Source organism: Saccoglossus kowalevskii, chromosome 13 (genome assembly GCF_978046115.1).
Source record: "Saccoglossus kowalevskii chromosome 13, keSacKowa6.1, whole genome shotgun sequence".
Lineage (NCBI taxonomy): Eukaryota > Metazoa > Hemichordata > Enteropneusta > Harrimaniidae > Saccoglossus > Saccoglossus kowalevskii.
Genome location: NC_140653.1, coordinates 22100122 through 22172210, shown reverse-complemented (window position 1 = coordinate 22172210; position 72089 = coordinate 22100122). Strand labels below are relative to the sequence as shown.

Below are 72089 nucleotides of genomic sequence, written 5' to 3'. Positions count from 1 at the left end.
ACTGTGTTATTTGCAAGAATTCTGAACAATTCCACAAAAATTATTTAATCTTTGTATAACTTTTACTGTTATAGTCAGAGTGCATCGTGAAACATAATGGAATAGATAAAAGCATTTTCACTAAAATTAATCTGAATAAAAAGTAAAAACAATGACGTCACAGATCCATTAACTCATTGTTTGAAAAAAAAAACATTAGCAAGTTATTAGTTTTCATTGAATTGGTAAATACTGTTAATGGTGTGTTTTTATGTTCGTAACCTTCAATAAAATATTAATAGTAACCAAGTCTACATACGGGGTATATATATATATTTGTCGTCGTATGTCTTGAACGTCATTTTATTTTTTTCATTTAGATTTTTGCTTAATCATAAAAATAACACAAATCAAATTAAAAATATGAACTTCAATATTGTGTACGTTATTATTAAAACAAAATCAATTTGTGCAAAGGTCAATATACTGTACAAACAATAGATACATGTCGTGTTGAGTAAATATGGAATTTAGGCATAAGTAAAAGCCATGTCATGGATGCCTAATGTATAAAATAGAACGCTAATCAAATTTGTTTAGTTCGGAAATAAAAATATATAATATTTAATGGCATGTGAGTTGAAAAGAAAAATGAGTTGGTGATATAATTATAAATGAATGTTTAATTATGGGATTTTATATGCACTGGGCGATCATAATTTAAATAGTTTTCTGTTTTGTTCTGTGACACTAATTACCACTCAGGGAAATGATATAGATTGAAAAAATGGCACAATCGCGGTGTCTTTCATTGGCAGCTGAAGAAATAATCACAAATAATTGTGTTATAAATATTGAACAGGTCGGATAATAGATAGCTTTCTACTCATATTGAATGTTTGATTATCTTTTAACACTTGTACATTATTTTAGGTTTTCTGTATTCATTCATTGTGTAAATTTCCCTTAGTTTAAAAGTTTTTCAATCCAATAAATATGGCTGGAAAAAAATTGTATTGATATACAATTGGATTTAAACATTCTTTGCTGTTGTGGCTTAAGTTAATAATGCACAAAACACAGAATAGATGCACAAGTGTTGATTTTTACATGATGCACATGCACAATAACTTTGACTCCGGCTGATTCCGTAGTTTTCATCATGTTCAACTACCGTAACGATCAAAAGATGCACAAAGCAATGTATAATACGAGTACGCCACTACATCATCTTGTATATGATGTATTCATTGTCTGAAACTAATGGAATATATATATGTTGAAAAAAAACAACATAGACCCATGTATCCACGGTATTCGAAACAATGGCTTTCTTACACTCAACAATTGCGTCAAAGTTGCGACTAAGGGCTAATGTCAATATAACAATTAAGCATATATAAACATAAACATGAACGAGATTCGAACTCGCAACTTAGCAAAAGTTGTAAGCAGAAGCGCTATTCGTTATGCCTCTTCGCACTTTCCGAAAAACCACGGCATCAAAATAGCGCGTAGTGAATGCGATCTTACAATGACAAGACGGGCATGCGCATTAACAATATTCTCGCTATCGTTCTTACTATTTGACCCTGGTGTGTTTGTTTGTTTGTTAGAACAGTGTTATTTCTTGAGCTAAATCATAGACCCTAGAGGGTCTATCGCTAAATGTATAACAAATACTATACATGTAGTTATAAAACTGTTTGAAGTTTCTGTCGAAAGAATTACGAATTGCGGTAAATATTTCAGGGTTCTAGTTGATGACTGGTTTACTTAAATACAGAATTGATGTTTTGAGTCGTATAATGGAAGTGGAAATCCATGTGACACTATAAGAGTATTTTTATTTTTTTATTTTTGTTGTCATACAATTTTTTGTTTTTATGCTCCTTGGTGTCAGATACATATTTTGTTATTACGTGTGTTGAAAAATAATTACTTTGTTATCATGAAATAACAAATTGAACCAACTCAAATAAATATATATATTTACAAATACAATTACCTGGAATTCTTCGACGAGAACAAGAATCCCAACATTCTCGTTTTATGTTCGGCTAAATCACCGACTAGGTAATTTGTCGAGACAGAATAATGGCGACACATCATAACTGCTTCATATTTGTTCGCATTAAACCATATTTTGATAGGGTTAAATTACACATACAATCACTTTTAATGACAACTTATATTTTAAAAAAGTCAGAAAGGAAGTTGATTAATGACTTTTGATGACTGAATCTGTGTGATGACGTCAATTACCTACGAACATTGCTGCATAAATATATAAATTCTGAGCAAAGGATGCACGTAGTCTACATGTAAGTCTGAACGCCGCTGACACATTTTGAATTCATCGTTCAAATATATTTTCAGAAATCATCAATTGGTTATATAGATATATTTGAGTTCTGTTTTTATAATACATAATTGAATTGAAACCCTGATTATTGTGGGTATAATGATATGCATGGAGTCGTTGTGTCATTTAAATCTCTTGATGAATCAATTTAAAGCCACAGATCTGGGACGCTCCGATACTATACACGTACTTCTATTCTGAGTTGTCTTAGTTATTGCTGAATTGACAACTTGATATAATAGTTTCTGATTTATTAATTCATTTAATTGCCTTCTTATGTCTACAATTTACTTGTTTACCGCTAGTTGTCATACTATGTACGTGCTAAAACCTATCTAACACTACTGACCAATATCACTGTTCTATAATTGCTTCATCGATTAATCATCTTCTACCAAAAAGTGCCTACGTATGTATATGCACATCAATAATCATGATAACGGGACGTTACAGAGGTGAAATTAGTGGAAAATCGTTGACATCGAAAGCACCATAATACTTGTTTTTTCTCCGAAATACATTATTTGGCAATAATATATCACGTGACTCGTGTACTGAATAAGATGTATCGATTTTTCAATTACATTGAGCTCCATCATGCAAAACATTCACTTCTGGCATTATCTATATAGCTGAACGTATTTAATTGGAAACATGGATAGCTACATTCTCATATCTCAGTTTACAATCGGATAACAATCTCAAAAAGAGAAATGCGTGTCGAGGAATGACGGGGGTTGGAAATTAAGAACGTGATCTGAGATCAGCATACGACAGTTTGTCAGCCACATACCTTTGCTCTAACTTCGTTATTACTGACAGTCATCTCGATTTACGGAATCGGCAATTATGTGTAGTTGATGGTAACATATCCATGTCCGAATAGGGGCCATGTTAAATAAGCAGTAGATTTGATAAAAGAAAAGTTATTGCTGAAAACCGCCAAAAATCAGGTTGCTGTGGACACACTCAAAACAAGTTCTAAACAAAATGAACATGTATTGTAAGATATATTGGTTGAATGTTTCATAGATATCGAGAATGTTCCCTTATGCTTCATACAATGTCATTTCTATTCTCCAAGAACAATGTTTTCCAGTTGATATTGGCGATGGATAGGCTGCTGGATTGGACATGCGCCCTCACAAATCTGACAAATGTTGACCTAATCCATCAGGCGCCACAACAAAGCCGTTAGTAGTTTCACTTGCATGCATGATTAATGAGAACACGTGACCACTTATTAGAATATCTAAATCTTTTTATTTATGAGCATAATATCCTGTCCGTAGTAAATGTACAACCCTTCCACACATTAGGTATTCCTATTATTCTTTATATGCAAATCTACGACGAGATGATTGTATGACATGACCTTGAATTTGTATACTTTTCTGTGATTGACATTATCGAAAAGAACACAGTTTCACTGAAGTGGCTGGTCATTTGTACGGTTCCCCAAATATTGGATTTCCAGCATTCAACAACTTTCCTGTACTATCTCAAGGGGAATTCTCGACAGTGTATTGTGTCGATTATATCTCATCTCGCTGTCGGTGGTAATCAGTATGCTGACGCGTTATTGGTATTATGTATAATAATACTTCAACCTGTGGTGGCGTCGTGCAATTGATTGCACTATCTGATGATATCCACATTATTTGAACAGCAGTCAGCATCCAATTCACTTAGGAGCCCGAGACGAATTCCTAAAAATTATATCGTAGATATGTCAATCATTATACTACGTTTCGCTGTATCATTTTAGCTGATGTCCATTAATTTCACTCTCTGGGGGACGTTTTCCATATCTGTCACGACATGGCCGTCTAGCACTTGTTATTTTTTTTAAAAATATATATGACTATGTTTATGTATATTCATGTAAAAACATAGAGACACAATACTTAGTATTCAAATTCGCATAGTTGGCGTCCATTTTTGTATTGACTCTAATAAATCTACTATCTCACTTAAAGGGAACCTCAATCCAAACAACATAATGACCCCTAAAGAAAAAGCTCCACAAATGTAGGAGAATGCAATTTACACTTTTTTTTATATCAGTTTTCATTCTCTAGATATTCAACTTTTCATCGTTATTATGTAGTCAGCCATCTTGATTCTCAAGCAAAGGATTATGGGTAAAGTATGACATCATATAATCTGTTGTCAGAAATTGAGAAAATTATTTCATCTATAACATGAGAAATACTGATGCGAATTAGTTCAAATTTTCGTTGTGCATATTACTCGTGTATATAATTATAGTAATGGAAATTGGAATTTTACAAATACACATAAAGTGAAGATATTGTTAAAAACGTTAAAAAAATAAAAATCAATATTTTAGTTGTGAAATATAGAATGTCACTTTTTTGTCCCCTTTTTGTGCTCAACATGTGATATATCACCTATATAACCTACTCACGTTGGTAAATTGTATACAATATAAGGAAATTTTAGCATTTGGTAGAAAAACATAAAAATAAATATTTTCAGTTCTGTTTCCATTACAACTATTTTATAAGCATGGATGGTACCAGTACATGTATGCTACCAATTTCTAAACTTTCAGCCAATTTAAAGTTCAACTTTTGAAGTTATAGATGAAATCATTTTCTCAATTTCTGACAACAGATTCTATGATGTCATACTTTACCCATAATCCTTTGCTTGAAAATCAAGATGGCTGACTACGTAATACTGATGAAAAGTGCAATATCTAGAGAATGAAAAGTGATACAACAAAACTGTAAATTGCATTCTTCTATATTTATGGAGCTTTTTCTTGGGAGTTCATTATGTTGTTTTGATTAAGGTTCCCTTTAAAGGGCGTTAGAGGGCGTGGTGCTCATGTTCTAATAATGTGTAAATAATTGACATAATTTAGGCGCGTTATAGTACGTCGTATATCGAACATGACGCGGCGCAACACGACGACCATCGTCCTTTTAGGCGCTCGAATCGCATCACCGCGAAACCTTTGCTTTTCTGTTCGTCATTTATAATGCAACAAGTCTATCGACTTTGTTATGACGGAATTGTAAAGTTCCCCAAAACGATCACCTGATATGAATAATGCATCTGTATTCTAATGTTAACCCACATGACTGTTAACGGCGTTGATATGTATGCGATTTATACGATAAGATACCAATACAAGTTTAGTATAGAAATAAACTGACATTTCATTTATGTTCCTCACACAATCGACTAGGCCAAGTCAATGTTATAATCATAGTAACCTACCAGAGTGAAATTCCTGATAATGTATATGTCAATTTATTGCGTGAGGCGAGTCTGCATAAATACAGTAACGCACTGACAGATTCTCGTCCTGTCACAACGCGGTCATTTTTCCGTGATCGTAGTACTTGGAAATGAGCACTACCAAACAAAGAGGTACACCCCGCCTATAAAGACGGCCACCTAGTAGTACTTTCATTCGTCGATATTCAAAACAAATGTATGTTTTCAGAATGCATGAAGCATATCGACAGATGGCTGTGCACTGGTGACATTACCAATATTTGTTTGTTTGTATAATTGGATTGTGCGTAATCAAATGCACAGTACATATGTGCTACAAATGAATTGCACAATATAACAATTATTTAATGATAATAATAACACGAATATTGAATAATAGTATAATAAATAATAATAAAAAAAAATCTTATATAAAAGCACAATGAATCACAGTTTGTGTCTACGTGTATGGAACACAAAATTAAAATAAAAAGATTGAACATCTGGGAAACTGTGGGTGAAACGCACAAAAAATACCAATCTGAATAAAATCTGATGTAGTGTACGGGCTTTAATTATTTTGGCTATAAACTTATTTTAATTTTATTTTTTATTACTTTCGTTATTAATGCCCTTTTATCTCATTATTTTACTTTGAGTTTGATTTTGTGATTTTTTTAATTCCGCCATACCTACATCTGACCCTATGTAACGAGATTTCAACGAGACCCACTATCGACGATTTTAGTCAACGAATCACAGACCTCCTTCTATAGCGCACATGATGACGTCACCGGGCGGAGTCGGGCTGCAAATACACTCAAATAAAATGGCGGATTATACCGACGTTAGCGACCGAGAATAACACGGTTTTTCGGTAAGTTTATCATTGTCAAATGCAACGAAAGTCATTTTTATGTTGATATTGTGGCTCGAATGGTTCGAGTTTAAATCGTTATTTTGCATAGTTATTCTGGGAGTGACGATTTTGTTTCCGCCGTTTCGACCGAACACCAGTGTCTTTTTCCAGACGCCTGCCCTGGAGACGGGTGATGTTTTGTTGACGATCGGGCCAACATCGTCTACGGTATTGAAGCCGTAGCTGTAAATATTCATCAAATTGTATCAACATTTTGTACATTATACAATAACTCTTTATTAAAGTAATTGAGCTGATTTGGACTGGAATAAAATTGGAACACATCGCAATTGATCAGGAAATATTTATTTGCTCCAATTTTCTGCGTCGATGCCGTGGGCCGGTGACCGTTATACAATTTAAAATCAGTTTGCATTGTTTACTATAGCTGTTTACAGTGTTCTAATCATTATGATTTACTTATTTTGTTGCTTCCATTCTAGATAATTATGCTCAGTGATGTAAAATTGAAGCGATGACTGAATGAACGAACCTTGGCTGGCGAAAATGTATCTGGAAGTGTACACATTTGTTGGAAGTGAAAAAATATTTAATTTAATTCTTTGTTATGTTAATCACAGGCACATGTGGTAGTTTTCAATTGTCCTTCCAGAATTGTAAACAAGTATGACCTGTCAATCACCTTTATGACAGTTATCACACGGCAATGCATGCCGTTTCTTCCCATGATTCCATGTACACTTCTGTTTGCAAGGTTTGAGGTATATGACAAAAATATAGAATAAAGGATGCCGACATACATACATCAGATATCGGACATATGCACAATCATTTGTGTCATGGTCGGATTCAAGATGGCTGGTACATATGTTGAATGTGATATAGGTGCCTCAATTTTATATTTCAGTGATTTATATTCGACATGCTTTGACCGATCAAGTATAAAACTATACACATACATCGCACATTAGGTCATATATATCCATGATATGAACGAGGATTATGTCATTGACAATGACTTGTCAGTAACAAATCCGTTGAAATTAAGAGTTAAGCAAATATATTTGCTCAGGCCATCTATTAATTAGGTGAAAGAGTTGCCAACCTCGGATGATTACCACAATCGCCAAGGTCAGAGTATGAGTTTATGTATGTGCGTCATATAACTACAGATGAAAAACATCCAGACATGACAGACGTATTCCATATGCGACGCACAACACCTGGGCGCATTTACGGGACAAAGTGTGAAAGCACATGGTCACCGTATGAGACAATATTGGGCTACAAGGTGTAATAGCTAGGAACTTCAAACTTGGCACAAATGTTTCTATGTAACACACGCGGCATGGGATTCATTCAATATAACAACATAATCTTCTAACTTGGCCACGATAGGAAATACGATTTAAAAGAACCATCACAGATCCATCAATTCATTATTAAAAAAACTATTAGAAGGTTACAGTGGCGGACCCAGCAAAATGTATTGGGGGGTCCAAGCTTCGCTTAAGATATACGGAGCGTAAATCGCAGAGAAGCTATGCTTAATCAAGATGATATGAGTCGTCATGCGTTTGGGAGGGCCATGGCCCCCTGGCCCTCCCTCTAGATCCGCCACTTGAAGGTTATTACTTTTTGTTAAATCTGGAATTATTTCTGCTATGATTTTTTTTTTATTTTCATTTTTAACAATCTTGTAGAATTTAATAATACTGACTCTCCGCTTTTTCAGGGTTGTCTTTTTCATTTTTCGCTGTATTTCATCATTCGTCTTCAGAGAAATGTTTTGCTAAACCACAAAGAAAAAAATCGAAAACAAATACAAGGTATCACCTTGTATTGTGCACGTTATAATTGAATATATAATGTATTTTCCGTATATTAAAAAGGTCACCCATTGTACAGCGGCATAGTACCTTTGTGTGAATATTGAATTGTCGCCGAGGTAAAAGACATGTCATTGATGTGCATTGTATGAAATAAAACGCTAATCAAATTTACTTAGTTCGGAATTAATGGAATATAATATTTAACATTGAGTGAGTTGAAAAGAAAACAAAGAGAGTAATATAATTTAAAGATGGGATTTTATTTTACGGATCATGCACAATAGTCTTCATGAATTTAATTATATTTTGTTCTGTAATGCGACTCAAACGTCCAGCAGAAAAATAATATATATTTTAAAAATCTCATAATCCCAGTGACTTTAATTGGCAGGTGTAGACACGTATTCACGTAATTTGTTATTAATATTGGTCAGGTCGATAATCGATTGCTCCTCATATTAAATACCTCGTATTAGTTATTTACTTTACGTTGCATTTAGATCAAGATTACTATATATGCTATAAGATTGTCTATTCATAGGACTCATGATGGAGAAATATTATTGTGCCTTCATTGGACACAGTGTTTTAAGTTTAATATTATCATGTTATTTTACTGAATAATAATAAAATAATTAGTTTGATACTTGGACAGCTATGACCGTATATATGTTGTTAAAGAAGAAACATAGGATTGTGCCATGGTCTGTTGTATGTTGTTAATATCATACATTACAGGTCAATTAGGAACATTGAAACTACGGACGTGTAGATGCGCAACATAGGAATTTTGAATGAATTAGTCTCATCTGCGGATGAATGTGCCTGTTCAACCGGTATAATTTTTTGTTGGTAAATAAGACTCATAAATCTATTTTGTGACTGGACATATTTCATTATGCACATAATGTAGAAAGAGTAACAGTTAAGAATACCGTAAGAACCGTAGTGTGCATAGTGTATATGTATATATGAATTGAGATGGTTGTATCTATAGTGATCGGTAATCTGGCCAACAAATTACAGGGCAAGATGTACTTCATTGATACTACTTAGCCAATTGATAGCCATTGTCCACAGCTTCCCTGGTAAGTAGGGAACACGCAAACCACTACTCCACGCTCAGGTCACTTGCAAGTGACATAACGCACATAGTATGTTATGCGTTTAGTTATCCTGTGGTACTGAAATGTATGTAGAGCAATCACGTGAGCGCGAGCGGAAGAACGAGTTAATTTGACAGCCTATCGCTGTGTGCAATTGATTTAATCTAATCCTAATGTCATGATAACTAACTATGTGTAGAGAACGAATAGCATTGTTCAAACTCGGTTTTAGTCTTGAATATTGGGCAGACAGTACAACCTCCATCACTGGCACCACCACCATCACAACAACAAGGACCATCAGCAGGGACATGATCGTCCAGGCATAACTAATGGCTATATTTGACCATGAGCAAGAAACGATGTTCTTATTCTGTTTGAACTGTATTATTTGAATTGTATTAATGTAAATAATGACGTACAAATAGTGTAGGAATCTAAAATCACTTGCTAGGAGTAATCCACATGGTTATCGTTAAATTACGTGTATCGTTCTTCTAATGATAGCTTCTATTTTAATAGCGATTTGCCAGTGTCAGATTTTCAGAACATCGCAAGATTTTACTTATGTGTTCAGAACATCGCGAGATTTGACTTTTGTGTTCACAACAACGCGAGATTTGACTTATGAGTTTCGAACATAGCGAGATTTGACTGATGTATTCAGAACATCGCGAGATTTGAGTTGTGTTTTCAGAACATCGCGGAACATATTTTGAACTAAGGATACGATGCATTCGATAAAATGACGTTGTCGGTGTCTCCTTTATTACTTGAATTGAATTTGAATTGAAAGCCTCAAATATCGATTTTGCAGTATTTTTTTATTATGAATGTCCGTTAAAATGAAGAATAATGACACGCGGGAAGGCGTTACGTCAATCAAATGTCTTAATTTGTCTTAATAGCCTGATGAATTGATTTAAACCCCCGTGGTGTTCATATACTATGCACGTACTACTACTTCTAAGTCGTCTAACTTATTGACAACCTGATATATTGGTTACTGATTTATTACTTGATTCAATTGAATTTGAATTTCTTGGACGTGTTGTGTGCGAAATTAGTGGTTTATCACATACTACTCTATTTACATTTTAACATCATACATATAAAAGCCGTTTCTTTTCGTCGCTGCTATATATATATATATATATATATATTTATATATATATATATATATATATATATATATATATATATATATATATATATATATATATATATATATATATATATATATATATATATATATATATATATATATATATATATATATATATTATATACTATATATATATATATTTATTTTACAACAGATTTTAAATAAAGTGCCAACTTATGGAAAGATCCATATTTTTTGCAAAAAACTGCGACATGTTTGAAATGTTCGGCTATTTTTGTTTCGAAATAAAATACGGTAAAATACAATAACACAACACTCTGTCGAACATAGATCACACGTTGTAATACAGTGTTACTTCTAGATTCGTACTCTCTGCAATAAATTATTCACGCGACATTTGAAAACGAGGCTTAATTCACACAGTACGCAGTTATGATTCAACTCTGGGAATCGTAAATTATATTTATTTATGCTAGATGCACAATTTATTTATTATTTTAAATATAACAACTCTAATTGTGACAATTGTTAATATATTGTGCAGAGAAGAACACTAAAATTTAAAAAAAATGTTTTTTATATATCATTATCATTATAAAATAATAATACAAATATTTTTCTGACAGTTTCTTGTTTATTGAAAATCCAAGATTAGAAATAGCGTTTTCATTATACTATGTAAATACTTACGTAATACACATTCACATGTTTTTCTACTTTATTTATAACTCCAACATATTTGTTGTTAGAAGCTGTTCTGCAAATTCATGATTTCATTATTTAAAAAACGCATACCGGTACATAAAGAAGATACAAAAGATACTTTTTGAAATAAAAAAGTGTTTATTATCGTAAGCAGTATATGGCATGTAATATAAAGGGTACATCTTTTTGTTGATGAAACATTTGTATAAGGATTGTTGTATCTTCATTTTCTCAGCGAAATTATTGTTCTCCGTTACCTTAAGTTTCTTTGGTCTGTTTTTTCATAGCTTATTGGATCGAATACATTAGATACAACTTGTGAATTTTGAATTCAATAAATTCACGAATGAGCACGCGCAATTGTTCTGTCAGTGTTCTAGAGAGATGTGATTGGTGATGAAAATTATGAAAACGGCCCACTTAGAATTCTTAGATTTGTTGTGTTACTTTGACGCGACAGCTAGTTTGCCTACATTTGTTGAATGAATATACTTGTAAACTAATAAGAATGTGAATTGTATTTTGTCCAACTTTATTGTGTAATAAAAAACACGTTTACTGAATTTTACGAAAAGTTCGTAAACTTGTATGTGGATGCCTACACCATAGAATCGATATATTCGGAACAGAACCAAGGCTGGCATAGTAAAATATCTGCTTCAAAATGCATGAAAATGACTGAAAAATGAAGGCGAAACAACGACGATTCGACCTGCGCAACCACGGCAGCTGATAAACAAACAAAAAAAACAAAAACTTATCTATATTCAATATCAACAATTCTGAATTACTCTACTTGACGTCAGTAACCCCGAATTTGAAAAATGAATCCTCACAGAATATATAATTCGGATTGGTTTACAATATCGTAAGTAGGTATAACGTAAATGACGCCAGTGCCGGCCAGACTGACCACTCAAGTTCGTGCATGGATAACCAGTTACTGTACTACTGTACTTCACGCGAGACCGAGACCCAACGTATATAGATTCAGTTTTGGGTCGGTTACATTAGCAAACGCGCAGATTCTATGTGTCAGTGCTAGAGTAGATAACTTGGGTGAACTATTTTCAGCTGGCATTTACAATAAATATAACAATATATGACCAGCAGCTACTGAAAATTGTTTAGAAATAACATTCTTAGTTACTGTAAATTGCGTAAAGCACGATTGCACGCGAATTGTATAGAAGTTAGTTCACTGAAAGCATAGACAAGACACGTTGTACATCACTGTTACATTCAACTCGGTAATAACCACGGTGGCAATAATGTTATGATGTGTTTAACAATCCAGGTTCATATATCTTCATGCTGTATTGAGGAATGTATAAACTCTGTGCATTTGTTTCAGGAACATATGTTGTTCTGTTATTGATATTCATCCGTGGTTTATTGGAGGACCTGTCATTTAGAGTCAGTGCAGGATCATTGCCATACTTGTCACGAAAAAATATATCTCCCCCTGAGACTGCAGATATATCTGTCGTTCGGTTCACGGCCAATGCACCTTTCGAGCAGAACACGTGACAAAAATCGAAGATAAGTTCCAAAAACTCGAAGCATGTGAGAATCGATACTCCAATCCATAATCCGATAAGTCCCCCGAAGTCACTTCCCAAATCACTGAACTGAAAATATAAATTAAATTGGTTAATATATACTGGTGACACTTTCAACGGGAATTATTCTTTTGTTATATTATTATTAGCATATAGTATATTCACTTCCCATGAGAAGCGCGTCCGTATGTGGTGTAAATGTGACGTTAATGGGTAAAAGCAATGGGGGCGAATAAAATCACGGAATTTCGCTCGATATATCAGATAAAAAAATCTTGTCGTACACAAAGATGGTGAGCAAAGTTTCATTTTGAGGGATTATACTTTGAACTAAACTAAATGGCATCCAAGTATTTAATATGTATATTTAAAAAGTCATTTTCTTTTCAAACGTGGTACTGAAATAAATATACTAACATGTGTACGTGAACAGATTCTCTCTCGAGATTCCAAATGATCAACCCTTATTCTGTTTTAATTTTTTATTTTGCTCACCATTTCCGACAAGGTTTCTTTATTAGATTTTGCTCACCGAACTTAGCTCATCGACATTTTGCTCGCCAAATTCTGCTCACTACTTATCCAACCCCCAAGGCAATGTCACTTCAAAACGACAGCTGTGTTTGGTCGTGTGGTTGCTCGTCATATTATACAGTAGTAGTTTATAGTAAATCTCTCAAAAAAGATGCCCCATTTGTTGTGAATTTAAAATACTAATTAAAAATCTTTTATCTAATGCGGTCGATTATGTAATCGAAATATAATTCGGAACGGGAATATTTCGTCTTTACTTACTAGATATGCCGGTTCTTGCTCAATAACTTCATAGTTTAATTCTTGGTAATATATATCGACTCGAAGGAGATTCTCGCTGTAGATAAAGCGAATAGTTCATTGGCTTATTAAAACACCACAGCTCAAAACAGCACGCTACAGTCAATCAGCGCGCCATTGCCGTCAAACAGCGCGCAATAATCGCGACGAAGAGTTCTATTTCTATAAACAAATCTCTACCACCACACGATCTTATGCTCGTCGCTGATTGGTCAATGCATAACAGGGGTACTATTTTAAAAATGTCCACTAAAGCAATGTCATGCTGACGAATGCGTACGCGATGTTTGTAGATTCTGGCTTTTTTCAAAGTGAGAAGCTCATTGTTTACTTTCCTGAACACAATCGAATTCAAAGTAGGTCGAGTCATGGATGTACTTCTTAGTACATCCATGGTCGAGTCAATACCACGAAATGTTTTCGTTTTTTTTATATTTCTTCGCCAGGCAATTGGCATGACGGTTAACTTGAAGAACCGAGCAACACCGTAGTAACCGCTTCATGCCGTGATGAAATTATTTCTTTGTAAATTATAACTGTTTTATTGTCAGCTATCAATAACATATTTTAAAACTTGTTTACCAGTAAGAAGAAATCAACAGAGAGCCCTTGAATAACAAAAACAGGAATATGTGTAGTAATATTTATTTAGCGTCCCATCACAAAATGGCAGTGTGTGGCGGGAAATCCCTTCGAATTAAATTTGTGTAAAATGTTTCTTTCCCGACCATATACACTAGCGGAACGTTATTTCTTCCAAGTGTTAATGTATCACGTGCGCCATTTCACTACAATAACATTACCTTGCAAAACGTAGTCCGCGATAAAATTGTTTGTATTTACGTTTTTACAGAAGTCAGGCATTAACTTCGGTTTCAAATGAAACAACTACGGGGAAATGGCGGTACGTAGTGAGGTGACTGACCACAAAATTGAAGTTTGTCTGTGGCAGAGGTACTATTGCGTAAAGCACAAAGACCTATGGGAAGGAGATTTCTTTGCTCAGTGATGATAATTAACACGTATCGAATTCGATGGAAGAGATACTTTTGGTGTTCTAACCGCAATTAACTCTGAGAATGAGAATGGTCGCAGTCGTCACGCAGCGCCAGACATGACGCAGTGCACCAGACGTCAGACAACGAACCATAAAGGCATCGTGCAGCTAGCGTGTGAATTTCGTGAAAACGCAAATATTTTTTGCACGTGTTGTATACATCGCATGGAACGGGACTAGGATGGGTTCAAATACTGAACAAGAACACAAAATCTTCACACCAAACATTTTTGGATGTTCCACCCCTAATTTCCATATTATGTCAGAGAATGACCATGTAGGCCTCTCTATGTTATTTGTTTAACTTACTGTTTAATTTACATCGCATTATTTCCCCTTAGCTTAAACAAGTTATGTAATATTGGACAAATAAATTAAAATAGATTTCATGAGTCAATTAACAATTAAATCGTGAATAAAAAAACTCGTAATATATATACTCTCGACTGTTTCTTTACTAAATAAATGTTGTTGAGCCTTCAAACACTTATTAGGGGCCCAAGCCTGAAGGGCGAGGCCCCTATTCTTATTGTCCGGTTTTTTCTTCTTTCTTCTTTCTTTCTTTCTTCCGTAACTTTTTTCGTCAAGCCGTTTGAGAAAACCGCTGAACGGAATGGTCTGATAATTTTCTATACTGATAGTCCCTAATGTGAACTGGTGCAACGTGCTTTCAGAATTTTGATTGGTCAATTAGTTTGGCAGCCATATTGGATTGAAATAAAACCGGAAGTGGCTGTTTGACCACTTTCTGAGGGTCTAGGCGTCTAGATTTTTTTGTGGTATATAGTACAACTCATGTGTAATAAATATCAGCAATAAAAACTTTAGCGGTCATGTGACTTTTCCCGCCATTTTGTTTTTCCTAAAAACGGCAAAAAACACTTAAAAATCTTCTTCTTCAGAACCACCAAGTAGAATGCTCTCATATGTAGTATTTAGCTTCTATATATGAATCCCATTTATGTTTGAACATTTTTTTACGATTGGTCATGTGGTTTGGCCACCATTTTGGATTTCTTCTAAACAGGAAGTAGTTTTTTACTCTGGCAACACTTGAGGGATTATTTTCAATTTTGCTTCATGGCATCAGTGTATTAAACCCTTTCAAAAATCTTAAAAAAAATTCAGATCAGTCACATGGTTTGGTCGCCATTTTGGATTTTAAGCAAAATTGACAAAAAGTTTGGGTATTTGTTTCTCAGAGACGATTCAACCAATCTACTAGATGTTTTTATATTTACCATGCCTGCCCTTAGCTCCATATGAGAAAAATAATATTATTTTGATCAGTCACATGGTTTGGCCGCCATCTTGGATTTTGTGAAAATAGACATTATGCAACTACATGTTTTGTATTAGTCTGATTTCTTTCAAATTTTGTATGTGCAGTTGTGTCATCAGATGCATCATTTTGCCCCAATAGCACACTGCTAGGCCACGTGGCTGGGCACCCATGGGGTGGGGGCTTCTAACCTCATTAATATGCATAACTGTTATAACTCAAACACTGTCGCAGTTAGGGTGATGAATCCTGTGTTATTATGGCAACGTTGAACAAGAGATTTGATTAAAATAACAGATGACCATATATGGTCATGTGAACTCATTAATATGCATAACCATTATATTTTAAACACTGTTGCAGTTAGGAAGATGAATCCTGTGTTTTTATGACAACAGTGAACAAGAGATTTGATTAAAATAACAGATGACCATATATGGTCATGTGAACTCATTAATATGCATAACCATTATATCTTAAACACTGTTGCAGTTAGGAAGATGAATCCTGTGTTATAATGACAACAGTGAACAAGAGATTTGATTAAAATAACACATGACCATATATGGTGATGTAAACTCATTAATATGCATAGCAGTCATATCTGAAACACTGTCGCAGAGCAGGACATGTAACCAGTGTCATTATGAAGACATTGAATGAAAGATGTAACTGACATTAGAAATGGCTATATATGATTATGTAATCTCATTATTGTGCATAAGAACATGGCTCATTATATATCCTGAAAACCATATTTCGATAACCAAACCAGGTAAATACATGGTACCAACTTCATTTCGACCTCAAGTTACTGATAATTCAAGCTACCTGATTGTCTAACATGTGACCTCATTAATTATGAAACAGAATCTTATCAGCTTGGGCCCCGGTGACGCCGCTTGCGGCTTTAATTCTTCTTCTTTCTTCCGTAACTTTTTTCGTCAAGCCGTTTGAGAAAACCGCTGAACAGAATGATCCGATAATGCTCTATACTGATAGTCCCTAATGTGAACTGGTGCAACATGCTTTCAGAATTTAGATTGGTCAATTAGTTTGGCAGCCATATTGGATTGAAATAAAACCGGAAGTGGCTGTTTGACCACTTTCTGAGGGTCTAGGCGTCTAGATTTTGTTATGGTATATAGTACAACTCATGTGTAATAGATATCTGCAATAAAAACTTTAGCGGTCACGTGACTTTTCCCGCCATTTTGTTTTTGCTAAAAACGGCAAAAAACACTTAAAAATCTTCTTCTTCAGAACCACCTAGCAGAATGCTCTCATATGTTGTATTTAGCTTCTATATATGAATCCCATTTACGTTTGAAAAAATGTTTACGATTGGTCACGTGGTTTGGCCACCATTTTGGATTTCTTCTAAACAGGAAGTAGTTTTTTACTCTGGCAACACTTGAGGGAATATTTTCAATTTTGCTTCATGGCATCTGTGTATCAAGCCCTTTCAGAAACCTAAAAAAAAATTCAGATCAGTCACATGGTTTGGCCGCCATTTTGGATTTTAAGCAAAATTGACCAAAAGTTTGGGTATTTGTTTCTCAGAGACGATTCAACCAATCTACTAGATGTTTTTTATATTTACCATGCCTGGCCTTAGCTGCATACGAGAAAAATAATATTATTTTGATCAGTCACGTGGTTTGGCCGCCATCTTGGATTTTGTGAAAATAGAAATTATGCAACTACATGTTTTGTATTAGTCTGATTTCTTTCAAATTTTGTATGTGCATTTGTGTCATCAGATGCATCATTTTGCCCCAATAGCACACTGCTAGGCCACGTGGCTAGGCACCCATGGGGTGGGGGCTTCTAACCTCATTAATATGCATAACTGTTATGACTCAAGCACTGTTGTAGTTAGGATGATGAATCCTGTGTTATTATGACAACCTTGAACAAGAGATTCGATTAAAATAACAAATGACCATATATGGTCATGTGAGCTCATTAATATGCATAACTGTCATATCTCAAACACTGTTGCAGTTAGGAAGTGGAAACCTGTGTTATTATGACAACATTGAACAAAAGATTTGATTAAAATAACAGATGACCATATATAGTCACGTGAGCTCATTAATATGCGTAATCGTTATATCTCAAACACTGTTGCAGTTAGGAAGATGAATCCTGTGTCATTATGACAACAGTGAACAAGAGATTTGATTAAAATAACAGATAACCATATATGGTCATGTGAACTCATTAATATGCACAACCATTATATATTAAACACTGTCGCAGTTAGGAAGATAAATCCTGTGTCATTATGACAACAGTGAACAAGAGATTTGATTAAAATAACAGATAACCATATATGGTCATGTGAACTCATTAATATGCATAGCAGTCATATCTAAAACACTGTCGCAGTTAGGAAGATGAATCCTGTGTTATTATGACAACAGTGAACAAGAGATTTGATTAAAATAACAGATGACCATATATGGTCATGTGAACTCATTAATATGCATAACCATTATATCTTAAACACTGTTGCAGTTAGGAAGATGAATCCTGTGTTATTATGACAACAGTGAACAAGAGATTTGATTAAAAATAACAGATGACCATATATGGTCATGTGAACTCATTAATATGCAAAGCAGTCATATTTCTTTCTTTCTTTCTTCCGTAACTTTTTTCGTCAAGCCGTTTGAGAAAACCGCTGAACGGAATGGTCTGATAATGCTCTATACTGATAGTCCCTAATGTGAACTGGTGCAACATGCTTTCAGAATTTTGATTGGCCAATTAGTTTGGCAGCCATATTGGATTGAAATAAAACCGGAAGTGGCTGTTTGACCACTTTCTGAGGGTCTAGGCGTCTAGATTTTTTTATGGTATATAGTACAACTCATGTGTAATAAATATCAGAAATAAAAACTTTAGCGGTCATGTGACTTTTCCCGCCATTTTGTTTTTCCTAAAAACGGCAAAAAACACTTGAAAATCTTCTTCTTCAGAACCACGATGCAGAATGCTCTCATATGTAGTATTTGGCTTCTATATATGAATCCCATTTACGTTTGAAAAAATTGTTATGATTGGTCACATGGTTTGGCCGCCATTTTGGGTTTCTTCTAAACAGGAAGTAGTTTTTTACTCTGGCAAAACTTGAGGGATTATTTTCAATTTTGCTTCATGGCATCTGTATATCAATCCCTTTCAGTAACCTAAAAAAGATTTCAGATCAGTCACATGGTTTGGCCGCCATCTTGGATTTTAAGCAAAATTGACCAAAAGTTTGGGCATTTGTTTCTCAGAGGTGATTCAACTAATCTACAAGATGTTTTTATATTTACCATGCCTGGCCTGATCTCCATATGAGAAAAATAATATTATTTTGATCAGTCACATGGTTTGGCCGCCATCTTGGATTTTATGAAAACAAACCTTGTGCATTTACATGTGTTGTATTGGTCCGATTTGGCTAAAATTGTACATGTGCATTCTACTCATGAGATGCATTCTTTCAACCGAATGGCACGTGGCTGGGTTTTGTCGCCAAGCGCCTAAGGGGTGGGGGCTTCTAACCTCATTAATATGCATAACTGATATATCTCAAGCACTGTTGGAGTTAGGAAGATGAAACCTGTGTTATTGTGACAACATTAAACAATTGATTTCATTAAAATAACAGATTACCATATATGGTCATGTGAACTCATTAATATGCATAACCATTATATCTCAAACACTGTTGTAGTTAGGAAGATGATTCCTGTGTTATCATGACAACAGTGAACAAGAGATTTGATTAAAATAACAGATGACCATATATGGTCATGTGAACTCATTATATCTTAAACACTGTTGCAGTAAGGAAGATGAATCCTGTGTTATTATGACAACAGTGAACAAGAGATTTGATTAAAATAACAGATGACCATATATGGTCATGTGACTCATTAATATGCATAACCATTATATCTTAAACACTGTTGCAGTTAGGAAGATGAATCCTGTGTTATTATGACAACAGTGAACAAGAGATTTGATTAAAATAACAGATGACCATATATGGTCATGTGAACTCATTAATATGCAAAGCAGTCATATCTAAGCACTGTCGCAGAGCAGGACATGTAACTAGTGTCATTATGAAGACATTGAATGAAAGATGTAACTGACATTAGAAATGGCTATATATGATTATGTAATCTCATTATTGTGCATAAGAACATGGCTCATTATATATCCTGAAAACCATATTTCGATAACCAAACCTGGTAAATACATGGTACCAACTTCATTTTGACCTCATGTTACTAATAATTCAAGCTACCTGATTGTCTAACATGTGACCACATTAATTATGAAACAGAATCTTGTCAGCTTGGGCCCCGGTGACGCCGCTTGCGGCTTTAATTCTTTCTTCTTTCTTTCTTTCTTTCTTCCGTAACTTTTTTCGTCAAGCCGTTTGAGAAAACCGCTGAACAGAATGATCTGATAATGCTCTATACTGATAGTCCCTAATGTGAACTGGTGCAACATGCTTTCAGAATTTCGATTGGTCAATTAGTTTGGCAGCCATATAGGATTGAAATAAAACCGGAAGTGACTGTTTGACCACTTTCTGAGGGTCTAGGCGTCTAGATTTTTTTATGGTATATAGTACAACTCATGTGTAATAGATATCAGCAATAAAAACTTTAGCGGTCATGTGACTTTTCCCGTCATTTTGTTTTTCCTAAAAACGGCAAAAAACACTTAAAAATCTTCTTCTTCAGAACCACCAAGCAGAATGCTCTCATATGTAGTATTTAGCTTCTATATATGAATCCCATTTATGTTTGAAAAAAATTATTACGATTGGTCACGTGGTTTGGCCACCATTTTAGATTTCTTCTAAACAGGAAGTAGTTTTTTACTCTGGCAACACTTGAGGGATTATCCTGAATATTGCTGTATGGCATCTCTATATCAAACTCTTTCAGAAACCTAAAAAAGATTTGAGATCAGTCACATGGTTTGGCCGCCATCTTGGATTTCAAATAAAAATGACCGAAAGTTTGGGCATTTGTTTCTTAAAGCTGCTTCAACCGATCTACTAGATATTTTCATTAATAATATTTCTGGCCATAGCTCCATATGAGAAAAATAAAATAATTTTGATCAGTCACATGATTTGGCCGCCATCTTGGATATTGCGCAAACAGAAATTGTTCAATTACATGTGTTGTATTGGTCCGATTGGAATAAAATTTTGTACGTGTATTCTACTCTTTAGATACATTCTTTCTCCTGAATGGCATATGGCTAGGTCATGTGGCTACGCACCCATGGGGTGGGGGCTTCTAACCTCATTAATATGCATAACTGCTATATCTGAAGCACTTTTGTAGTTAGGAAGATGATTCCTGTGTTATCATGACAACAGTGAACAAGAGATTTGATTAAAATAACAGATGACCATATATGGTCATATGAACTCATTAATATGCATAACCATCATATCTCAAACACTGTTGCAGTTAGGAAGATGAATCCTTTGTCATTATGACAATGTTGAACAAGAAATTTGATTAAAAGAACAGATGACCATATATGGTCATGTGATTTCATTAATATGCATAACCATTATATCTTAAACACTGTTGCAGTTAGGAAGATGAATCCTATGTTATCATGACAACAGTGAACCTGAGATTTGATTAAAATAACTGATGACCATATATGGTCATGTGAACTCATTAATATGCATAACCATTATATCTTAAACACTGTTGCAGTTAGGAAGACGAATCCTGTGTTATTATGACAACGTTGAATAAGAGATTTGATTGAAATAACAGATGACCATATATGGTCATGTGAACTCATTAATATGCATAACCATTATATCTTAAACACTGTTGCAGTTAGGAAGATGAATACTGTGTTATGATGACAACAGTGAACAAGAGGTTTGATTAAAATAACAGATGACAATATATGATCATGTAAACTCATTAATATGCAAAGCAGTCATATCTAAAACACTGTCGCAGAGCAGGACATGTAAAGAGTGTCATTATGAAGACATTGAATGAAAGATGCAACTAACATTAGAATTGGCTATATATGATTATGTAATCTCATTATTGTGCATAAGAACATGGCTCATTATATATCCTGAAAACCATATTTCGATAACCAAACCAGGTAAATACATGGTACCAACTTCATTTCGACCTCATGTTACTGATAATACAAGTTACTCGTATCTGATTGTCTAACATGTTGACCTCATTAATTATGAAACAGAATCTTATCAGCTTGGGCCCCGGTGACGCCGCTTGCGGCTTTAATTAGGGGCCCAAGCCCAAAGGGCGAGGCCCCTATTCTTATTGTCCGGTTTTTTCTTCATCTTCTTTCTTCCGTAACTTTTTTCGTCAAGCCGTTTGAGAAAACCGTTGAACAGAATGATCTGATAACTCTCTATACTGATAGTCCCTAATGTGAACTAGTGCAACATGCTTTCAGAATTTCGATTGGTCAATTAGTTTGGCAGCCATATTGGATTGAAATAAAACCGGAAGTGGCTATTTGACCACTTTCTGAGGGTCTAGGCGTCTAGATTTTTTTATGGTATATAGTACAACTCATGTGTAATAAATATCAGCAATAAAAACTTTAGCGGTCACGTGACTTTTCCCCGCCATTTTGTTTTTCCTAAAAACGGCAAAAAACACTTAAAAATCTTCTTCTTCAGAACCACCAAGCAGAATGCTCTCATATGTAGAATTTAGCTTCTATATATGAAGCTCATTTAGGTTTGAAAAAATTGTTATGATTAGTCACATGGTTTGGCCGCCATTTTGGGTTTCTTCTAAACAGGAAGTAGTTTTTTTACTCATGCCACACTTGAGGGATTATTTTCAATATTGCGTCATGGCATCTCTATATCAATCTCTTTCAGAAACCTAAAAAAGATTTCAGATCAGTCACATGGTTTGGCCGCCATCTTGGATTTTAAGCAAAATTGACCAAAAGTTTGGGCATTTGTTTCTCAGAGGTGATTCAACCAATCTACTAGATGTTTTTATATTTACCATGCCTGGCCTTAGCTCCATATGAGAAAAATAATATTATTTTGATCAGTCACATGGTTTGGCCGCCATCTTGGATTTTATGAAAACAAATCTTGTGCATTTACATGTGTTGTATTAGTCCGATTTGGCTAAAATTGTATATGTGCATTCTACTCTTGAGATGCATTCTTTCAACCGAATGGCACGTGGCTGGGTTTTCTCGCTGGGCGCCTAAGGGGTGGGGGCTTCTAACCTAATTAATATGCATAACTGTTATAACTCAATCACTGTTGGAGTTAGGAAGATGAAACCTGTGTTATTATGACAACATTTAACAATTGATTTCATTGAAATAACAGATTACCATATATGGTCATGTGAACTCATTAATATGCATAACCATTATATCTCAAACACTGTTGTAGTTAGGAAGATGATTCCTGTGTTATCATGACAACAGTGAACCTGAGATTTGATTAAAATAACAGATGACCATATATGGTCATGTGAACTCATTAATATGCATAACCATTATATCTTAAACACTGTTGCAGTTACGAAGATGAATCCTGTGTTATTATGACAACAGTGAACAAGAGATTTGATTAAAATAACAGATGACCATATATGGTCATGTGAACTCATTAATATGCAAAGCAGTCATATCTAAAACACTGTCGCAGAGCAGGACATGTAACTAGTGTCATTATGAAGACATTGAATGAAAGATGTAACTGACATGAGAAATGGCTATATATGATTATGTAATCTCATTATTGTGCATAAGAACATGGCTCATTATATATCCTGAAAACCATATTTCGATAACCAAACCTGGTAAATACATGGTACCAACTTCATTTTGACCTCATGTTACTGATAATTCAAGCTACCTGATTGTCTAACATGTGACCACATTAATTATGAAACAGAATCTTGTCAGCTTGGGCCCCGGTGACGCCGCTTGCGGCTTTAATTTTTTTTATTATAGTGAATTTTGTATAGTTAAACAACAGAGTTCTATGTGTATAGGATCAATTGCAAGTACGAGGCCTCTTCTGAAATATAATTTTAAACTGAGATGTATCATGTGAAAAGATCCGCCAATCTTAGTTCAACCTTCCATAGAATCAAACTGGTTAATTTGAATATTGAAAAATATCCAAAGAATTTTCCCGGAATTTTTTGTTAAAGAAGATCGTTTTGAAGTGTAACTTTTGATTTTGTCCTCCCAATATACTACTACAACCCATGATTAAGTGAAACGACGCATTATAAACATTTTTTTTATTTAGCATTTTGTTTATTAAACAAAAATGGCTGTAGTGGTTACAAAGATATTAGGCCTGGGTATGACTCCACCATTGTCATTGCTCGAAAATTCTAGCTATTTACTTAGGACGACAACGATTACCAAATCTACTCTGTAAGATTCTACCTACTTTGTTATGAACAAGACTGGTGCGAAACCTTTTCACAAGAAAGTATATTGGTATTCAAATGGGAAACATATGCTTGAACTTGACTACAAGATTGTATGGCACAACAGATGATTTGACAATTATCAGACTCACTCTACCAATGGAATACACATCTCATGACCATTTTGCTATGTCCAGGGCCTTAGTACATATGCATAGTTTTTGAGGAGACATCGTCTTCCGTCATTTGTACAAACTGTTAACCAAAGGGCGTTGTATGGAACGCAAATGCTCCTAGCCAATGTAAGCTGCGCGCAAAACACTACGTTTCTCTACCCCCCCCCCCCCCAAAAAAAAAGAAATGTTGATTCCAGGCATATAGTGATGTACATATACAAGCCGAATCTTTGGCGTCAAATACAATATGCAGATTATATATATTTCATATATTTTTTTTTTCAAATTTAGCGTATGTTCTTGGTTTAATATGTCTCTCGTTTTAAAGTTGCGTATCTTTATCATCTGTTGGCTAATTTTCTGTAGGATTATTTATTTTTTCATGAATTCACATACTTACTTTCAATGGAGATTTTTAAAATATAAATTATTGGATTTGTTGTGTTTTCTAAACAGAATATATATAAAAAAAATATTTTCTTTCTGTGTTATGTTGTTGACAAACCAATAAAAAAACTGTTTTTCATCTTCATTTAAATTTCCATCACAATATTACCCCAGACCATTCGTCCCGGTGTTATCGCTATCGCCACACGAGACTCCAGCTTGTCTCCTATACAATTTTCCTTCCGCCCACTTAATTTTAATATTCATATGACCTTTGCACTGACATCGATAGCCAATCGCATTCGACCGCGGACGTCACTCTAAATAAACAACTGAATAAATTAATATACCATATTTGGAAGATAGCGGGTAAATTCAACGTTGTTGGTGTGTTCCTTCGGGTTCCGAAGTCGCACGAAACGAGTTCATGTTCCGTTATCTTTCGCAAGTAAAACAGGTCGATATGTATTAAACATGGCATTTGTTTTCTTGTTTTAACCCCCTTATTACGCAAGCTTCCGTCGAAGTGGTGTTTTTTTCGACGATTTGTGGCATGTTGCAAAACGAACGAAACATTGCGGCATTCTTAGCGGTGGATAAGGGATCGACTATGTCGTCACATTTATGTCTCGTTTGAAAGAGAATAAACAACCGCTCAGAAAAATATGTTGCTAATATTTAAGTGCGGTGCCTTGAAATCGCCTGCCCGACGTCCAAATTTCAAAAGGATGTTCGATTTGCAATGACGACCGTTCATATGTACTAGGCGACGTTACTAATTACTACTAGGGTCGGTGTTTGCATTAAGAATTATAGAACAAAAGATCAGCAAAGCGGTGCTTTTGTCGGCGATTTTGTCAAAGGGAATATTGATAAAATGTTGCAAAACAGAATCGCGAGTTGGGTGAAAAATTGCGCCGGCGGCATTCTCAGCGATGGCGACACCCGAGAAACACCGTGTCACGGTGCATTCGTGCATCAGTACACCGAAGAAATACATACTGTCCACTGCTGACGCGACAATTTCCTTAGAAATCATTTTGATTTGATTTATGGATGGCGAGCACCGACACTCCGATCCGATGAACTAATCACGTGGAACTAATCAAAACTAAAATGGCGCGTGTCACGTGACTTTGTTTACTAAAGATAGCGTGGGCGTTTGATTGACACTCAACTCATTAGTATTCCACCAATCACAGCTACATCTACTTTCGGGATGTGCGCAGTCAAATTGTATAGAAGACAAGCTGGAGTCTCGTGTGGCGATAGCGATAACACCGGGACGAATGGTCTGGGGTATCACAATATAGTCATATTATATTTTTTACTGGTTGTTATTTGTTTTTTGCGGGTTTACCTCTATCTAATTATATAGTGTCATTGTACGTTATAAAATATTCACAAACTGGCCTTGACAATTTTATATTAATGAATGTGTATTGTGTGAGTTCTGGGCTTATGATTCATTTCATATTTGTTGATTGTCGGTTTCGTATCTCAGGAATATACACATGAGTAATTAAACTAGTAGCAGGTCGTCATCTGCGTCGTTGATGGATTGTTCAAATATGGTAAAATTGAATGATGATCGGGGGCGGAGCTACGTCACAGACGTTCCACGTTGCTAAGACTCGCATCACTGTACCATGCATTTCTATGGGCTCTGTGCGCGCTGCTGTGGAACGCCGGTCGAGCCGGTGAAAATTCGAGAAAACAACACAAACTCAACTTTGAAGCAATTCTGAACAACCAAATTTATATATGTTACACACGTAGGGCTAATCTTGTTACACTGTTCAGGGGAGTCACAACAACCATCCGGTTTTTGCGAGTTGTTGGCCTTTGTTTTCACCGCGAGGGTTGCCAAGCGGTGAAAATGCCCGGATGTCCGCTCCCGACGATAGAAATGCTGCACACGTTTTTTTTGTTAACAATGTATTTCACACGCGCGTTGTACAGGTAGCATGGGATCAATATTAAGTTTGACCCGGAAGTGATAACTGTGACTGTGAATTTATTCATAGTCTTGACGTAGTAATTCGTGATTTAATAATGTAGAATATTAAGCAATCAAGTGAAAATACTTAGTAATTTCGTGTTTGAAGTGACATTATGGAGAAATCATTTGCCATGAAGCCTATATATTGTTGTGTTACCAATTTTAATCTTGTTAGGAAGAAAATATTTACTACGCTGTCGCTATAGTTACAGCTTTAGGGGTACACACTTTTGATTTAGCCTTGAAAACAAAATATTGTTTTCGCTTTCGTCCGATCGAACAAGAGACCAAAATAGTTGTGTTGAGTCTAAAAAAGGAAACACAATTGCAATAGTGCTGGTCAAACCTGGTCAATGAACATATACAGTAGACGATATTAAAGCGGTAGGGTCGTCACCCGCGCATGCGCGAGAATTGAGTCCCAAGCGATTATAACAACACACGCTAAAAACGCAAAGGCTCATGGGTAGACGCTTGTTTGTATGACCATCTGACGCACGCGCAGGTGACGACTCCCCCTGCTTTAAATAAATACACACACGTGACATACCTGACACTGTTGGTACCGTTCTTCAGATCATCACCTACTAGCGATTCGAGTTTTTTGTTTGACCCTTTCAGGTAGTTTAGCAAGGTCTCCTAAACATATACATAATAAATGACATGATTAGCATTACTACAACTTAAACAACAAAAGCTTGGTAATTTCCATCGTGTTACATACATACATGTTACGCAAACGCAGAGGGGACGGTTTAACCTATATAATGAATATTAGCATAATGTATCACACCTTGTAACTGTTAGCCGGCCACATTGCCGAGGAAGTCTCTGTAGTGAAGCCGACATCTCTGAAATAAAACAAAAACAATTATATTATACAATCCTTTGTATTGCCTGAATACATTGTTCTGATTGGTCGAGCAAGAAATCGAAATAAATCGAATAAACTTCGCAACGCCAAAATAAAGATCCGATTTTGCTCCAACGTTCGATAATCGCACTTGTTAAAATTAATTCCATATCTCATAGAATTTGTTATAATAAAATGGCAACAAATTACATTCAAAGTCGGGTAGACCACTATTTTGCACACTTTCACAAGCGTGAGAGAATTTATTGCCTCATTTTGAATTGAGTTGACATATCGCTTACTTAGCACCTGAATGTGCGTTTCTTGACCAGGGATTGAGAATTTGGAGAAGAAGCGTGAATTGAAAACAAATATTTGAGGATCATAATGAAACACTTATATACACATTATATTCAATTTTACAGCCAGTATCAGTACATTTTCGGATAACTTGACATGCATTCTACCTTATTGGGAAATACAAATTCCAAATAAGGAATGGTGACGCGATATATCAATATGATGACGTGCATCTCGGGAAACTTTGCGTTGTCTCTAAAAAACGCCGACCATCCAAATCAATATTCGCTATAAACACAACCAGGGTCTCTTTACTTTTCTATCTCTGGTGTATACAGAGCTAATTGATGATATACGTGCATGATACAGGCCCCCTGCACCTTATGAACAGGGCTATTAGAATTCATGCAGAATTTAAAATTATGGGTATATAAGTAAATATATAAAACAGTTGCAAATAATATACGATTGGTTTCAGGGTACTTACGAGCAGGCTTGTGGACAGTCACACTCCAACCCATCGGTACTATAGTCATATTCTACCAACGCTTTACAATACACTGCGTGTTAGGAAGCAAGTCAATAATTGGAACAGTTATCCTGACAAAACACGAAATGCTGATTTATTTGGATGGTTTTAACAATAATCATTATAATATCGACAATCAGGTCAGGTCTACTTACTTTGCGTGGAATTCGATGTTTTGCAAGCCTCGTAGACACCATATGGGAAAGGATACAACGGGTCTGCGCACCCACAGTTGTTGATTACTTCGCTCTGATAGCACGCTTTCATACATGCCTACGAGTGAATGTCACGTTTGTTAAAACAATATTCATCAGTGCCTTGCGCACAATAATTCGCAAGTTCTCATTATTAAAAGTCGAAATTTGAAAACCTGAAATTCCATCCTTCCAAAACAATAAATGTATCAATAATACATATTATATTTTCAAGATTGCCCGAAAATTACATTCACAAAATGTTCAAATATTTCCCCGCTTTCTTAAGTAGTTTTTTGTTCAACATTTGCTTGAACTGCTGGACGATCGCATATACACTGTAGACTGCTTAACAACGACTACTTGCCTGTACGCTGTATCCCACATCGTACGAATCCATATAAATATTGGTGTAGTCACTGTCACCTTCTTCAACGCAGTCAGAATATGGATCAGGTTCCCGACTGATTAGAACCTAAACGAAACAAGAAAAAAAAATAGATATTCGATAATAATAGTTATTTTACTTAATATATTATTTTATTACATAGGAAATATGTACTACATCTGTTTCACACGCGCTACACTATTTTAACAGCCGCTTTAGAATTTCGTGTGCAGCACACACGCGTTGTATATATATATATATATATCGTATGGGGTCTATATAGTTCCTACTACGACTGCGCATTAAACACTACATTAACCTTTTCCCCACCAGCTCCCTTTTTTCATCACAATTCACAAAATAGTCCCCAAATTGGAACAAACTAGCCAAATTAGTTGAGTAAAAACTGGGAATTGACCCACATTATGCTCCAAAATTAGGGTTAATTTCAAGAAATATTAAAGAATATGAGAAAAAAAAGCAGACAAATTTGGGCGAGAAAGTTTGGTGGTGGAAAGGTTAGTTAGTGAGTGTTCGCCAGCAACGTACCTTCCTTATACCGATAGATGTGGCCGCTCCCGGTGCGATCGTAAATCCATTGTCCTCTGGGAAAGGCATTTTATCTTGGTCGTGAATAACAATTCGGGCCCCTGCGATAGCCGTGTATCCCTTTATGTATTCGTCTTGTTCAATAAACAACTGTAGGCTGAGACCTTTGAATAATAAAAACTACATGTATATAGTTTTCTCTATTTATCTTGGTTCTAAAAACTGACTCTTACAGCATTTCTCACTATTTTTTTTAGCTCCGCTGTCGACTTTGTCGAGCGGAGCTTATCATATGAGTGATTGTCCGTCGTCGTCCGTCGTCGTCCGTCGTCCGTGTCAATGTTTTACTTTTTCGACTTCTTCTTGAAAACTACAAGCCTGAATGCTTTGATACTTGGTGTATATGTACCTTGGGTAGACCTCTCTTAGGTTTGTTCATTTCATGTTGATATCTTCAATTCTCTAATTTTGGTGAATATTTTTGTCATTTTTGGTAAAAAGTGATATTTTCGACTTCTTGTTAAAAACCGCAAGTCCAATTGATTTGATACTACATATATAGGTACTACATGTGGACCTCTCTCAGATTTGTTCATTTTGTAATGATATCTTCAATTCTCTATTTTTGGTGAATATTTTTTGTCATTTTTGGTAAAAAGTGATATTTTCGACTTCTTGTTAAAAACCGCAAGTCCGATTGCTTTGATATTACATATATAGGTACTACATGTGGACCTCTCTCAGATTTGTTCATTTTGTGATGATATTTTCAATTCTCTAATTTTGGTAAATATTTTTGTAATTTTTGGTAAAAAGTGATATTTTCGACTTCTTGTTAAAAACCAATAGTTCAATTGCTTTGATATTACATATATAGCAACTACATGTAGACTTATCTCAGATTTGTTCATTTCGTGATGATATCTTCAATTCTCTATTTTTGGTGAATATTTTTGTCATTTTTGGTAAAAAGTGATATTTTCGACTTCTTGTTAAAAACCGCAAGTCCGATTGCTTTGATATTACATATATAGGTACTACATGTGGACCTCTCTCAGATTTGTTCATTTTGTGATGATATTTTCAATTCTCTAATTTTGGTAAATATTTTTGTAATTTTTGGTAAAAAGTGATATTTTCGACTTCTTGTTAAAAACCAATAGTTCAATTGCTTTGATATTACATATATAGATACTACATGTAGACCTTTCTCAGATTTGTTCATTTCGTGATAATATCTTCAATTCTCTAATTTTGGTAAATATTTTTGTAATTTTTGGTAAAAAGTGATATTTTTGACTTCTTGTTAAAAACTGTAAGTCCGATTGCTTTGATACTATTCATATTGTTCATTTTCTAATGATGTCTTCAGTTCTTTAATTGAAATGTGCATTGCTAACAGCGGAGCTATCTCAGCCGATAGGCTGCTTGTTTATATTTGTTTTGAATTTTGAATTCAATGTAGAATTACTCTTCTCGACATGTTTTGAAAAATACAGAAACCAGCGATGCCCCATATGTTGTTTTAATATGTAATTATAAAACACACGTTATAGAAAATTATATACTAGTAATAATGTTCCTTAATGTGTAAGACAGTGTGCGAATTTTATAATAAGCACGGGTAAAAGTTTGAATACATATTACAAATTAATAAGCCTTCCAAACAAGAAACTTTGCAACTAATATTTGTCTGCTATTCGAGATGTACAACATGAAAACAATGTGATTCACATTATTGAAGTTTATAATACAGAAAATACATTTGATTTCACATCTGTGGTTTTCAGTCTAATTTATTTCAGAGCATCTCTACCACAAGTAGATATCAGAAATTGGCTAATAATAATTAGCTAATCAATATGCATGTTTTTTCATTATTAAATTAATCATGTCTGTGGATTATCCCAGAGCATGTTCCAAGCAAATGTCAATGCAATGTGATGATTATGCCATTAGTATGCTCAAATTTGAATTTAAAACTAATGCATTGTTCTAAGGCACTTATATACCAAGTCTTATTAAAATCCAATAATTTGAAAACAGGGTAATTATTATTCAAATTAAGCAATATTATGCATAGATTTCAACCCGCAGACTATATACCAAGATTCATTGAAATAATATGATAAGTTCTTGAGATATTGATGACAAAAAACTGACTAATTAGTATGCAAATCAGGTAATTTATATGCAGCAATTTTAATGTGAAACTAATTAAGGTCTGCGCAATGTCACAGACCATCAATGTACCAAGTTTCGTTGAAATATGTTCATTCATAATGCAAATTAGGTAATTAATATGCACAGATATTAATCTAAACCTCATCAGATCTGTGCATTGTCTTGTGACGTCTCAGTACCATTGCAATACGATGATTAGTACTTGAAAAGCATAAAATTGAGTAATCATTATGCAAATTAGGTAATTAGTATGCATTATTGTTTACACAAAACTAATCAGGTCTGCGCATTATCCCAGCGCATATATGTACCAAGTTTCATAAAACTATGTTACCAGTTGTTTGTTTCGTGTTTTAATGCGAATATTTCAGAAGATTTTGACTTTGAATTGTCATGGCTGATTATTTTCAGGTAAATGAAGAAAAATCAATATTAAGACAACATTTACAAAACAACATCAAAAAGATCAAAGTACAACACGGCAGGTATATCACGATACATGGTGACGTCAGTATAATATATGTACACACACCTCATAGCATACATTAACAAGTGAGAAGTTTAAGTGAGACAAATCAAGCGCCGCTATCAATAATCAAAATGTCTTGAAATGTTTATTTCCACGAACGCGGGAATATTGATATCTTTTTTTTAATCAAGTAACCTTTTATTGATTAGGTCTTTGTAATTTATGACTATGTGTGCAATCTTATTTAGTATCATTTTTTGATTGATATGTGCATATTTATTTAAAGTTAATATCTTTTTTCTAAATAAATAAATAAATAAATAAATAAATAAATAAATAAATAAATAAATAAATAAATAAATAAATAAATAAATAAATAAATAAATAAATAAATAAATAAATAAATAAATAAATAAATAAATAAATAAATAAATAAATAAATAAATAAATAAAAGTTTATATGAAAAATCTATGGAGAATGTTCAAAAATGGCCGCTTAACAGCCTTCATTCTCCTATATGTAAGTGAATCATCACAACACAATAATTGAATGATTTACCGTGATTATTTTTTTCATGTTTTATTGGTAGCGAACTACCTTAATTACCCGGGTAAGCCATTAACAATGGTCAACTTAACACATGAGCAATGTTTTATCGTTTTCGGAGATTGTCCACCGATGGCGTCACAGTTTCAAATTGCGTGCAAGCACCAATGAAATTGCCGAGTGGTTTGATATCATGGGGGGTCTGATATCGGAAATACATCAAAGAATATGCATAACACATAATGAACTTACCGTAAATGGGGCCAGAGAAACTGGTCGTCCAGTAGGGATCGATATAACCTGACGGGCCGTTGATGGTAAAACAGTTGCCGTACATGGAATTGCTGAATGTGGTGAAATTACTGAAACAGAGTACATGTTCAATGCTGTGTTAATATCACGTCAACCCTGTCACTGGCTTAGCCTGCGTAATAGCTTAGTAAACGTAACTAGTTGCATAGGGCGTGCAGTCAAACAAACAATGCATTTTACACGCGTTGTATAAATCATGTGCGTGGGACCCATATCGAACTCGACGCGATGCGACCACTTCGTGCCGCTTTGACTGTAAATTGGAAGATGGCTGCTAACACTTACGATGCGTAACATTGCTCTCCCTGCCAAGTACAGTTGACAATGAACATATCAGCTTGGTGGCCAAGTGTAATGCGTTCCGATGTAGGCAAGGCGGTCAGTATCTCAGTGATCCGTATCATATCTCTGTTACCCGCAGATGGACCGTTATCACCATCCGGATGAGGGGGGTCATTTTTAGATTCCTGAATGAATGAATGAATGAATGAATGAATTCAGATAATACTGTAATAATACTGTTCAAAAACTATACACATATTTGAGAGTTCTGTAAAAAAAATGATTTTTACTTGGAATTTATTTTCGCTATTTTCACTGAAGGTATGAATCAGTGAAAATAAAATCCAGTGAAAATGCACTTTTTTTCTATATTTTACATTCAACTCATCAAAAATCAGTGAAAATAAAATTCAGCCGAAATGTCTTTTCGACTGAAATTAATTCTTGTTATAATAAAGTATTTTACAGTACATGAAACGTCATCGAATCAGAACACAGTTCTCACATTCTAATGAGAGATGTCAAATTGTGACACGTCAATATCAAACATAACTAGTATAATGTGATTACACACTCGAGTCAGTCTAATACTACACAAGCAGTGCAGGGCCATGTTGTTGGGTGTCGGTTTGTTGAGAACAACCCCCTCTAAATTTCACGTACAGGTGTTGTATTTCATTAATCAAATATATAGAACGTAATTGCAATAAATCAAATTCTAAAAAATAAAATAAAATTTAATCATTTTATTAAATGACTTCCACCATGACAATGACCTCGTACTAGTTTGTTTATTTGTTTATTTATTTATGTTGCTTGAATTGATGGATATGGTCATCAATCATGATAGAAAGCTTTTCTGGAACTAAAGCATTATCTATGTACTATTTTAGTTCGGAAAAATAACCATTATTTTCTTTACAATTGAGTTAACGTGACAGCTTACAATGTGCCTTGCATCTAGCAATTATGAAAATGTTAATGGATTTTGAAAGCTAATAAAACACACAAAGATAATGCTCACTGATCAGCACCATCTCGCAATCATGATCTGTTGTGTAAACGTTGTTTATCGGTTGTTCAATTAACAAGGAACACGTACATGTATTGTTTAATAATAAGAGCTGCGCCACAAGCCGAGAAAACAATCCATGATACGAACGTCCGGTTCTTTCCAACACATCGCTGTGGTGCACATGCGCGCAAAATGTAAACAAGTGCGACTTCTTATAGTTGTAGAATAGAGAATTTGTATGTAGAGAATCAATAAATATGTGTCATCAGTGAACCCGGGATCATGTTATAGCATACTACGAGAAACAATGTGTGAAAGACACCACAAAGGGACAAATATTGATTACTATATTCGTAAGTTGGCAGCATCTAATCAATACATAAATTGTGAATGTGAATGATTCAACATTTATTTTCTACGACATATGTTTTAGTCAATATTGTAAAAATAAAATATATGTGTTATTATTAATTATTATATAAACGAACCATCGAAAAACAGGTACCAGTAAAAACAACATATAATTTCAACGTAGCTACGACATGGAATGTGTGCGCAAATATAGAGAAGATGGGACATCGTAAATGTATTATTAGGCTAGCAAAAAATCGTAATTTGTGTGCACTCATTCATTAGTTTATTGTGTACACCCGCGAAGCTATTGTTCCATGGAAACGTGTGCTGTTACCAAATGAAATCCATGGAATAAAATAAAACTTTGTTCTTCCTATATTACCAGTCAACTATTTGAGGCACGGCACCATGATATCTCCATAGGAACCGATGAAAGCCTTTTAATACTAACAAAATGGCCGCCATTCACTAAAAATACAACCACCATTTTATCGGAAAATAGGTTAGTGACCCAAACTTTTTAAAGGTCAATATCCTTATGTTTACCGGGAGCATAGTTTATTGCAAAATGGGTAAATTTTGGATATTTTCATTCATGAGTAATCCTCTACCTTATACCGCATAACTCCCTGTTAAACGACGGTCCACTAGCGATGTATACGAAGTACCACGATGCATGTACTAGCACGTCCGCGCATACCTCGACGTAGTCTTTAATTCTAAAAGCCATGTTATAAAATTAACAAAATTATCAGATTTATAATGAATACTTTATAGCTGTTGGTTGCAGGAATTACCCCTTATAGTGTTACCAGATAAATATAATGTCCATTTAAATATGGAAACTTAAATAAGGACTGGAAATTTGTGGAGTAACCCTTACTATGTTATCAATGAGCAAAACAATTAAATCGTAGTTTACTATTGCTTGACAAATAGTGCGTTAACCTTAACATGAATACGCCACTAATCGATATTATTAATATTACATATGTGAGGGGTCCCAAATACAGTAAATCGTCGCTGTGTAGAGCGTTTACGGGATATAATGTTATTTTCAAAGGAAGTGCCCGTGACAGGTAGTTTGCATGATAGAAGGTACGACCTTATTGGTTTTTATATAGACGTGTTTGTGATATTGCTATTCATTGTCCGGTGTCTGCGCGTCTAGCATTTGTATTTGTTATATGCTATCGTCTCGGCCAGACGTACAATGGTCGGAAGACGGTAAAACTAGTGTCGTAATAAATAACAATTGATGTACACGGCGATTTTCAGACACTCGAAGCGACAATGGCTTTATGTGGTCATCGCGGAGTGTGTAAGCATGGTTTGTTGTTTCGATTTAAATGCAAACGCATGGCGTCAACGCCACATCGCACATTGAGATTTTTCGAAGCCTTACCTGCCCGCTTTGATCCCCGCTCGTCTGTGCGGTTTGTCTTCGTCTTCTGGTGTTATACGGAGGAGAGTTTGTGTTATTATTAGTTCCGCCGTGGTTGCCCAGATCCTCGTCAAGCGCCGTATCGTTGAGTGTTTGGTTGAGATTTTGAGTCGGTGGAGATGATTGGGGTTCTTGATTGAAATCAATCGCAGACTGTCGTATGGGGTTCTGATTACACACAGTGACCGCTGGGAATGTTAGCTCCCTGCTGAAGGATATGTTCAATTTCACATTCACGGGCCTGTCAATGAAACGAACAAGCTGGTCAGAAAACTGCCATAAAAACATCCCTACAGCGACCATAAAAAGTACTGACCAAAAAAGTCGTCGCGGCAGGGACTCGGCACGGGCAGCGTTAGGAATACCGTGTGCGGTAGAGTTGTTGACCATTCGCCCGAATAGCTTTCGAAGGGCAACTTGTTTCGATTCGCGGCGCAATGAAACGTTCTCCATGCCTGCCAAGTAAAAGTCATTCGTCGGATACTCCTAAATTATAAATGTTGTTGTGTGTTATTATGACGTCTCACGCTGTCATCCCAGAACGCGATCTGTCATCGCTGTCCATACAACTGTGTCATTCTATTCACAGTCACGGTAGTTCTATAGAAAGTCACCACAATAGTTTCCCTAATTCACGTCCACGTCTTCACTGATTAAACAAAGCAGTCGACAACTTCCGAGATATCGCCTTCCCGCACAATCGAGTACAATCAGTGGCAGTCTGAGCTTTCAGACGTGGCATGGTATTGTCTGCGCACGCATCCGATTCAGACGGTATTTATAAATTGGAGGCCGATGCGCCAACATTACATAACCAATAATGTACATTTCACCTCCAAATAAATCGTGCATGGAACCAGTAAGTTCAATTTGAATGCTGAACGACTTGTTACAGAATTATTGACTAAACATACAATAGTTCTGCATTAACCAAATCATTTTTTGGGGGGACATGGATCTTAAAAAAACTGTTTTCCAAACAAGGTTCTATGTTTTAGATTGTGATTCATTTTGAAATTATATCTCTTCTCACAGATTCGTAGGAAACATAAACAAACAAAACTACGCAAGTGCACGTGAGTTTTTATGTTCTGGTACGTACCTGTTATGCTGCTGAAACAACGTTCCATAGCCTAAAACGCGCAAAAAATGACTAAAAATTTATCACATTTCCTTGTCAAATAACACTGCTGGGAAAGTAATATTTATTTTGAACGGGCTGGTAATTCATTAGTTATATTTACTATAAATAGTTATTGCTCATCATGATGGCGCAACAAGTTGGCAGGCCAATGGCACGCTAGGCGCCGGCTACGAACACCTTGACGATGCTAACTAATATCACAGTGGACACAAGATTGTATGGTAGATACACATTAATACCCGTGTCAGTTGTGATCACATAACAGCTAATGAGTGTATACTGACGGTATAGACATAGTTTTAGCAACTAGTTGGATACTGCAAGTGTAGCAGCTCGTTTCAGATCATTTCTACACGGTAAAATAGTAACTGTAACTGTGTAACTTAAGAATACGTGTATTTCAAGTCTATCTTTTAACACACGAATGACGTCGTTGTTCAGCACGTTTACGCAAAATTGGCCCGATGACAACACCACGTGATCAAATTTTCAACATAATGAAATTGCGTGCAGTGGGATTTGGTATATGATAATCGTTTCTGTGTAAACTTCAACGTTCAACCCTTCGGTGCTGTACTCACTATTACAATGACATGCCAAGGTCATTACTTAGATATGAATTATCGACCAACATAATTATATATATTCTCTCACCAATTGGCGCACCAGGAATAGGATAAAAAGATTGGTTTCATAAATAATTAAAGCATTATAGGGTTTTAATTTATTATAAGCAATGTACAAGCATTTGATGTGTGTTGTATACGTTGCATGAGACCCATGTTGATTACGACGCCACGTGACGACTGCAACGTTTCAATTACTAGTATACATCTCTATAGTGCATTTGGGTTTTTTATTGAAGATTCTGACGTACATTCTCATTTCAATACTGAGGGCGCTGTCTAAACATTAACAAGCGACTGAAACGTATTCAGATATACTAGTATGTTACAGTTGTGCATGTAAAGTGGCGTCTCTGATCAATACTTTACTGTGCACGCCCCTCTGTATGCATATGTCATGTGCATGCCATAATATCTTGCGCAGATAAATCACACACAACATGGATTACAGCACGGAAAAAACTATTATAGTAATGTTATTACCAATATAATATTATTGAACGCAGGGCAACACTAGTCTAGCGCCACAGTTAAGGTAGCAGGATAGTTTTTTTGCATGAAAAATGTAAACACCTATAATCGGAATAAATTTTACAAGAAACCATACAATCTATATATGTTTGGAAAGCTCTTGACTTGTATTTTCCTATTATTAATATTTTGTGAACATTGTGTTTGTTTTAGCGTCACGTGATTCTGAAAATCAGCGGGGCTGATAATTTAACTAACGTGAATACAATTTTAATTGTCATCTCTACAGTCATTCATGCGATCAAAAACTTTACACTGTTTTGAAGCAAAGGATATGAAGTTTAAATCCGTATTTCTATTTTTTGCATTAAGTTTTTTTTTTCTTTCCGAAAATCAGAAATTTCCAGCACGTTTTTTGGTGTTAAAGTTAGAGTATACCGTTGGTTTGCGCGAGGTTTGTGAAAAAACGCAATAGAATTTTGCAAATATGCAAATACGGATATGAAGCCAACATATCAAAGAGTAAGACAAGCTAAACGGCGACATCGTAGCGCTATTCACTGAAACGCCATTTAAAATTAGGTCAACGGTAATTGGCAAAAACCGAACACCGAGAAATCGGCACTTTTATGATTTCAAACTTCAATCAACGTTAACTCCCGTTTTAGGAGCAAAATTTACATGGGCTAATTGTAAATGAAATGCTTTGAAAGTTGTTTTCGAGAAAAATCATGAACCGACATTTATATCTGTGAAAAACTTTGTTTTTTGGCCGTTTTCTTTCACGCTGTGGAGTTTTGTGACGGTCTGTGCTGGTAACGAACGGTGACGTCATTCATTAAAGCTTGGATTATGCAAAGTGGGCGGTTCTGTTTGCGAGTAACAAACAATACAGAGACTACACTTGGCAGTTGAAGTGTTTGCAAATACAGTGTATTTATTTTTGGGCCGTTGTGTTTGTAAACTTATTAGTTCAAGCATGCCACGAGTTTCGGAGTCTCCTGGAGGCAGCTCGTACATACTGGCGAAAGGGCGGACCCGTTACTGGTTGAGGTAACCCCTAATAGCTTGACAGTTTCACCAGAGCGCACCGTCCCTTTTCCAATCGCTCGCATTCCAATGGCAGCCTTTTTATTTATTTAGAAAACTGCTCCCTTCTTTCGAGATGACGGGAAGCTAGGCTGGCTCAGTTTCGATCGAATACAACTGCCTAGACCGTGACGCCTGCGCTCCACTATTGAGATATTGCCTACTTTGCAAAATTGACAAATCTCTTTTTCTAGGGCGCCATTCAACAGTGACATGTCAACGAGTCGAATCTCGCCGTCTTCAAACGATCGGCCGTGACATTCACTCTCACTTTCTTCTTCTACGTACAATATTTTCCTGCGAGATACAGACATCTCTCGAACGTTTTGAACAGGAGTATCACCCACTATATCGAAGTCTGATTCATCGGACTCCCAGTGTCACGGTAAAACTTTCTTCGCCCACTTCATGGCTGACACTGGTTTCGACGGGGAAATCCGTTCTGTACGAACCCAGCATCGTCTCTTTCACAGTCTTTTTTGACAGGAGTGATCATTCTTTTGATGTTTTTCTTCTTTCTTCCTCGCTTTCTTTTTCTTGTAAATTTTCGTGTGCTTACTATCTCGTCCATAATTAGTGAATGACAACTAAACTAAAGAATTACTGATAATAATTGTAAAATGTGACCCAGTGATGTATGCCGGCATGTAGCATTTCCTGTGCTATTAAAAATCAAATCCCGTGTAACCTCAGGTCTTATACTTGTAGATGAATCTCTTCAAAATTTAATTGTAACCGGACTCACAGTTATCATCTATAAAAACTACCTAGATTTTAGATGATCCTTTTATTTTTTACCGAAGTCGTACGAAAAAGTCAACCCTTGCCTTGCGTGAAACACTGGTCCACTATCCGATGTCAAGACGTCGGCCGGGGGGGGGGGGCACGCTACTATTTCGTTGCCGTGCATTTTGTTCGCATGAGTACATTAGATAAAACAACCAAGTATTTATCAGACAGATTTATTACATGTAACATACTTTACGAATTTAGAAAAACCTAAGCATGCAAGTATGCCTACTTGGTGAAAACTCCTCTGACAAATGGATTATATAAACCAGGTCCAAGCATATTCTTATCATTGATCAACCTTTACATGTAGTTTGTGGCCTGAATTTTCATGCAATGCATAGCCACCACAGATGGCCGTATTTTATTGTTTGCAACCACATTTTGTAAAAGGGAGCCCCCTCCCAATGTAACTGCATTACTTCTGGACTAAGAAAGTAACCCCGTGGTCAGACACCTTTCAATGACAAAGCCAAGAAATAAATATTACAGAAATTTTTTTGTAAGTTTTTATTCTGTTAACATATAATTACATTGAAGTGGTACATTCATGTACTATTTTGGACTATTCAAAATTTGTTGTTTCTAAAGCGATTGTTTTGTCTTTGCTGTACTTCCTGTCTAGAAAGGCAGCAGTGCACACATCTTATCAGCTGTGTGTAAACTACAAACAGATATCTTATCAGTTGTTTGTAAATAGCAAATAAAGAAAGTGGCCCAACTTAAAACTATTTACCCTCAGTTCAGTTATGTTTGTAAACCATGCATATTAATGAGATGCACTAGTTGGGTGTACACTGGATAAACAAAAAATTGGCCATTTGTTTGCACACTAGAAAAAAATCAGTTTACTTGTACAAGATATTTTTTTCAATAAAATAAATACACCCATGTATGTAGCATGCCTTAGGTGAGCTATTCGTGTGATTTTCAAAAAAAAATGTGAAAAGTGCCCAAAAAACTATTCTGCTACCTTAAGTGGAGTGCATGTTATAATAAAATAAATGGAATAAATTACCGATAGTTACTGTATGGAAGCAACCATCTTGAATACGGCTTGAAACTAAATAAAGAGACAAGTTGAGAAACAGGTTTTTCAGATTCCTACAAATCGGCTTGAAACTAAATAAAGAGACAAGTTGAGAAACAGGTTTTTCAGATTCCTACAAATCAGGAGAAAAAATACCGAACTTTCACATCCAAACGATCTGTTAGGAAAACACTAAGCCAACCAGTAACAACATTTCAAAACCCCGGGAAGGTGTTCTATGTTTTTCGTGTTAATAGAGAGTCTCCCTTATGTCACGAAATGATTTAATATAATAGAGGACCACCCATAGTACATGTACATACTCAAATGTCAATTCAATCAAACTAGCAGTCGCCAAGAAGAAGTCAATTAGCATTTTTACCAAAAATGACAAAAATATGCGCTAATTAATGCTGTTGTTACGAAATGTTCAATTATATCAAACTCATCAAAAAGTCGAGAATAACATGCTTGGCCGCGAATTACAAAAATATTCATTAAAAATAGAAAATTGAAGATATCGTCACAAAATGATGTATGAAATCAATAAAGTCAAGGATTTTCAAGAAATCGAAAATCACATTTCTGGCCAAAAATTGTAAAAATATTCCTTTAAAAAAAGAGAATTGAAATATCGTCACAAAATGATCAACAAAAGTACCGAGTTAAAAGCAATAGAGTTAACGGTTTTTTTAATAAGAAGTCTATACCAACAGCTAAAAAAAATGCTACTTTCAAGCTAGAGGGAAAGAAAAGATTGCATCGATTTCCCATGATTTTAGTAAATGGTCTACCCCTTAAACCACATTAAGCTGATTATTAGTCCCCGTTCGGACGTAGTCCGAAAACGGGGACTTATGTTTTGCCCTGTGTGCGTCCGTTGTGGGGTATAATAATACGCTTCAGTTGAACTTGATGGCAGAATAAACAGTCAATGTGGATGCAAAACACGGTATGGTTTATTGCTGGATAAACTGGCATAGAAACATGTAACACATGAATAAAGAGCCCCGAAACTCCGAAACTAGCCCTTTATATAGGTGCGAATCGAACGTGAGAGAAAACACGTAAGCGGGAAATACAAAATGAAGTACGCGGGAGAAAAAGATACAATACAGAGTAAAATGATTGGCTGAAATTAAATGATTCTAATTGGTCGAGAATTACTCAGAGGAATCCTTCATGCGAAAGGTAAACGAATTAACTATAGCGAAATGACATGTAATAATAATATTAGCAATATGAAAACGAATACAAATATATATTATGAATCTCCGACATTCTCCCGACTTTGAGAAAAAGTACACATTCAGGAATAATATATATATATGAGAATAAACGAATAACGATTGATAAAAGAGTTCACTAATAATTACTAGTTATTTTTTTCAAGTTCAGGGGAACACAAATTGAACTTGTAAACTTCTGATCTAGTGCGATTTTCACTAAAGTTCAGATTAAATCTTTGAGTCTGACGTTGGCGGCAGCTGTGGTGTCACGGTGTGATCTGCGTTGTGGCAATGGTGTGTTATCATCTGTACTTCCACTGGTAGACATGTTGATTTCATCATGCATGTTAGTGATACCATCTGTGGCAGTGGGTTGCGTTGTGTCATCGCTGGATGATGTCAATAATGCGTTGAACGCCGGAGTTGTCACTTTCATCAGTCGCTTCACGAGCGGTTTGTGCGTTGATGACTGGCGAAGTAGTATCCGGGTTGACGAGGTCGTCATCTTCCTTCATGATGTTGACATGTAGTTGAGTAGCATTGTTTACATCCCATGTTGGCCACATTTGTTGATCTGGTAACCATGACGGCCCATAATTCCATTTGGGGTTTGAACGGAGCTGATATACCTTTCGTTAGTAAGTTCGCGGGGTTGTCCACGGTTGGACAGTATTTATATTCTTGTGTGAAGTCGCGTATTTCTTGCACTCTATTTTGAACAAATACTGGCAACTTCTTACTGCTATTAATCCAATGCAAGGTCGCTTGACTGTCGGACCACAGGAAATGTTCAGTTATATTGAATTTGTCCGATAGAGCATTCAGTACGAGTTTACCGAGTCTCGTAGCGATCAGAGCAGCCATTAATTCCAATTTCGGCAGAGATAATTCCGATTTAGGGGCGACTCGTGTCTTTGACATGACAAGAGCCGTTTCGTGCTGACGACGAAGAAACACAACAGCACCATACGCGGAAGTGCTCGCGTCTGCGAAAGTGTGCATTTGATAGGTATCACCTGGAGAAGTCTCGTCAAAATATTTCCGGTTGATTTGATTATCACGAGCAGCGGTTAAATCCTCAGCAATTAAAATCCATTGTTCGTAAAGTTCAGGACTTAGTGGTTCATCCCACTCCAATTTCAACTTCCACAAAAGTTGAATAAATAGTTTGGCGCGTACCAATACCGGTGAAATTAATCCAAGCGGGTCGTATACACTCGCTGTGAAACTTACAATGTCACGTTTTGTAATAAACGACGCGACTTGAGGTTGACTGTTAACACGAGAATGTGTCAACACGTCGGGTGTAATTTTCCAACGCATACCAAGCACAGAAACTTCGTCGGCGGGCTCATATTTGTTATCTCGGGTAGCAAGTTCACACAAATCAGGAGAATTCGATGACCAAGCACGTAAATTAAATCCACAAGAATTCATGAGGCTCGTAGATTCACTGTAGTATTTAACAGCATCTGCTTCCGAATAGACTCCATCAATGACATTATCGACATAGATGTTGTCTTTCATTTGATTGGCAGTATTAATATCACAGTTATTATCCAAATGAGTTTTGATCACAGCATTCAGGATAAAAGGTGAGCACACAGCACCAAACAGCACAGATTTAAATTGATACACTTTGAGTGGACTGTCGATATTGTTCACGTCTGTCAGCCACAGAAATTTGGTAAATTTCCGTTCATCGGGATGCAGTCTCACGTTAAGGAATGCTTTCTCAATATCACTACAGACTGCAATATTGTTAGCACGGAACCTCATTAAGATGGCTGGCAAATCATTAATCATAGAAGGCCCGGTTTGGAGACAATCGTTCAAACTCGGGGAATTGGCGTTTCGGCGGCAAGAGCAATCGTACACAATACGAATCGGGGTTGTAGTAGAGTCCTTTGCTACCGAGCGATGGGGTAGATAATGTCCGACAGTATTATCATCATTGTAGACTTCTTCGATGAAGTTGCTGTTCGATGATAGAGTTGTATGCGTCGAGTAACTCAGGAGACAAACGTCTGAGCATGGCGCGCGTTCGACTAACTGTGACGTCGTAATTAGTAGGCAACGGTGGGTGGTTATCACACCATGGTAATCTCGCAATGTATTTTTTGTTTTCAATTTGCAAATGAGTGTCACGATAAGTTTCAAAATCCATACGTACTTCTGCGGAGGGGTCGTCGGTCACACCGATACTTTCTAAATCCCAGAGACGCTGGAGTTTGCTGTCGAGTTGTTGCGATTCGGTAGACACGAGTAGTATGTTTACATCTGCGTTCGTTGACCTTTGACCCTTGTCAACTGGCCCTGATAATAAATATCCGAATTTAGATGAAACCGCTGTAGGACCATTGCCGCGGATAACGTTATCCCCGACGTAATTCCAATACTGGTCAGCGCCGATAAGTAAATCAATAGAGAATGATTTATCTTCTGTGACTGGATGCGCAAATGTTAGTCCGCGCAAATAATCAACATGGTGAATAGATTCAGTGATGTGGTTTGTCAGTTTAGTCGATATTTCGGAGATGAACAGTACGTCAATATTCGAAGTATATCCCGACAAATCGTGTACTGTGACACTAGCAAAGTCTAACGCTCGTGAGTGATCAGTATTGTCGCCAAATGTAGAAAGAAATACTTGTTCAGTGCGTGTAGGAGATAAGTTCAAATCGTTAGCAAACTTACGAGAGATGAATGAACGGCTTGCCCCTTCGTCGAAAAGTACGTTAGCTTGCAGTGGCTGGCTATTACCTACAGATATCGGAATAATAGCAGTCTTGAGAAGTACGGGACGCAGACATGTATTATTTGGCGAGTTCCTGTGGGTGTCGTTGAGTTTTGTCAATGTCACATGAACCGGTGAATTTGGATTCGTATCAGATGTTGCAACGTGCGTCGCGGGTTGGCTTTCTTGGTGTAGTGTTGAGTGGTGTCTTCGTTTACATGTACGACAGTTGAACTTAGATTTACATTCCGATGCTCGATGTCTTCCCAAACAATTGTAACAAAGTTTGTCACGTTTGACTATTTCCCAACGTTTGTTTATGTCCGTTACTACGCGACATGCAGAAGTGAAGTGTGTTCCTTTACAGTAGGTGCATTTGGCGCTGGTGTTACGTAATTTTGGATCGCGTTTCGGAGATCGCACATTTGTATGAAATGTAGCAGTAATGTCCGGTTGATACCGTGAATTGTCGATTGACGATTCGTCGAGCAGGTTCCCGGATTGGATCGCGGTTATTTCGCGTAGCAGTGCTTTACGTAGATTAGGTAAACTCCAAGCTTCTCCCCCGATTTCGCGAGCGATTTGCTTTCGAATGGTTGCCGGTAGTTTGTCGCGGATGATCGGAACGAGGAGGTCGCCGTAAGAACTTTCCGGTTTTCCGAGTGTTTGTAGACCACGGATATGTCCTTCCAGCGCGTCATAGAATCTACGCAGACTTTCGATGTCGCTGGTGGGTTGTTGTAATTGCCAGAGCGAAGTCATATGTGCTTCGGTAACTAGGTGATCACGTCCGTATCGTTCCAAGAGCAGTTCAATAGCGTGGTGGTAGTTACCATCAGTGAGAGATAGTCCAGCAATAGTTCGCGCTGCCTCGCCCTTTAGCATGGTGCGTAGGTAGGTGAACTTTTGTACGTTGCTGAGAGTGTCATCATAATGAATCGAAGATCTGAAAATGTCATAAAAGCTAGCCCATTCCAGTACGTCACCTTCAAACTGTGGTAGGACGATCTTGGGTAGCGAGACGGTCTTTGTTGAGGAGGTAGACGATGTACCTGTCGATGAGGTGCCTCTAGATGAGTTGGCGGACGCGATGCTTGCGGTGTCAAGTAGCGGTTCGTTTTCTGTCTTCATCTTGTTAATGAAAACGTTCAGAGCGTGATTCTTGCAGAATACGTCGTCAGTATATTCGGAGCTCTCTTCGCTGACTGAATCAAAGAGTGCTTCTTCAGTGAGTTCGAGAATTTGTTCTTCGAGCGTGATGAGCGTTGCGTAGCGGTCGGTCAGGAGAGAGTGGAGCGCGACGAGTTGTTCAATCTCTGTAAGCTTATTTTCCCGGCCTTCCGCGTCGGCGATTTGCTTCTTCTGGGTTTCGGCTTTGTTGAAAAGTCGTGTGAGCTGCCCTCGTTGACTCCTTCGCTTCAATTTCAGTTTTGCCAATGCGTTTGTCGTCTCCACTGCTTGGGCATCAGCAGCGGCGTTCTGTGGTGGCTGCTCTTCTGACATCGTGTTGAGCTGAGATATCCTGGTCTAGGTCACCAAATTATGTGGGGTATAATAATACGCTTCAGTTGAACTTGATGGCAGAATAAACAGTCAATGTGGATGCAAAACACGGTATGGTTTATTGGTGGATAAACTGGCATAGAAACATGTAACACATGAATAAGGAGCCCCGAAACTCCGAAACTAGCCCTTTATATAGGTGCGAATCGAACGTGAGAGAAAACACGTAAGCGGGAAATACAAAATGAAGTACGCGGGAGAAAAAGATACAATACAGAGTAAAATGATTGGCTGAAATTAAATGATTCTAATTGGTCGAGAATTACTCAGAGGAATCCTTCATGCGAAAGGTAAACGAATTAACTATAGCGAAATGACATGTAATAATAATATTAGCAATATGAAAACGAATACAAATATATATTATGAATCTCCGACATCCGTGCGTGCGTCCGTGATCACCTGTATCTCGAACATGCATGTACCGATTAAGTTCAAACTTCACTCATACATCACACATTATATGGGACATATGCACATGCATTTTTTTCATGATCTGATTAACGATAGCCGAATAGTGGCCATTTTAAGGCCGAAAATGCATCGAAATCGCACATTTTCACCATTCCGGACCCGGATCTCAGTTATGCATGGACGGATTTCGTTCAAATTTGGTACATACATTAAACATAATAGGACCTTGATGCACGTCATTTTTTCTTTTTTTGGATCGAATTTGAAATGGCCGACTGGCGGCCATTTTGTTTTAAAGAATTCAGTTCTGGATCCGTATCCGAGACATGTCTGGATTGATCAAGTTCAAACTTCACACACACAAGGTACATCATGTCACAAATATGTATGTGCATTTGTTTCATGATCTCATTAACGATAGCCAAATGGCGGCCGCTTTAAGGCCGAAAATGCATTGAAATCGCACATTTTCACCATTCCGAACCCGGATCTCAGTTATACATGGACGGATTTTGTTCAAATTTGGCACATACATTAAACATAATAGGACCTTGATGCACGTCATTTTTTTTTTCGGATATAGTTTGAAATGGCCGACTGGCGGCCATTTTGTTTTAAAGAATTCAGTTCTGGATCCGTATCTAAGACATGTCTGGATTGATCAAGTTCAAACTTCACACACACATGGTACATCGTGTCACAAATAGATATGGGCATTTGTTTCATGATCTGCTTAACAATAGCGGAATGATGGCCATTGTAAGGCCGAAAATGCATCAAAATCACGTATTTTCACAATTCCGGAACCGGATCTCAGTCATGCATGGATAGATTTTGTTCAGATTTAGTACAATGTGTTGTACATATGCAGGTGCATTTCGGTCATGATCTACTTTGAATGCACTCAAATATGAACGGAACGGGGACGTGTCATTGACAATGACTTGTTTAAAATGCCATGGTAAGTGTATATACATTCATAAAGTTGATATTTCAACTTGTCAAAAATAGTTACTTTTTTCATTCGTGTTTTGATTTTCACTTGAAAAACTCGTTTTTAATCACAAAACAAACAATAATCCGATTTGGTTGAAAATATCTATTTTGAAATGAAGAAACCTTTTCCATAATTCCGGAAATCAAACCGTGATATTGGTCGAATTACCATTCGTGTAAGAGTTGCCATACATACTGTATATACATGGGTATAAATTCTATTCGATCAAAGTCGGCGTGAAGCCGAGTATATTCTGAATCAGTGAAAGACATTGAGGTTGCGCCCTCGCCGACGGCTACACACCCGAAACTACCACCGTGGGATTCGGAGAAATTACACTAACGGCGGTAGTAGGCCGGCAGGGCGGCGCCGGCCGATTATAATCGATCATTAAGACGCAGCTGTCGGCCGATGTTAAATCAATCGAAAGTTGTCGGTGGGAATTCAACATGTTTCATTTTTAGCGTTCAGTCGGCCGACTTTTTTTAAAACTATAGGCTGTAGTATTTTCAGATTTGAGTAATACGATCGTCGCGTAATATAGCAATGTGTTAACTCTCTATCTCCCGACGACACGGTGCCTAACATTTGGAAATAGGGAGATAGTTACGCAATGCGTTCTGGGTAAGTCTAATTTGGTTTGTGTAGTGAGGGTATATATCATTATAACTGACGTAATTATTTAATTAAAATAAAGTGGAACAAAATAAATTGTATTTAAATTGTATTATATGAATTGAACTGGCTACACCGTATAATGCACCTCGGGGGACTATGGCGTACTTTATTACCTAACATTTTATGATCTAAGCTAAGTGACGGTGACGGGCAAGCTAGCTAAAAAATCGTATGAGCTCATGTAAGCTTGACCTTTCAACCTAGCAAATCAACATTAATGCTCCAAAACACGTCATTAAAACAAACCAAAATAAATCAAAATCAAAATAAATGTACCAAGCCTTGAACGCAGCCGTAAACATGTATATTTCTTTGCAAAGCGTTGCCTTAAAAATTCGATCGAACAAAGATATTATAATAAACGAAATGTCAAGTGGACTTGTTCCTTTCCGCTGTAACATTGAAGCTTATTCGTTCATGGTTGCATATTACGATGTCTTACTTCAGATGAAATGTTCCCGCAATGAATTTTAAGACATATTTCTACAAAAGGATGTTTATTTTAATTTCAAAACCACGTGTGTACGTGTGCAGTGAAATGGTGAGAGCAAACATATAAGCAATGTATTAAAAACATCTGAACTGCAACCGCAACGGTTAACAATTATTATGCAAATTAAATTTTACATATTCCGCTAAAATTGGGACTTATAATTTACTATGCAATAATACCAATAAAAGCTCCAAGAAAGATATTCGGAAAAGTCCAATCCTCGGGGGGGGGGCGGACATCCGGGCATTTTCACCGCCTGGCAACCCTCACGGTGAAAACAAAGGCCAAAAACTCGCAGAAAACGGTACTTTGTGATGGTTGTTGAGACTCCCCTGAACAGTGTAACAAGATTAGCCCTACGTGTGTAACATATATAAATTTGGTTGTTCAGGATTACTTCAAACTTGAGTTTGTGTTGTTTTCTCGAATTTTCACCGGCTCCACCGGCGTTCCACAGCAGCGCGCACAGAGCCCATAGAAATGCATGGTACAGTGGTGCGCGTCTTAGCAACATGGAACGTCTGTGACGTAGCTCCGCCCCCGAGGATAGAACTAAAAACTGGTCAGCTAAGTAGAATGCTACATCCCACATTCCAAACAACGGAAATGGTTCTTGAACAATATCAGTTCGGTGCACAGTGATAAGAAAGCTCGTGGTCTGCTTCATAGCTGATGGGAATAGACGTAATGTTGTAATAATTCTAAGTTTTAACCAAGGAATAAGGCATATTGTTTAAACCGTGTATAATCGTGGGTTTCATGGTCAATGAGATGGCTGTGTGAATTTATATTTGGGCAATATAGTTGTCGCTAGCATAATTTCGTACGTTAGTATGCTTGGAAAAAAGAAGCATTACTGTTGTGTTACTCAATATAAGTGTTCAATGTTTTATTGTGTGGACGGTGTCATTATTGGAATGAGAAATATTCACCACTCGTCTGACTACCATTCTGATTTCTCAACAAGTTTTGCCCACATCCTGAAACACACTGCAGTCTAATCAGTCGTATGGGTGATAAACATCTTTTTTTTATATCTTTCACTGTCTTTCTTTCTCATTCTTTCTTTCCTTCTTACAATACACAACTTCATTGAGTGTTTACAATTAAACCCATTTAAATTCATTTAGTGATTTATCTGTGTTCATTTGTCTGTAATTATATTATTTCCACTTTCACTGGTAACGTCCTCTGCCTGTGAACATAATTGTTGCCGAAGGCAATTTCAACTGAGTAGGTTCTTCTTATCAAAACATGAATAGTTACATACTACGTGATGCTTGTAATGATACAGCTAGTTCATTTCCAACTTATACCTGGTTCACACGTAACATTTACGCCGTTGTAGCACCGCCGTAAATTTAACGACGGTGTTATTTTTACCGTGTGACCAGTTTACGCTGGTGTAAAAATGACGGATTTTACACCGGCGTAAACTTCCTGACCAGAGTCCGAGCTCAGATCTAAATTATAAACAAAAGTTCATGTGAACAAGCACAGTGGCATGAACAGTGGTACAAACACCATCTATCAGGAATTCGTGCCTACGTCAATAGCAACGATATGACGACGAGTGATACACGTACCGCTCTTGTCAGTGGAACGAGTAGTCTCGGAAATAATTTGATAATAATACTAAAGTCCTGCTACTGATTTATATTTAGCAAGAGGAAAGTATTTTTAGATTGATACACGGAACCTCCTATGTTAGCCAGGTTTACAGGACTATTGTACAAAAAGACAAGGAATTTGGGTGAGATAAAACCGCAGAACTGTGCCGTCAAAAAGTAAAACCTTTGAAGTCAAGATTCAAGGGAGGAATTGAAAATAATAACCGTAGTGATAGGGTACGAATATGTTCAAACACGGATCTAACTACAGAGGGGGTGCTACACAGTCCTAATATAAAATTACGCCGGCGTTTTTAAAGTTGTGTGATCGCAAACGAAATACACCGTTGTAGAGCCAATGCGAACACCGGTGTTCTCACTGGCCCTACAACGGCATATTTCTAATCTGTGTGAACCAGGTATTAGTCTCTGTCGGACCTTGATCATTGCACGCTATTTCGTAGTGTTCTTTTCAGAACAGTCAGTGTGTCTTAGCTCGAGCGACTCTACTTGTTTGAACCCTGGATATTGCGTGTTCTATTTTATTAAGTTTGTTGACTGTAAGTATATTTATTTTAATCGTCAAAAAGGCCAGACATTATAGAACGACACTGCATCATACAAATATAATCCATGGTCCAACTTTCAATAGCCCACTTTCGAGATAAACGGCCACTGGCGGCGCAATTCTATCACGTGGCCAAAATTCTCTCTTGGTGGGGCCTTATTGAAGTCAGCCCAGCCCAATTGATGTATGCGCACGCTATATACCTCACGAATAGAACCTCACAGATACGACCTCACGAATAGGACTCAGGAAGTGACGTATTGATTGTTCAATGGCGTTGTGGCACATTATAATTTAACGTTGCCGGGCCCATTAGTATCAATATATTTGGTATTTCGTAAATAAAAACTGAGCTCGCGACGTGGACTCGGGTCGCACACAGTCGGACAGAGCACAGTCACTCAACACCGTTGAGGGACTGTGGACAGAGCAAGGGAGCAAGGGAGTGTTTGGTTATTGAATGACCCTTGGTTTGCGGTGCTACTATTCGATGACTCGCGATGTAACGGTCGATACTGTGACTGATTCAAACGCCGTGTGCCGTTATATTCCTGGGCACAGAATGTGTTTTGAGGCCTTCGAGTTCCAGTTCATAATCTTCAACTTACCGGTAGTGATGTTTTCAACAATTAGATTTTTCGGTACTTTGTAGAAGTTGGTCATGGAGAGCGACACGTTTACTATAGAGTCCTGTAGGTCCTAGCGAAGTACTCTGATGACAACAAACAATGATGCTCGCAAGATAATTCTAAAATAAAACAGCGTTTGCTTATAATTATAAATGTGTGGGTTGAATAGAACTGCGGTGCTATCTAAATTTAGCTTTGAAAAACAGATTTCCAAATAATCTGGGTGACAGGAAACTCTCAATCTATTACATAAAATATACATGATTCGTCTTCATAGACTAAAAAAATATTTGACCCATTATTTGAATTGACCATCAGCACTAAGTTTCATGTTTTAATGCTGTAATGGAATTATTTACGTTCAACAAACTTATATAGAACTCACGGTTTCACGTTTTGTCACAGTCCGTGCTATTACAGGGAATGGCATTTTCCAGTACACGAATAACGCTTTATAAATTCTCTCAGAGTGCAAATTTTATTTCAAATGACAGCAGTGTGATGATACCATTCAAGCGAATGTTTTATTTGCAAAATCAATGTCGAAATATGTAAGATGGTATGTTTTAATAGGTGTTCTAAACTCCACTTCTTATTTATATTAGAAAAGGTCTTAAAACTCAGGCTCCATTTTGGGTAAATTGTACTAAAATGGATATTCAAATTTCGACATTTTGATGAAGATGTGTTGTCATAATAAGACATAGTTCTACATTACACTGAAAAGAGGGGTTAAACAGTTTGAAATGAGAACTCCGTAGCGCAGAATGTACCTATACCTCTCCAACACAAGGAGCTTCAACTTGGCAGTGAACCCCTTCCATTCACGGTGAATCGTCATTTAAGGTAGCGAGAAGGGTTTTGTGACGTTTTTAAATAAAACATTCTCTGTCTGTTGTCTCGTTCAGAACAGTAATTTAGGTTATATATATCAAAAGACTAAGTATAGAGGTACAAGTTCGCACAAACTGGACAGTCATTGTTTACATAATTATCACGTGACATCAAAAATGGCGAACCTTGTAAAAATGACTAAGTACGCGATTGCGAGAGCACACTGCGGAATTTCCTGGTGAAATTTACGTCATGCATTGTCCGTAATCAAGCCCATTGAAATGCGTCTCCGATAATCAAAAGAGCTATTATTCCGATTTCTATTCAGGTTTGTTTTTTTGTCCTTAAATTATTTCATACTTGGCACCTTTAACAGACTATTATTCTGTGACAAAGCATTTTCTTTAAAAACCCAGACATATTTCGCACCATCATTATCTTTTGAACGATAACTGCGAGTTTGAATGTCCTAGTCCGAACGCACTTGATTTGGCGGCGGTCCCAATGAGTCGTACTCGATCAAAACTTCAACTCGAGAAAAACGCGAAAAACAGTTTTGGTTAATAAAACACTGTAGATTTGCTGCATTATTATAAATATACACTAAAAATGGCCAAACATATTAACCACTGATATCATAGAACTCATAAAGAGTGTCAGATAATGAATAATTTCAAGCTCGAGCGTGAAAAATGAAGAAAACTGCTGGCATTTGAGTCCGTACTCAGGAACGTTCGGGTTTTCCATTGTTATGCAAACGAACAACGAAAGATAATCCTCTGACAAACATTACTGTCCCACTGTACATGCTGACAGTTTACAAACAAGCTAATCCTTCAAGTGTCTCTGATAAGACATCTAATAAAACGGTTTTCATGGTGAAACAAAATGGCCGATGTTTGAAAAAAATTGCTGTGTCAGAGCGCGACAATGAGTGGCAGATTTTTCTTTGCCTCGTCTGTCGACGCTTTCTTTCTTTTCTTCGCCATTGCGTTAGAAAAAAAATGTATTAGTAAAATAGAATATTGACTTGGAAAATAAAACGATTTAAAAGAAAGTTGTGCAAAGTTACAGTACTCCTTTCGCACAACCTCCCGCCCGTTTCCGCTTTCCAATCACCTTTTTCTCTCGCTTTTGCGACCGCTTGTTGAATTCGACCAGACAATTTCCGCTTCATTTTCGACCGCGCAAACCCTGAAATATCACCGCCCACCTGCTCGCTCGCGCGCATTTAAAATTCGGACTAACAGAATAATTTCCGAGGTTCACATTGTCTTATAATTGTCTTTCTGTTTTTTATAGATGTTGAACAGCTGACAAAAGTTCAAATACTTTTTGTTTTAACTATCTATAATTATATGCACGCAACCTGACCCTTTGACCTCGATTTGGCCTGGACTGAATATTTTATTTTAAACAATATTCTGACGTGAAATACAAAATGTATTTCAACACAAGTACGACAGGGTTGTCTGAGGTTTCTTTCCTGATTGTTGAGTCTTCGCAATGTGTTTTGTATAACTATTGTTGTTTCCCCCCGATGCTAAAGGACCGTAAATCTAAATGGCAGTTACATGCATGGGCTGAGTGAAAGAAAATATTTCTAAGCCTAAAATAAAACCTAATATTACACCTCTTTGTGTATTTGTTAATTTTACATATGTTTGTCATGACAGTATGTTTGTAAATATCTAGAAAAATCTCGTCTTTCGTTGATAATTTCGATTGTTTGTTTGGAATGTCGATCCCCGTTGGTTTCTCCATACTCAGGCTGAGTTTAGGAAGAGCGTCGATCAACACCGTGACAATCAGCCGAGAGAATACAATCATTGACCGTAATTCATGGGGATCATGTCCGTAATTTGTGGGCTGAAACCCCAAATAATTAAACAAGTATTATTATTTTAATATATATTTTATTTTACATCGCAAAACTAAACCATGCAAAAACAGAGCTAGAGTTGTTCGCGGTGAAACAACCGCATTGAAGACAATGCAACTTCAACTAGCCATTTCTTACCTTGAAATAAAAAAAATAAAAATTCGAAGAGCATCGGGGAAAATATTAATAATCATCCTTATCAATCGCTTGCTTTATTTTATTCGAATCTATGAAATTCACGATTTTTTTTTACATTTGTTGGCAACTTCCGCGCTAAAAAAGTTATGGCTATAACTAAATTTGACACGTTTTTCTTTTAAGCCCAATAAATTATTCATACATGTCAAGCTCTGTTCGATTCTTTCAGGGCATATGGCCGTTTTTAGTCGAAAATATTTGTTGTGGGAACACTTTTATGGTACGTATACGGTATAGACCGAACTCGTTCAATGATCGTGACTTAATTTTAAAAATTCAATGTCAAATTTTACCAGACGTGGATCGATGTGGATTCGGTATCGTTATTTTTGGAATTAATCACTAACATTTCCTCGTTTCTCTGCTCTCTCAAAAGGAGTTACCTAGGCTTTTTTCACGTAACTGTCTCATTAAAAAAAAAATATTACATCTAGAACAAGCACCCAAAACACGTAACAAAAGGTCCCAGTTCAGTTGCTTTCACGATACAAGTGTAATACAACTATTAGATTTGAAGTGTCGTTCAGAATGTAATAATAGTTAATACTAGTTGTATGTTCACACTTTACTATCAAACACACCATTTCGACCACCCATGTGCCAGTGATCAGTATTTGGGCGAGCGGTCAATGTTTTCAATGAGCGAGCGAGCGAGCGAAAACAAAACGCGATTAAAATGCGGTCGGTTTCCGGTCGGACAAGACCGCGTGGTCGGAAATTAAGCGATAAGCGGTCGATGTAAAAGCGGAAGGTTGGGCGAAATGAGTACTGTATGACCATGTTTCTCGGTCGAAGTCTCGACTGACAATAATGCTGACAATGGACGTTAGATAAACACGCATTGTTTGCAACTGGAAGCTTATCACCCGTTATATCAGAATCGTCAACAACAGAGTATACAGATAAGATGTTATCATTTAAACCCTTTCAAAGATAAACATTATGCAAATATCCACGAAACGCCAGTTGTAGTCTTTTCTGCTAGTGTTTTAAAACACTAATTTGAGCAACGTTATTTCGCAATTTCGATCTTTTGTAAACCCGGGGTGATGTATCAAGGTCTAAAGTAACCGTTTTATCAATTTGTGAAAAATCAAGAAAAAAGTGAAAATTTCCCTTCTCGCTACCTTAAGGATGTAACCCTGCATATTGTCTGTCTTTCTGTTGTCTAATAAGTATATTAAATGAGATTGGGTAATGCCAAAGAAATATTATTTTCTATTGCTATTTTGACAAATTATTATACTCAGTTTAGGTGATGAATTCCACGTCTTTGTTTCACTCATTTAATGAAATATACATTGCACTTACTACTAAATCAGAAAATACAACAACAGCTACATACAAATTAAAACAATATAGAGTACTGAGGCCTTTCATAGAAATGTAGATGTTTTAAGAATTATCATATTTCTACCGTTAAATGCGATTTCAACTTGTTCATTAGTACGGCTGCCAGTGAATGCAATTCATATTCACATAACTGACTTGCAGTTGATTGCCGAATGCACTGTGAATCAAAACGCATTTAAAAGATGCGTAAACTAACCACTGAGCTTAATGTTTCATTTCGCCACGGTTTTGAGAATATGGGCTACTGGCAATAAGCCCCTGCAAAATTCGCCGATTGGCTTTAATACTAACCTCGGAGTATGCAATGTTATTTTTCTTTTAAGGGGCAGTTACACGTGATTCTTTGTGAACCCTGTGACAGACTCATCAAGGCGTAAAAGACAAAATATCCGACATGTACATATAATACACATATCCATGTGATACTAGTATATGACCCAACCATCCGACTACACTATACATATCCATGTGATAATAGTATATGACCCAACCATCCGACTACACTATACATATCCATGTGATAATAGTATATGACCCAACCATCCGACTACACTATACATATCCATGTGATACTAGTATATGACCTCAACCATCCGACTACAACTATACATATCCATGTGATACTAGTATATGACCTCAACCATCCGACTACAACTATACATATCCATGTGATACTAGTATATAACCTCAACCACCTGACTACACTACACATATCCATGTGATACTAGTATATGACCTCAACCATCCGACTACAACTATACATATCCATGTGATACTAGTATATCACCTCAACCATCCGACTACAACTACACATATCCATGTGATACTAGTATATGACCTCAACCATCCGACTACAACTATACATATCCATGTGATACTAGTATATGACCTCAACCATCCGACTACAACTACACATATCCATGTGATACTAGTATATCACCTCAACCATCTGACTACACTACACATATCCATGTGATACTAGTATATCACCTCAACCATCTGACTACACTACACATATCCATGTGATACTAGTATATCACCTCAACCATCCGACTACAACTACACATATCCACGTGATACTAGTATATCACCTCAACCATCCGACTACAACTACACATATTCATGTGATACCAGTATATCACCTCAACCATCCGACTACAACTACACATATCCACGTGATACTAGTATATCACCTCATCCATCCGACTACAACTACACATATCCATGTGATAATAGTATATCACCTCAACCATCTGACTACACTACACATATCCACGTGATAATAGTATATGATCTCAACCATCCGACTACAACTACACATATCCATGTGATACTAGTATATCACCTCAACCATCTGACTACACTACACATATCCATGTGATAATAGTATATCACCTCAACCATCTGACTACACTACACATATCCATGTGATACTAGTATATCACCTGAACCATCCGACTACAACTACACATATCCATGTGATACTAGTAGATCACCTCAACCATCCGACTACAACTACACATATCCATGTGATACTAGTATATCACCCAACCATCCAACTACAATTACACATATACATGTGATACTAGTATATCACCCAACCATCCGACTACAACTACACATATCCATGTGATACTAGTATATCACCTCAACCATCTGACTACACTACACATATCCATGTGATAATAGTATATCACCTCAACCATCTGACTACACTACACATATCCATGTGATACTAGTATATCACCTCAACCATCCGACTACAACTACACATATCCATGTGATACTAGTAGATCACCTCAACCATCCGACTACAACTACACATATCCATGTGATACTAGTATATCACCCAACCATCCAACTACAATTACACATATACATGTGATACTAGTATATCACCTCAACCATCTGACGACACTATACATATCCATGTGATACTTGTATATCACCTCAACCATCCGACTACAACTACACATATCCATGTGATGCTAGTATATCACCCAACCATCCAACTACAACTACACATATACATGTGATACTAGTATATGATCTCAACCATCTGACTACACTACACATATCCATGTGATATTAGTATATGATCTCAACCATCCGACTATTTTATAAAATTTATTCTTTACTCTGGGTTTTAAGTGTTCAGTCAAGAGAGCAAGTAAACATTATTCCTTGCAAAATCCGCTATTCTTATGATGATGCACAGTCCCTCTGATGATACAAGGGTTCTTCAGCTTTTTAAATAAATTTCAAATACGTACACAATTTTTTAAAAACAACAACAACAACAACAACATTCAATTAACAAAAACATCAAAAGCATACCCTATTGGCGTAATTTCAACACATCAATAAAAACGATTGCCCTGTTAGCATTTTGCCCATCTTTATTCTAAACACCGAATATACATGTTCCCGAATGAGGTTTGCACATTCAACATTAGCCGGCCAAAAAATGAAAATATACTTCTATGAAATCCAGAAATATCATTTTGAAAACAAATATAATTCATCATACCACCATCATGATATAATTCAGTGTTTGGCTGAACTATTCATTACAAATTAACTCACATCAAAATGTATCATACGCCTTAACGATTAGATCAACTAAGTTCTGTATTCAGGAAGGAAATTATACATATTTATGCAGTTAACACGCCAGTCTGTTCTTCGCGATTATTCAGGGGCGGGGGAATTCTGAACGTCACGTACTACTAAGTATACCTTACCGGAGATTCGCTGGTAGGTTCGCCGGAGAGATTCACAGAAGAAATTACAAAAATGTAAAACTTGAAGATTGATTAGTAACCTCTTTTCCGTTTATCTTATATGTCGGAAAACATATACCCGTATTTTGTTTTCTCGATTTTAATAACCCTACCTACGTGTAGACATTACTTTCTATTGCATAACCACATTCACGGGCATGCACGCGGGGATAGTGGCAAAATCTATACCCATGTTTATACCAAAGTACCATTTCTGTCCTCACTGTTTATTTCGAATAAAACAGTTACCTAGGGATATGAGGCCGGAATCTGAGGTGGAGATATTCGCTCATATACGGAACCATAAATACACCAAATTGGGAAAATACTACCGATACTCATACCCATCTTGATCAGAAATAAGACCGATACTTATTTCTAATATTCTAAAAACGAGAACCACTTCAGGGGCACGTAAAATATGCCGCCACTCGAAAATCAAGCTGAAACCTTTTGTGTCAGCACAATTTGCCCCTCAAAATGAAGGAAATAGCTTAGGTTGTAGAGGGTCTAGATTTCAAAATTCAAGGAAGAGTATGCCCCTGGGTCCTCCTAGTAAGCGAGGGGTGATGAGCAGATCTCGCCCCTCCATGGGGTATTTCGTTCCGCCGCCTCTGTAAATCATAATAGCGACTGATTTGAATATCTCGGCAAAATGTATCCTTGTTTATATTACTGTGACCCCCCCCCCCCCCAATACGAGACCACAAAATCTTTGTGCGCGTGTGTTCTCTAGAAAAGTTTGTTCTAGATGATTGGATATAAATTGTATTATCTGATGAAATGTTGAAACCTGTCTACACAACGGAGCAAATGTAACTTCCAGCCATATGTGCTAATTGTTGTAATCTTTCATTTTCCTTCGCAGTGCTGCAAAACAGCACGAACAAGTAATATTAAAATTTACTGTTTTGTCTATTATGTTTCTTTAAGGTTTATGCACACTACGAATTGTTTCCATAAAATGTTAAGAAAATATTGTCGTAACTAATAAGTTTTTGTTGTGTGATAAGTAACTGCCATTTTCGACGGATCAACATGAAACCTCAACCGCAGCCTTTCAAATAGAGTCTGCGATGAGCCTCAGACCAATGGTCTGACATTTACAGATAAATATCACAACTAGGACGAAACGAAACGTTGGCATGGCGACATCGATACACATACTGTAAAATGACTAATTTTCACTTGGTTTAAATTTCGCTGATTTACCATTTCAGGTATATTAAGTGGGTTTTAAATTCACGGTTTTGTCATTTAGATAATGTATTATATGCTAAATTTTACATATTCACTGGGTTTTAATTTAGCGCATTTTTCATTCAGCGAAATAAGCCAAATTAAAACCCGGTGAACAATTGATCCTTTTACAGTATATGGCGCATTACGTGTGAAATGCGAGAAAGTTGTAAATATGCACAATGCTTTCAAAACCTTATGCTTTCACAAAGCTTAGAAGACAGGATGCCCATGCACGATTATTTGTTCAAACACAAATCTGCAATATATGACCCTGATTTAGAGCTTGTGCTGCTGGGTGTAATCAGACCAGACGTCACAAACATGATTTATTGGTTGTCATCGGGGGTGGGAAAGTCCAATAACGTGTCGGCAGATGAACATTTGTAGACGGAGTACAGTTCATATAGCTGACGGTCGTACGTGGCTACATGGGGGTCGAAAGTTTTTTTGATAGTGGTTTGTCATCAGCTAGGTCAGTTTACCAGCTACCCAAGTTACAGTTGGTTTTCCAGTTCTCATCATGAATAGCGGCTACTTTTGTTTGAAGTAGATATAAGACGCATAATAATAATAACTGTATTTAAATCTACAAATACAACACTATCAGATATTGACAATAATGAGCTAAAATCGTCACAAATGTCACGGATATACGATAAAATAAAAAATGTATTTATAAAGCATTGGATTAACTCAATTAATGATGATAACAGACAAAACACTAATACAAAAAACAAACTGAGGACTTACAAAAAATTTAAAACAAACTTCATTTTGGAAAACTACTTAATTAAGCTAAAAAATAAAGAACTGAAAAGTACCCTAACTAAATTCAGACTGAGCAATCACAGTTTAGAAATTGAAAAAGAAAGACAAAACAGAATCAAAAGTAGCGACAGAATCTGCAAATTGTGTAATAAAAATGATATTGAAGACGAACATCACTTCCTCATAATATGCCCAGTATATAGTAAAGAGAGGGTCGTTTTATACAATGAAGCTGAAAAGATTATTCCTGACTTTACTAATCTCACACCTGAAAATAAATTCATAAAAATAATGTCAAATAATAACTTAGCAATTCCTCTGGCACAATATCTGAAATACAGCTTTGCTATTAGACAGCAGCACCTACCCCTGGTACTTAGTCATTGACTTTTTCTTTTATTTTTTTTTTACACCTATTCATTGGGTTTTTGTTTTTATATTCAGTTTATAGTTTTTTTTTGGTGTTTTATTTTACTTTATTATATATTTCCGTTACTAACTTTTATTCTGTTTTTAGTCTGTTTTTGGTTGTCTTTAAACTATTAGCCATTGTAATTTGATTAATTTTTTTTCTGTAATTTTTGTTGTTGTTGTAACCTTTAACCTCCTTCAGTAGGTTGTTATGAGTTAATAAATTGTACTGTATTGCATCTTTAGAAATACGCAATTTTCTATCAGTACCGGTATATAGCAATAACTCCAAATGTATTAGAACAGTGTACAGAACAGTGTTGGGTGCTTCCGCAGTAAGCTATTTTGGGGGTTATGTATTGCATGGAGCTTCACGTGTAGCCAGCTGACAATGAATGTTTGTTAGTTCATGGTATTATCAGCACTTTTAATATGAAAAACATTTAAATATCATCTGAAACAATTTCTTTTCATTGTAATGTTTCAGTGTCACTTTATTTAACCCATCGAGGAAAGGGAATTATTTCCTGGACTCGAGACTCAAGTTAACAAATGAAAATAGCTTATAAGATGATTATCAAAAAAATATTTTCATTATAAACTGAAATAATCTGGCAAAATGTCTGTCCTGACGTTGCACCCACATCTATACAATGTTGATAATTCCAGGTTAGCCAGCATTAATTTATATTATATCCAGTATACAGTGCAGTAATGTTGGTTTCCATACAGCTTGTTCTAAAGAATATAAAGGAAAAAATATGGCATTCTTTATCAGCATCCTCAGTTATATTATATAGGTTCTCTAATAAAACACAATTTGTTTTATAATAATTGTAAATGGTTGCAGTGTTATTCCATACTAAATAAACTTGGTTCTGAATGTCCATATGATTTGTTTGACATTTTAGGCGCAAAACTGACAATTGAGATTTGTGTCCACAAAATATAAATAACTGTACATCCACAATTATGAGCAACTAATTTAAAGGGCCAGTGAAAATTTGCACCACAAATTTCATCAAGTATCTTAAGTAGGTAAAGATAATTTTCCAAAAAAATTGAAAACTGTAAATGTGCTGCCTTCTAGATGACTAATATGGCAAGTGTCAGTTCTGCAGTAGCAATAATTAGCTATTTAAATTTGAACTGACATCAATGAAAATCAGTTGTCACTAATACCCTCATAATTGTATTAAAGTTGCCTACAGTGCATGTAAGTAATATACTGGAATGTGGTGGATACTTATGTCATCGTCATCTCAACATTTTATTACAAACTATGGAATTATAAACTTGTTAAATAGGTTAATCAGGTCTAGTGTGCAATGTCTTCATTATAACACTGTGTGACTATCTCTATATGCACTAGTGCTCCTGACAGGACTCTGTACGAACCTGTGAAAACAGGGCATCAAGGGACACCAAATACTTTCTGCATTTTCCTATACTAATGTAACATACAAACTAGAAAAGCATGTACTCAGAATGTCAAACACACATGATATATACAAGGATGATTTATCTGTGGTTCCACAGAATTTCTGTTTTCTTAGCCATGTTTTTTAAGATTTATATATAGTTTAAGCTCAACAAAACAAAATAATGTTTCAGATCACCATGCACATCATTCAAAGATTACATGTCAAATGTTTTTTTTTGTAGTTGGCCATGGTAGTAAAGAAATGCATCAATTTTGAAAAAATAATTTGGCCAGAAACATTGTTTTTGGGCAAAGAGTGTACAATGTCACCTTTGACTTATTGTGGTACAATTAAACTGCTATAAATAGATAAAACCCAAGTTTTACTGTATTGCCTGCCCAAAAATACTATTAACAAGTTATACAGTCCTCATTGGTTATGAAGTTTAAGTCATTGCATAAAAAACAAAATCCATCCAAGATGGGGCCTTCTGCAGTCATCTTAATAATATTTATTAGATGCATAAAATCCTCAGGGAAGAATAAAAAGGTCTTACAAAAAGAAATTTAAAAACTATAATTTAAAAAAAAAACAAAAAAGAAAACACACTATTCTAAAAATAAAAAAACAAATAAAAAACAAATATGAATAAAAAATATGCATCCCGAGTTGTGTGCATGTTTAAAGTTTCAGGTTAACTATCCAAGTACTTTCAAGATATGGAACCAGAATTATATTTGTTAAATCAAAAGGAAAGGACGCGCATCAAGATTCAATATTAGTTCAGAAAGGCCAATTTAAATAAGTTTAATGCATTTTTAGTACTAAATCTTGAATCAAGTAGTAGCACATGTTGTATGGTGTTTGTATAAAGTTTGAACTTGACCATTCCAGTGTTTCCAATATAGAGACCTGGAACTGTATTTGGTAAAACAAAATGGCCACCAGTAAGCCATTATTAATTATATCTGCATGTCTCGTGCATCAAGGTCCCATTCGTTTTCATTGTACCAAGTTTGAATGTAATCAGTCTATGCATTACCAAGATCTGTTTCTGAAATGGCCAAAACAGGGAATTTTGATGTATTTTTAGCACTAAAATTGCCACTGTTTGTCCATGTTAAATAAGTCTGTATCACAAATGGATGTTCATATGTAAGTCATATGTACAAGCCTATATAACAATTTTGTAAAAGTCTGGAAAACAACCAAATTTGAGGTGAAATCAGTGAATAAATTCATTTGCACAGAAATTAAGGGTGACCAATACATTTTCAAGACTGTATTCAGAAATGGCTAAATAAAATGTTTCATTACTATACACCTTTTTTCAGTTTACATGGTGGTCTATGGGGAAAACTGCAAACATTTAATGTGATGGTCAATTTTGTAAAAAAAAAAATACCAGTTTTCTTTATACTCCAAAAAAATTAGAGAAAAGAAATAGAGAACAACAATTTTAATGCACCAATAGAGAAAAACTGTATTGATTGTATATTTTAATATCAGTAACATTTTCCATCAACTGTAAATTCTGCAGTACTGGTAGTAGCATTGGAAATAATGGGAAATGTTCTTAAGAAATATGTTGCTAACATAAACACTGTATTTGCTGTTTAATCTGTTTATGAAAATGATTGGTCAAACTACTACTTGTCCTAATCAATATGGAACTCATGACATACACAATACGTGTAAAATACACATTTGTTTACAGGGAATGCGCAGCAACGCTTTAATGACCATGAATACATTAAATACAATTGTAAATATGGCACTGCCAAACTGTGGTTATATTTATTCCCACTTTTAAGAAACTTTGTGCATGCAAATTTATGGGATCTTCGTTGATTTTATTATCAGGAACAACATAATATAATTTTTAAGATCAAAAGGTAAAATAATAAAGAAACATAATTCAACGAGCATGCAACACAAGCTATTATATAGTATTCCCTATTTTGAGTGACGTATCACTAGGAGTCCACAAACTTCAGATCTTCTGTGCAAATCAAAGACTCAGATTCCTATATTTCACATGGATGTTACCCTAATATTCAGAACTTGTAATGGTTGTCGTTTATAGATTGCATATGTGATTTGATAGCATAACATGTACACAGTGATGATTTGTGCTGTGAAATAAATCATTAATCTACTGAAAACCAAGCGACCTGACGGTCGAAATAGGTCCGCTGTCTTCATTATCATGGAACAAGAATCAGTGAAGTGGCATTGTGGTTGTAATATTCATAGTCAGTCATTTAGAAAACATTGCAGTTGCAGTTTCTTGCAGTTGCAATTATGAACTTTTATAGTGTTCATAAGGATAGTGCATTTCATTGGACAAACATCATTGAGGCTAAACTTAAGAAATCATGGATGTGCAAAAACCTGAGAAATGGTCGAGAAAAAAAAAATATGTTTTTGTTTGAAAATTGTGGTCATGTTTTTGAAATGTTATCTTTCCTGATACGTTGTACATATATGTAATTGTTTTGTTACACCCAAGAACAAATGTTCAATAAATCTGTGCAGTAATAATCTTATGATCAGGTATAAAAGAGTCAATTACAAATGTACTCCAGTTTTACATACGACATTGCTGAATGCAAGATCAATTGTTGTGCCATATATGTGGTGGCTTCTGAAATAAGCTGAGAAGATCTAAAAGTTGTTTCTAATGACTGTATCAATGTTCTATTTATAATGACCGTCCAAATTATTATGTGTGCAATTTAAGGGACCTGATATAAGCAGAATAATCATCGCATTTTTCATCAAAAATACCAGTTACTTAACTCACTTGTGCTATTACATATTCAAAGTATACTTTAAAGCTGTATTATGTTTTATATTTAGTTGAAAGCTCTCTGTAAATAGGGCTTACGGTTTTGAACCAGTTGTCAAAAATAACATTTTTTACCAAAAATGAGAAAAATGTTCACTAAAAATCCAAATTTGCTTATTTTGACACCAGTTTAACAAATCTGACCATCCAACATATCATTGCTGGAAATATGAAAGCATTTGGACTTATGGTTTCAAACTAGTTGTCGAAAATAACCCTTTTTTACCAAAAATGACAAAAATATTCACTTAAAATCTAAATTTCCATATTTTTACACGAATTTAACAAATCTGACAGATATATATATATATAACAATTTTTTTTTAGATGGTGCCGAGCATTTTCTAGTGGAACTCTGTTAAATCCAATAGCAATGTAAATCAGCATATATTTTTACTTAACTATAAAATATACAAATTAGCAATTGTCTCTTATAAACTTTACGCTTTGACCTTTTGTTTTGAAATTTTCACAAATGATTGACAATGTGTTTATCTTCAAAACGCCGTAGGGGCATTGTTTTTGGTTGAACAGTGTTACAACAATCGTACAGACAACTAGCCTGGGTGTTAATTTATGCATAAACTTGAATTAGTGAAATTTGAGCTGCTGCCCAGGTAGACAGTTTTCAAGACGAAACTTTCTTCATAGTAAACAGATGTACCCGTAAAACCAATTTTGACAGGAAACAGAGACATGGTTTAGAAGCGAATTTGTTTTAAATCACTTTTGACCAAAAAAAAAACATTTTTGTGCATATTTCAAACTACAATGTCCATAAAAAAAAATACTTACAAAATTTTAAAATTCATACAATAAGCTTTCTAAAAATATATAGTTATGTGGACAAGGGAGGTCATCTTGGTTGCCTAATTAACTAATTAAAATACCTGTCAGGTAAACTGCATCTCTACCTTAAATATCAATTGGCCCAAACCTAATAATCCCCTTATATAGCTACAATGGTATGTTAATGATTTGTAAACACAATCACTTTTCTATTTCAAAACAATATTCTTTCCATGAGAAATCTCAACCCAGGCATTTGGGATGTGGGATTCAATTAGTCTCAAAAATTGAATAATGCTGCCTAGCACAAAGAGATGGCTGGACAAATGTGAACAATAAGATACAGTATTGTATTTATATATGCAATATTATGCAATATTCAAATGCTGCACCTTTCACAATATGAATGATTAAAATATTAAATAAATGAATTTTCAGGACAGCTGATTCCAAAACTATGGTGCACACAATATATTAAGGCATGCCTGAAAAATGATATTCTTCACTTCATGATTTTAAATGGTAGAATTTGAACAAGGTGGAACTACATTTACAATTATCAGACATTAATCTTTCTTGAACTTCTATAAAACTAACAATTGCTATGCAATCTTCAATTTCAATTACGGGGGGTAGTTCACATTATTTTGTATCTTTCTCCAAGCAACCCATAGAGGGCACTGTGTATTTAAAAAACATTCACTGGTTTGAATTCCAGTGGATACTAAATAGAAATATTCATTAGATTAAAAATTCACTTGTTTGAGAAAGGAAACTATACATTCTACTGTTAAATCATGGACCATTTTATTAGGTTCATACTGTCTATCAGCCATCAAAATCAGCTACTGGTAATAATTTAATCTGATTTATGTACATGCAGCGATAAATTTGATAAAAATCATTAGCCACATTTTATTTATTATAAGTAATAGAGATGACATCTATTAGTAAAATAATTTGATTTTCAATAAACACAAATTAGAAACATACATTGATCATTATTGAGAAAAAAATTGTAGCACCTGATGGTTACCAAAAGAAAGTTGTTGTAAAATACATTGCAGTAATTAGCCTGTAGTAAGCACACCAATCACTGTCTTCCTTTTATTTTAAGGAACTATTCAACATCATGAAAGATGTTTATTCCAATCACAGTTTTGAAATATAGGTTCTGTCTTGTGTATAGGAATGGGATTGAATGTTTTGATCACTGAAGCAATATAAGACCAAACATGCTAAAACAGAAACATGTTATGTTCTAAGATATCAAATTTATACTGCTCCTTATACCGGGGTATAAACCACTACTATACCAAGATAATAATGTTTAAAAATTACAAAGGTATGAAGTATTGTTTTAACGACAACAATAATACACAGTCACCTGAGTTAGCCAGTGAAATTTGTTTACGTCTAATGTGGAAAGAATATTACCCAGTTCTTTAATGCTGTGTTCCCCAATCTTAGAAAAAAAATTTACCCAAAAACACTCAGGTCTAGAACAAGTAATATCAGGATAACCTTACATTTATTGAAACATGTCAAATTCCTGGAGAGGAATTAAACTGGTTTTATACAATTGTACCAGTTAAATGCTACAAGCTAACATACTAGATGTTAAATAGTACATTGGAACAGTACATGCTTCAATGCCCCCAGACATCACTACCTCAAACAAGGATTAGCTGAATTAAAAAATAAATTAATTTGTCAAATAATTTATTTATTCAACACTAAAACGAACTACAGTGAGTTGTTCTATGGTCATATAACAATAAAAATAGATAAGATAAAATAAAATAAACTACACTAAGATACAGTAATGTTAATCAACTACACAGAATGCTAAATAAAGCTAAATAAGATTACAAACACGCAAAAGATCATAATAAACTTATACGGTACAATACAATACACTAGCTAATATTATTAAGAGGTAACAAAATCACATTAAAATCACATTAGAGTCATAATTATGGTGGAAAGAATATTTTTTATTTTGGTGGAGCTGCTCACATCTCATTTGCATACATTTTTGTATGTATTGTGCAGTTCTTATTCCTGAACAATATTTCATGATTGCATTGAATTTTTCCAGTTCATTTAACTTCCTAAAATTTTGTATAATTTCCTTACAGTACTTGAATAATTCAATTCTGTGTGTATTGTACAGACTGCAGTCCATAAGGAAATGTATCTCATCTTCAATCTGCTTTTTAGCACAGTGTTTACAGACCCTTTCATTCCTTGGAGTTCTGCAATGCCTGTTTCAATATGAAGTTTGTGATCAGAGATTCTGAACTGGCATAGGGAGTGTCTCAGTTTAATATTACTCATTGTTATTAAACATTTTTCCATTTTAAACTGTGTTTTGAATGTTCTATAATTTTCCAATTTGTTTGTTCCACCATTTGCTCTGTTGTCATCAAATAGAGCTTCTTTCCATTTTATTTTATAATTTTCTTTCAGTAAAGCAGAGATAGTCTTGGTTTGGTGTGGTTTCTTTTTTTTTATTTGTTGTTTTATTGCCTTATCAAGATTGTTGTCACTGATTATTTTGTCGACATTTCTTGTCCACCTAGTTTTTACTGTATTGACCTCATCAAAGGTGCTTTTTATTAACTTGGGCGTCTATGGAAGTTTTGATCTGAGCCAGAATTTAATTATTTGTGTGATAATTTTTATGGCAAGAGGGTATCTTCCCAATTCCCCTAAGATTGCAAGCTTAGTAGCATTCTTTTTAACCCTCAGGAGTAATCAGAAGAAAGAATAGTTAACAGTTTCAATAATATCGCTATTTTTAGTGACTTCCTCTCCCCATACTTCACACCCATAGCTAATGATGGGTGCTATCAATTTATCAAATAGGTTTAGAGCTATGCTTATTTTGAGGTTTGAGACAGAATTGAGTGTTTGTTTTAGTACGAACTTGTACTAGTGTACGTTTGTTTCAGTAATAAGCCTTCTTCCCTATACCCCCTCTAGATAACTATAGGCGTCCTTAGAAGGAACATACGCAATTAAATTGGGCTAGGAGTGGTATGGGGTGATGGTTTTGGTAAAAGGAGCCCCCCCCCCCCCCCCCCCCCGTGTTGGAGCACAGGAACTATGATCAAATTTGAAATTTTAAACAGCAACCAATATTCTTCAAGCTGGTATTTTTTTTTAGATTTTATTTTTTCATTCCGTTTGACTGTTTTTTCGAGTTTAAAAAATATGAGCTGGCTGGAGCCTTCATTCCTTATTTCTTAAACTAGATACCAGCCGATAACCCCCCCCCCCCGCTCATAGGGATTGCGTACAGTTGATCAAAATTCCTGGGCTCCGACTGGTTGGAGGGTCACAAGTGTTCATAGCAAAAATGTCTGGAGAGCATTTATAAAATAAAAACGATTAAATAATGTTGGGCTTAAGTTACAGCTCTGTTTTACTCCTGAAGAGTATGGAAATCTATTTGTTATTCTTCCGTTTAACAAGCTGTCGAAGATTCGGGTCAACGCAACGAGTCCGATGCCAATAAATATTCCAATAAATGTCAATAAATCCTACGTTCATAAACATGAATAAACATGCAAACTGAATCGCTATCTCGCGAGGCGATATTGGTTCAAATACTGCGTCAGGAAAACGTACGATTACTGGTAAACGCAAAACATCGAGTACACACTGCGAAGAAACCGAAAAAAACTAACAACTAACCTACCAGCCATTTTGTATAATGCAATATGGGTAATATGTAAAGTAGGTCGTATTCGTGAGGTCCTATTTGAGAGCTCCCAGATACGACCCAATGTGGCGTGCGCATAACCCTTCTCGCCCAGCCTGTGTATATATTTACGTTACGACCTCGTCAATCTATCCAAGGCTAATTTTAATCGGAAAACAGAACGAGACAGCGCAACATGCACTGACACCACTTCGTAAGTTCAAAACGTCACCCTAGTAAATATTGAACAGAAAATCGCCACACATCGTCATCAGTATAAACAATATAAATGTTAGTCTCCAAGTATGTTTGCGGTGGGTCCCGCTTTACAACGAGCGCCCTCTCTCGGCACATTGGCGATAGAAACATTTTCATATCCATGTCAAATTTAGCACAGTCGCGCAGTGTCGTAAATCGAACAACAACAATCAGATTAGCGCGTTCTCATCAATATTGCATCTTTGAGAAGAAAAACATGGCCCGAGTAAAACATGTGAAAGGTCGGCAAAGCTATGTATAAGCAAACCTAGTTCCATGTGAAGAGCTCATAGCGAAGTCCTTCCAAATCTTACTTCAGTCATGGTTTTTTAGTATTTAGTACTCTCGCTTCACTAAACTGTTCTTCATTTTCTCCTATCGAATGCATGCAGAGTAATTAGTTTGCTTAAGTAAAGTTTTATGTCTCGTGTGTTTGCCTTCGCGCGCACTTGGATGTTAATGTAAAACAATAATATTTAAAGGGCGGCGGTCGTCGCGCTGCGCATGTGCGACATTTGTGTTGATAAAGATTGATTTTCCCGGACCCATAATTGAATGCGCTCTTATAATGGGAATAACTAGTATGAGATTTTACAGGGGCGCGACTTGCACTAGTTACCACCGGTCACTCCTTCGATACCTTCCAAACACCTCAAAAATACTAGTACCCCATAAAAGCTTGGTAACGTCTCACTTTGTACTCGTTGATCTACGCAGCAGCCAAAGTCGCCATCTTTGTTTATATGGGACCCATATATCTCGCGCATGCGTGGCGCGGCGACTACCGCCCTTTAAGCATGGATGTATAACGGTTGCCCTATGTATGCTGATGATGCTTTTTTTATTTTTAAAACAAAGACATTGATAAGGTAACTGATAATCGAAATGAAGAAGAAGCCTGGGTCTTACTGCACTAGTACGATAATGAGAAAAGTTGAAAACTGTGATATTTCACGCTGTGTTAAAAGAGCGCTTTCTATTATTTTGGTTAAATTAATCAGAAAACACTATCATCTCCAATATGAAACGGATCAATATGATCAATAAACTTGATAAATATTAGGCTTGGTGACAGTGAATAGCAATTACGTTAATC

General features: G+C 35.9%; 3 protein-coding genes across 3 annotated transcripts; all 3 read right to left on the bottom strand.

The window, feature by feature from the left end:
- Nucleotides 1-11756: 11756 nt before the first annotated feature.
- LOC102802084 (epithelial sodium channel subunit alpha-like) lies at nt 11757-36877 on the bottom strand. Its single transcript, XM_006813281.2, has 11 exons — nt 36386-36877; nt 33615-33796; nt 33270-33379; nt 29818-29981; nt 29248-29355; nt 28842-28959; nt 28645-28717; nt 27798-27855; nt 27555-27643; nt 13603-13678; nt 11757-12876 (listed from the first exon to the last, which is right to left on the bottom strand). The coding sequence occupies exons 1-11, from the start codon at nt 36875-36877 to the stop codon at nt 12520-12522; spliced, it is 1827 nt and encodes a 608-aa protein (XP_006813344.1). The 3' UTR covers nt 11757-12519.
- A 6426-nt stretch (nt 36878-43303) lies between these two features.
- On the bottom strand, nt 43304-44581 carry LOC102808689 (uncharacterized). Its single transcript, XM_006811932.2, has one exon. The coding sequence runs from the start codon at nt 44579-44581 to the stop codon at nt 43304-43306; it is 1278 nt and encodes a 425-aa protein (XP_006811995.2).
- A 172-nt stretch (nt 44582-44753) lies between these two features.
- On the bottom strand, nt 44754-47042 carry LOC144355836 (uncharacterized). Its single transcript, XM_078010867.2, has one exon. The coding sequence runs from the start codon at nt 47040-47042 to the stop codon at nt 44754-44756; it is 2289 nt and encodes a 762-aa protein (XP_077866993.2).
- Nucleotides 47043-72089: the final 25047 nt, after the last annotated feature.

Excerpts from the sequence above, each read along its gene's own strand:
- LOC102802084 (XM_006813281.2), bottom strand. The coding sequence starts at position 36,877 with ATGGAGAACGTTTCATTGCGCCGCGAATCGAAACAAGTTGCCCTTCGA. Across the intron at positions 33,797-36,385 it reads GCGGGGATCAAAGCGGGCAG|GAATCTAAAAATGACCCCCC; the intron begins GTAAGGCTTCGA and ends TCATTCATTCAG. Across the intron at positions 27,644-27,797 it reads GGCCGGCTAACAGTTACAAG|GAGACCTTGCTAAACTACCT; the intron begins GTGTGATACATT and ends GTATATGTTTAG.
- LOC102808689 (XM_006811932.2), bottom strand. The coding sequence starts at position 44,581 with ATGAGGTTCCGTGCTAACAATATTGCAGTCTGTAGTGATATTGAGAAA.
- LOC144355836 (XM_078010867.2), bottom strand. The coding sequence starts at position 47,042 with ATGTCAGAAGAGCAGCCACCACAGAACGCCGCTGCTGATGCCCAAGCA.